The sequence below is a fragment of the Alligator mississippiensis genome, chromosome 8, assembly GCF_030867095.1.
Source record: "Alligator mississippiensis isolate rAllMis1 chromosome 8, rAllMis1, whole genome shotgun sequence".
Taxonomy (NCBI): domain Eukaryota; kingdom Metazoa; phylum Chordata; order Crocodylia; family Alligatoridae; genus Alligator; species Alligator mississippiensis.
Window position 1 is genome coordinate 14,392,998 of NC_081831.1, and position 71,412 is coordinate 14,464,409.

The following is a 71,412-nucleotide window of genomic DNA, read 5'->3' on the forward strand; positions in this document are numbered from 1 at the left end:
CGAGCGGATCAGGCCGAGGAGGCGGAAAGCGACCGGTCATAGGAGGGGGGAGCAAAACCGGGCACCTCCTCGGAGCGCGGCTGACGAGGAAATGAGCGAGGCACCGCCCGCACCCTCCGACTTAACGCCACAAAATGGCCGTCCGCCCGCGACCCGGAAGCGAACTGCCGGGCCCGCGCGCGCCCCAGACACTTTTTTCGGTGAAGCTCGCTTCTTTTTTTCTTTTTTTTAAATCTCCGAGCTTCTCGGTCAGCGGCCGCCGAGGAAAAACTGCGGCGCAATTAATATTTCGGCCGCGGCGCAAAGCGGCCGTTGGGTAGGAGGGGGAGGGGGAGGAGGCCTCGCCGTGACCCGGAAGGGCTTGTCCGAGGCGGGGAAATTTTGAATGAAACGCTTGCCAAAAACTTATAATTAACCCCTCTAGATTGAATAAAGCAGTAAGGCAGGGTCCGAGCTGCTGATGGGGAAGAGAAATAAAATGAACGTGGGCGGTCAGGCCAGGCCGGGGTGGGGGACGGGAGCGGGAGAGAGATCGCGATTCAAAATGGCGGCCGAGCAGCCGGGGCGGGGGGGCGCGGGCGGGCCGGCCGACTGACCGGCCGCGCGGGCGGCATCGAGGCGGAGGAGGGAGCGGGTTGTTCCCTTCTCTCGCCACGTGTTGGGGCCTCCCACCTGCCGCGTGAGGCGAGTTTGCAGCATCCCCCGTCTGGCTCCTGCGTGGGCCCCTCGCTGCCCGGGGGCACGTACGATGCTTGGATCCCCTCCGTGCGCTCAGCGGATGCAGGGCTCGTGTGAAGGCAGTGGGTGCAAGTGTCCCAGCGCCCGCCCCCCCCAGCCAGGGCTGCCGTGTGTGGGCGAAACTCCCGTGGGAGCGTGGAAGCTCCCCAGAAAAAGGGCACAAAAGCCCTTGGAGGAAGGACCCGCCTGGCGAAGTGCTGCGGGTGGGGGCGGGGGGGGACCTCCCCGTGCACCCGTAGAGCTGGTTGTGCCCCCCGAACTCCCCCTGCACACACCCGCCCTCCGGCCAGGCTGGGGCTGCCCCTGGTTTCTGGATGGGGTGGGTGGCCATTAGGGCTGTGCAAAATTTCGCCGGCTGTTTCGTTTCGATTCATTTCGACCTCAAAACGCCAAATTTGAAACGAAATTAAGGGCTTCGAAACAAAATGAGAGCAGTCAAAACGTTTGGAAGCTGAAGCTGGGCTTGCCTGCAGGGAAACGGAAAGTGAGGACAGCTCTGATCCTGGCTCACTGTTTGGCTGCCTGAAATGCTGCGGGTGTTGTGCTGCTGTTATTACCTGTTGTCAGTTCAAGGGGTGGATCAGACTGAGGCTGTAGGGGAGGAGGAGGCCTCATTGAGGCCTCCTACCATGTTGCATAGAGGCCCCAGCACCAGTGAAGGCACGCCTTGATGCACGCGCAGTATCACCAATGTCACGAGCTTTGCTTGTCAGCAGCCTGAGGTGCAGTTTCTCAGAAACCCCTGCACCTATCTCCTTGAAAACTTACAGGCGTCATGGCCTCAGGAGGGGCTACCACCCTTGCTTTTTGCATCCAAATCTGCTAAAAAATGACAATGTTATAGGCAGGTTTGTGCTTCCCCTTTATAGCCTACAGGCAAAATGTGGAAGCAGTGAAACAGTTTCGACAAAATGAAATGGAACGGTGCTTTTGAAACAAAATGAAACTTGAAATGAAACGCTGTCCCATCGAAACGGCAAAACGGAAGTCAAAACAAAACGGTGCTGTTTCGCTCAGCCCTGGTGGCTAGGCATTGGGAAAGCCCGGGGGGGGGGGGGCATGTTGCTCCGGCTGGCAGCATGGGCCGTGTGAAACTGCACCGTTCTGCTTTGAGTTGCGTTTCGACGGAACAGCATTTTGTTTCGAATTTCGTTTAGATTCCAAACCGCTGTCCTGTTTCGTTTCGTTTCGTCAAAACAGTTTCGCTGTTTTGAGGCTATTTCGCTGTTTCGCCCCTAGGCTATAATGGGGAGCCTCGAAACAGTCTATAACTTTGCCATTTCTGACCTGATTTGGATGCAACTTGCAGGAATGGTAGCCCCTTCTGAGGGCATGGAGACTGCCAAGTTGCAAAGAGATACGTGCAAGGGTTTCAGGGAAACTACCTCGAAGTCTTGAAAAAAAAAGCTCATGTCACGGGTATGTTAAACCACAGCAGGGTGAAAGCTGCAGGCTTGCTAGCCCCTGCTGAGGCAATGAAGTCTGCCAGCTTTCAAGGAGATTAGTACAGGGTTTGGGGGGGAAAACTGCACCTCAAGCTGGTGTGGGTGCATGCATGTGTGTGGTTTTTCCATCCTTCCCCCAGAGCACTGGGATTGGAAGAGACCCCAGAAAAGGATGACAGTCACCGGCCAGCTACACAGTCAATAATAAGAGCAGTCCTCCCCTCCTCTTCCCTCTCCCTCTCCTTTCTTTACTTTCTGTTTCTCTGCAGGCAAGCCCAGCTTGAGCTTCAAAACAGTTCAACTTGCCTCGTTTTGTTTCAAGGCTGTTTTGAAGCTCTGTTTCATTTTGATTTTGCTCAAAATGAGTTGAAATGCTGGCGAAATTTCACACAGCCCCAGACAGCAGGTCTGCAATTCAGCAAGGTAGTATGGTGCTCTGAGTTACTGTAACCACATGCTGACATGCTGCTGCAGGTGCGGCATGGAAGATTCTGGCACCCTGAGGCATGGGTGTCGCCTCACTGCAGCTTCCATATTTAGTTGTTTGGGTTTATGTGCTGCCCTTCCCAACAGAGGTTTAGGACGGCTTATGCTCCAGAACAGAAACAGCATGTGAAACTGAACAGACTGTAAAGCAAAAGCATCTCATTGTATCCCAGCCCAGCCTGGCTTGCTAACTACCTCCCCAAATAGGAAAGGCTTAGATCAGCAGTTCCCAAACTGTGGGTTGTGACATCAGCGGATGGGGTTGCGGGGCTGGAGGGCTGTGGGTTGGGGGTAAGGGGCCATGCTGAGGAAATGGGGTCATGCTGAGGAGAAGTTTGGGAAGCATGGAGGTAGAGTGCTTCTGGTCGAGGTCCAGGCTGACCTGGGAAGAGAGGGAGCTCCAAAGTTGAGGAACGGTGCAGCTGCATCTCCCCTCCAATGTGCTGGGGCATCACATGCGTGCGCAGTGACACGAAGTAAAATTTCTATCCATTTTATTTCATATTCTCATTGCCTCAGTACTATGAGGTGGCCATGCCATTTGCAGTGAGTAGCTCCCACCAATGGTAGAAGTTGATCGGTGGTTCTCAGACTTTTTAGACTCAAGGCACCCCTCAGAAAATGCCATCTCTTAGCTTTTACTTGCTTTTTGACTGTGGAAAAAAATAGAGTGATTTTCTGTTGCAAAGAACTTGGATCATCCCAGTCAGAATGTTTGTGACCCTATGGATTCGTGTTTGAAATCTCTGGTTTATCCTGTGAATTATGTGTAGAGATGTTTGGCCCAACTAAGAGTGCAAATATTATATGGCATCTTGTGACATCCTTAAAAGGATCTCACTGGCACCCAGGGTGCTGTAACACCTTCACTGGTGTAGATTGTCACTTGGAATTTTTACTTCTCATTTAACTCTGTTCAGTAGAGAAACACTGGGAAGTTTGGCCACATTGTTTTCTTAATGATACCAGCCACACAATAATCATAATACCTAGCTCTTATACAAAGCATTCAAGAGGTGTATGACTGTGTCCTTGATAACACTACTTTGTTTAAATAAATGTAAAATAAACTGAAAAGGAGAAGAGACTGCTCTTCTAGAGATCTTTTTTAAGTGTAATGACGGTGTGAATGTGAGAAGATTTTGAAAGTGGTTAGTGAGATTTTAATTGTTCTTATTGCAAGATTTTGCTAAGTAAATACTTTGCGTAAGAGTGAAAAGCATGTGTAACAAGGTAATTTTGGCATAAAATAGGAGTATGACTATATGTCATGCAACAGTAATCTAAAGGAAGGAAATGTGTTGCTTCTCGTTGTTTCATCTGTTTTATTGCTTTTTGCTACGTGTTTCTTTCACAAAGCAGCAGCATGATTTTAAATGTCTTACTGAATCGCATTGTAAAAATCCTCCGTGTCAGGAAAGAGATTAAAATCTGCTTTAAAATGAATCCGTCAAAACAGCTGAGGGAGTCTCCCTGCCATCTCACCTAGAAATTTAATATAAGTGTTAATTATATGGAAAAGGGGTTCAGGATTGTCTTTCCTCAGTCCAGTAACCAAGGCAATGATCCTTCCATCTGCTCCATGTGAGCAGTGCTTTGAAGCCTATACAAATCAGTAGTCACAGGAGTACGTAGTCCCATTGGCTTCCCCACGTAACAATGAAGTTTGAAAAATATAATCTTGGACAATTTTGCAAATGAATAGTTTGGAAATCTTTGAAATACTGAATAAGTCATAACAGCTTTTGGGCTGTTTTTGCAGTAGTAGGTGCTGGGTAGGCCCCATTTGGCAGGAAACATAAAATACTGGCGACAGTGAAATTATTGAGTTTTGTGATTTCCTTAAATTGGACCTGGATTTCTTTCCTGCTGTCTTTGTACTGTGGTTAGCACGCTGAGGTCCCAATTGTGATGGCATGCTCCTGTAATACAAACACTTCAAGTGCAATAAAAAGAAGTAGTAAAACAAGTAATGCAGGGTGCTTTACTTTCTTTTTCTTCTTTGCTTGCTTTTTTGATAAGGATTTTCTGCCCTTACAGGTTACTTCTTTTTCAAAACGTTTACAAAACTTAATAATGATGTCAATATATTTAATTGCTATTAATTAGTGTATGTTGGAGGCATTAGGAAGCTATATGTTGAATGATTGCAGAGGCAACCATTTCATTTCCTCTCTGGAGTAAATTAGTGAGTGACAGGAACAGAAACAGAAAGGGAGTGTGTGCCTGTGTCAGTAGCGATGAACTATCTCCTTTTCTTCTGCTTTTATGGAAGGGACACACTGAGCATTGTCATTTTTTACTTCTGAATTGTTTTTGCATGTTAGAAAGCAGAAGCCAAGACAGTGTTCTTATGAGACTTTTGGAGAGATTTGGTTTCTTGGCAGATGTGTTATTGCCTGGTGGTTACTGAATACTTTTTGTGGAAATGGCAAACAGATTATTAATATTGAACATTTGCCATGTTTAAGGAGGAGAAGTGCTGAAACTGCATCTCCCATAATGCACATAGGTTTTTTATAGCTTGGATCAGCTGACCTGGATTGTGACACCGTCTTTATTTCCTGTCCAGCATGAATGGAAATGACTTGTATATACCAGTATCTTTTCTTTCCTTAGTCAGGTGATTTAATGACTTTTGACCAAAATCTGATTCAGAGCAATGGCCAAAAAGTGAGCTGACTTACTGGCTCGAGTGGTGGAAAACTACTTCTTTCTGGGGGAAGCAATGTCACGAAGTAATATACTGCAGTCTGCTCTGTTATCTTCATATTGAAGGTAGAGAGAATCTTAATTTTCTTACCAGTCCTTTAGCCTATTGTTTATAGTGTTATTTACTGCTATATGCTTTATTTACTATTTACTGCAGTGTACTAGATCTCTTAATTTGTTGATGAATACTTCTGACCACTTAGCAATTGGCTTAAAATAACCTTTTTTCTGGGTTTCTTCCTGGCTTTGTTTTCTCAGCAGAACTTAAAAGAGATCTTTAAAAGAAAACTAGAGCTTTTCCAGGCAGAAGCTGACAACTTCTGAAGAAAAGACAAAATGTCATCTGAATCGAAAAAGCTTTTTAACATAATTATTTTAGGAGTGGCTTTTATGTTTATGTTCACTGCCTTCCAAACATGTGGAAATGTTGCGGTAAGTTCAACTATCAATATATAACCTGTATCACTACCCCAACACTTCTCCTTTCTTCCTAGCACCCCAGTTTTATGGGTTGTTTTGCTAAAAGGTTTCACAATGTGTGAGATAACATTGTATAATATAGTCTATCTCTAGATTTAGTGCCTATGTAGGTACTTACTACAAGGAACACATTACTACAGGTAATTGGTCCCAGTATGAAAGAGTGAACGGCTATTTAAAAAATAAAATGAATGTATCATATTAAACGGCTTCACTTTCAACTTCAGAATAATAGCTGCTTTGGCACTTGTCTGTCTAGCGGTTTGGTTAAACTGAAACTTAACATGTTTCTGAGATTCTTATATAAATCCCTTCAAAGCATCCCCACAAGATGCTGCTGTTCTTCACCATAGTCCCTATTTTCTCTTATTTTAATTAGTCATACCTAGTCTTGCATTCTTTTCAAATTGGACGTTGCAAGTATATGTATATAGTATCTTACAAGTAGCCTGCCACATCTGATAGAATTGCTAAGTCGCCTTGCTTCTCAGTAAATAATTTACTGCCGTTGTATCTCTTTTTCCTAATGCAAGATTGGAAGTAAAACTAATGAGCATACCAGTGCAAGAAGATTGTGCTTTTACTACAATGCTTATTATAATCCTTTTTGTTACCATGTTTAGGCCCAGATCCTCAAAGTTGCCTTAGGAGCCTAACTGTCATTGTTTTAAATTGATTTCAGTGACTGGGAGACACCTAAACATTTTTCGGGCTGTGGGCCTTAGACTCTTTCTTTTCCTACAACTTTCTTTTGATAGATTTAAGAAGGTTTCTTTACTACATTATGTAGTTAATTTATCAAAGTATTACTGGGAAAGCAGAAGGTTGATGAGGGACTCGGGAAATAAGGGTTTAATTCCTAATTCTGCAGATGTCCATGCATCTTTTAACCCCTCTATGCCTTGATTTCCATTTTGTAAATGGAGCTAGACATTCTTTAACAGAGAAGAAGTTTTGTAGGGCTTAAATAATCATTTGTGAAATGCTTTGAGATTTGGAGTGTGGAGAAAAGGAACTGCTGAGTCACAAAGTATTAGTTATTGTTTCAGACATAGCTCCCCCCTTTCAAGCATCTGTTACACTTAATGGTAGCAACTGTTCTGAAGTGAAGGAATCAAGATTTAGTTGTCATGATTCAAATTAAAGTTGCCTGGTGTCCAAACTCTAACACACATAAAAGGCAGCAGACAGAGGGAGGACATAGGAAGGCAGTGTCCGCTTTTATTATAGCTTATGTTTTTTTCTGCTGTAATGCCTACTTGTTTAGATGGACAAGGAGTGTAATACCAGAACTTGTCCCCATGCTAGGATAAATATACATATTACAGTGGGTGATTGAATTTTGCAGGGTCACACTTCTACATATTTTTCTTTATTCATTCCCTTAGCTAACTAATCAAAACAGTTTACAAAGGTAGCCTTGCTGCTACATTGGAAGCTGAGGAAGTATGAGCAAGAGAGAGAGTAACAAGAGTAAGGAATGGGAGACAGAATTTCTATGTCCTGGTTTTGACCCTGCTTCTAAGTCTGACGAAGCTTTGATTCAGGTTTCCAAACTATGCAATGGGTATAATATTAACCTTCATGTGGGTTTTATTAGGTTTAATATATCAATACACACAGCTTTTAGTTTCTTGATATCAGTTATTAATAATTAGTTCTAACTCTGATCTCTGTGTCAGGAATTTTAATATTTAAAAATACATCATATTTTCTATATTAATTTTTCTCTACATCATAATTTTTTCCACACAGCAAACAGTTATCACAAATTTAAACAGCACAGATTTTCATGGCAGTGGCTATACCAGGTAATTTACTTATTATTTACTTTAAGAGAGACAGCCAATTTTCTTTATCCGATTTCATTAATACTCTAGTGATTATATTGTTCTGCTGTATTTGCTCTTTAAAACACATTTAAGGAAAGTTTTATTGCTGTCGTACTTTAAATGCCTTCATTTACTCTTAGATTCCCTTACTGTTTAAGTGAGTCACATGTATGGAAATTTAGGGGGAAATGCCATTATTTAATCGCATGCTTTGATTTTAACCCAGGCTGTGAAGACAATGTAAACATTATTGAACACAAAGTAGCTCAGTAAGACCGGGGTCTACCAACCTTTGTGCCTGTGTGCTTCCACGTGCCCATACAGAGCACAGGGTCTGCCCGTGTGGATCAGTTTACAGGGGGAGATTTCATTCAAGAGATGCTTAGAAAGAACAGTCAGAAAAACAGGAGGAAAATTAAGACTGCAGAGCTGTGGAAACCAATTCTTCTTTCTATTGTATTCCCCTAGGAGCCAAAGTCCCAATCATGATCAGGAACCTACTTGCAAGGGACTGTACAATCACATAAGGAGCTTGTTTACTACCATAATGGATTACAGTCTAATTTAAGACAAAGAACAATGCTAGTAGGAACAAAAATAGGTAGTAGACAGTCCTGAATGAGGTGTTTTAAAATTAAGCGAGGAATCAGAAATTGGTGAGGAAGGGTGGGGACAAAAAAGGCGAAACTAGTTTTAAGATGAGGCTTCATAAATTTATGGTCAGAGTTGCATGATGTGCTTGAATGTGATAGCAGGGAACTGGCACTATTTCCCAGGAGGTCCCTACAGAGTAATGTTCCTTTGTTAAAATAAGGTGAAACATGTTAACGTAACTAACAAGAAACGGAAAAGTGGCTAGATTAGAAAGTTTATGCATTTACCTTTCCTAGGGGGTGTATTTCACTCCAGTAGTTTGGAATCATTTGAAAGTCTTTGTTAAAAAATAATCAGTTACACTTAGCAGCACCTCAAATTTAATTTTAAATGCCAACTCATCTTTATTGTTTCTTTGTGTAGCATGGCCATTATTTATGGAGTGTTTTCTGCATCAAATCTCATTTCACCTTCAGTGGTTGCTATAGTAGGACCGCAAATCTCCATGTTTGTTAGTGGTATATTTTATAGGTAAGTAATACTTTTAAAAATCAATAACATCTGCTTTGTATTCACCAAATGCTTCTCCGTTTGGTTCTCCAGCTTCAAAAGTACCGTATTTTGCATGAAACTGTACTGGCCAAGCAGAACACAATATAGTTTCAGAGGTGTCACTTGCAAGCAGTCCCTCCTACCAGAAACTGAGCTTGCTATTTCCATAGCACTGTCAGGGTTGGCTGACCTTGGAGTAAAGAACTAACCACTGGTCTCAGTTTAATGATTCCATTAAAGAAGTATCAGTATATTGTTAGCATAATCAATTGTTTTGCCTCTTAAACTTTGGATTATTTTCAAAACTAGCTTAGAGGATAGTTAGCAGCATATGTAATTTTTAAAGAGCGTAATGCGCTGGATATTGTCCATATCTAGTATGTATGTAATAAACTGACCTGTTATATTTTAGTGCATACATTGCGGTTTTTATCCAGCCTTTCACGTGGGCCTTCTACACTGCTTCTGTTTTCATTGGGATAGCAGCTGCTGGTAAGTATTGCAGTTATTCTGCATCTGCTTGCTTTTCTTTACTGAATTAATATATATCTCTCAGATACTTTTACTTCATGTTGAGCAACTTTTTGGTTGAATTCTAGTACTTTGGACTGCACAGGGAAATTGCCTGACAATAAATTCAGATGAAAACACCATTGGGAGAAATAGTGGAGTATTCTGGGCACTTCTACAGTTCAGGTAATTTTCCTTGGTTAAATTGATCCATTTGTTCATGCTCATTCTTGTTGTTTGTACAGTGAGCATGCAAGGGGCATTTTATTCTGAGAAAATACTTCAGTGATGCTCACAGGCTATGAAACAGAAGGAAAAGCTGGAGATGACATTTCTGTTAGTACTGTGCAATTCTTAATAATAAACAGAAGTTAAATACTGCAGGCCTCTCCTTCTGGTGTGCTAACATCCCTACTGTTTGGTATAGAAACATAAGCCTTAAGAGGCATATGTCTGTTAGGAGAGAAGCCAAGATATCTCATGTCCAGATTATATATTGGTGATCATTGTAGATTGCATTGAGCAGCAGATTCAGGGATTAGAAAAGCACCATTTTGTCGTAGTTTCCAGAAGCACAACTGATGCTATTTCAGCATGAGTAAAATGTATTGTCTTCTGTGAAGGAAACTTTTTTATTCTAGGGCTGTAATGAATCACTGTTCAGAATCACGACATGTTCAGGAACTTATCTTTAGACACTCAGAATTTCCCAGGGTGATCACCAACCAGTCCAGCATTGTCCAAACAGGCCTCAAGCAACAAAAATAGCCCGTTGGAAGAAGCACTGCAAGATTGATCTCTGCAGCTTTGGGTCAGCTGCTCTTTCACCACTCCAGCCCCCCAAAATTGCAGAGGGTAACTCATAATCTGAGTTTGCCCCCTCTGTACTCTTATGTTATCTTGGATCCTTGCAACAAACAGAGTAGCCTCATGAAAGGGAATCCTCAATTTAATTTTAAATTATTGCTGTAGGGTTAGCAGTGAGACAGTATGAAGAAAGGTTCCTTCTAGCCCTTTTTCACAGCTGTACCTTATACTTTGTATTTAGAATGTATTTAGAATTTATTCTTTAAAAATGTTACATTATCATAATAAATACCAAATTCCTGTGTTCCCTTCTCTGATGTCCGCAGCTTGTTTTTTGGAAATCTCTATATATACTTGGCTTGGCAAGGGAAAACCCATATATCAGGTTTGTATGATTTATTTTGATGTTTCTTACAGTGTATAAAAATAGATACTTCTCTGTTGGGGGCATTCAGAAACATAGAAAATGGCATGCAATCTCTATAGCTTAGTTGATATATTCCTTATTTATTTTAAGAAGGTATTTTGTTTTTAGGTGTACCCCCACAATACAAGATCTGTGGGTTTTAGCTGCTGTTCCCTTTGGCTGTTGCTTCTTGGAGTTTGTCTAAACAGGAAAATTGTTCGGGATAGCTACTGAAGAATAAGTTATTTTGCAATAAGTATTCAGGAATATTTCCACACATGAATATGCTTATCCTAGAATATCCATGTTGACATAGAGGAGTTTTGTGAAAAGTATTGTGTTTGATATCCATACCTTGCCTTATTCCTGCTTACTACTCCTTACAGATAAGCCCTCAGTCTCGCTGAAGTTTGTTTTCTGTTGGAATTTTAATTTTTATTGTGTCTGGTACATTCTATATTTTGTTATATATTAAATTCCTTAAATACAGGATTTAGAGCAACTCTGCTCTAAATCCTGTATTTAAGGAATTTAATATATAGTAAAATATAGAATGTACCAGACACAATAAAAATTAAAATTCCAACAGTTGGAATTACTTCAGTTACAATTACTCCAGTTACATAGACGACTACATTAAAATCCAGATTTTATTCTAATCTCAATATAATTAAGTGAATGTGTAGCTTACAACCACCATGTACAATGTCCTTCCCTCCATTTTACAGTAAGTCAAGTGTTAGCAGCCTGTGTTGTGAGGCCCAGGTTTTACTAGCTGCTACTTTCACCTCTGAGTAACATGCACTTTTTTTTTTTTTAAAAAGGGTTTCAACCCTTTTTTTAAAGTAAAAGCTTAAATTTGGGTGAAAGCACTGGGGGACACTAGATTTGAAGTACCAGAAGTTGTATGTATCTTACATTAAAATGACCCTGCAAATCTTTCCAGAATACAACTCTAGAGTGGAACCCACATTAAAGACTTCCTTAATTTTTAAGTGGTGTAAAAGTCCTCGACCCTGTATTAAAACTATTGCTCCACTTCATTATAAGGTTAATGGCATTATAACAGTATTTCACCACACTTGTAAATTGGTTCTTCTTTCTCTTTCCTTCCTAGATCTTAATTCAGGATCCTACAAGAATAGCTTACACATAGGTTTACATATATGTAACACAATATTTTTTTTAAGATTACACCCCTACATTCTTGTTTTGGGTTCTTTCACAGTTTTTTAAGGAATTTATAGCATTTATTTCTGTTCCCCTTTGAGCCACTAGAAAGTTAATTAAAAGTGCATAGGCTTGAACTCTGGGAGTTCAAAGGTTAGTCAGTTTGTTTCTCAATCACAAACCAGTATTAGCTACTTCTCAGCAATTTTTCTGCCTGATTGGACTTGGTGAATGGTAGGCAGGCTTCTGCCACAACGACTTCACTGTGCCAAACAAATTGTTTACTCTAAAGCCAGTGGTTCTCAGCCTTTTCAGACTCTAGGCACCCCTTGTTAGACTCAAGGCACCCCTTGAAAAATGCCAGCTCTTAGTTTTCACTCGGTTTTTTTAGTACAGAAAAACAATAGAGCAATTTTTCTGTTGCACAGAATTTGTAAAGATCATTACAGGTCAGGACATTTTTAACACTGTGAATGCCTATTCAAGATCTATGGGTTTATCTTAAGAATCATGTTTGCACGCCTAACAGTGCTGACATTTTGCAGCATCCATGAAAGGGTGTCAAGGCACTCTGGTTGAGAATAACTACTCCAGAAGGAATATGGAACAGCAGGCACCTTCTATACTCTGATGCTGCCACAAAAAAAAAAGTAAATGAAGCTATGGGTATTATAACTGCCCTTGGGCCCCTAAGTGCATAAAACGTATTCTATGCAATGCAGTAACATGCACTGCATATAATACATAGGAGAGAATAGTATCCTTTCCTTAGCACAGCTTAGGCCTCAGCTGGAGTGTCCAGTGCTAAGCACGACATTTTAAGAAGGATATAGAGAAACTGGAGATAATCCAAATGTGAGTGACAGCTAATAAAGCAGTTGGAGTGTAAAGAAAGGTTGAGAGAACTAGATGTATTTAGTTTAGAGAAGAGATTAAGGGGGGGAATATGATAGCCGTGTTAAAAAATATTGGAAAGGCTGCCAGAAAGAAGAGGGAAACTAATTATTCTCCTTTGCCTCAGAGGCAGGGCAGAAAACAATGTTTTAAACTACAATAAAACAAATGTAGATTACATTTTAGGAAAAAAACTTCCAAACAGTAGGACAATGGAATAAATTGTTAGTTAGGAATCCAACACTGGCTAACAGGTTGGACTAGGCAACCCATGTGGAGCCTTCCAGTCCTATGATTCCCTCCAGATATGCACTGTATCTTTTGACAAACTAAGGTTTCAGCAGCCGAAAGCCTTTAGATTTTACAGCTCTGTTTATGGTGTCATATGGTGTAACAATAGTATCTTGGGGTCTTGAAAGGAAGATGTTTTAGAAGTCTGAACAGCACTGGTAGAATGGGATGTAGTCTCCAATCCATACTTCTGAGTTTGAAATAGCATGTTTTGCATGCAGTACTGGATACTACTACAATATCTACACTTCCCCTTCTCTATAGAGGGACTATAACAGGAGTTAATAAAAATAAAAGTGGAAGTGATATTCTCTGACATGCCCAACATTCTGTATGTATAACATCACTAAAGCAGGCATTTGTTAGCCATTTGGACATTTTGTCCCACATGCATAGTAAGTTAGGCAGCACCAAAGTATATGCTAGGCATTACATGCATCTTGTCTTAAAGTGTTCTGTGTTTTAACATGGGAAAGTCATAGCTAGGTAGAAATAGTTTATTAGACTTGTTAGGTCAAACCTAGTTGTGATATCTTTTTGTTTTTCCACAGAGGGTGACCGCAGAACCGTCTTCATCGCTCTAACTGTTATCAGTCTCGTGGGCACGGTTCTGTTTTTTCTGATTAGGAAACCCGAGGAGTCAAATACTCATGAGGGGGAAGATTCCACTAATGAAAACCTTGGGGATGCCTCGTAAGTGCTTAAAGCAATAACACACTACCATCCAGCCAGACTTGTGTTCCTAATCCTTTGTGGAAAGCTTCTTGCTTCCTTATCCCTCTGACCCCAAAGCATGTAAGTTTTGAACACGGTATTAAGCCTTAAGGATATTTTTCAAGAGTCCCTACCATCTCATAAGTGAGGATCACATCATTTGGGTTTCTTTACAGGCAGTTGCCTTGAGAGTAGGGTAGGGCACAAGTTGTGTTTTTCCATTGAAGGGTATTAGGAGAAGTCACTTACCTCCTCCTTCCATTGTTAAGCATATATTTGTCCACGATAGTCTTTTTTTAATTTTTATTTTATTTTTTTTGCCTCCTCAGACCAGCTGTGTTAGGTTCAGTGGCCATGTCTACATGAGACGCTGACTGAGCAGTCGTTACTGTGCAGCCATTTAGCTCTTGTATAAACAAGGACTACTGCACAGTAACTGGAGTTACTGCTCAGTCACACTGAGGAACAGCTTTTTATGATGCTGACTGCACAGTAGCCTGTGACTACTACGCAGTAGCACTGGAATGGCAGGATGTGATGTTACTGCATGATGTGATGCTACTCCGCAGTCAGAGTCTTGTGTGGATGTGGCTAGTGACTCCAAACCTTAGCTGTTGCTCTCCGATCATGGAAGAGATTGGGGAATAGAAGCAAAGCAGGAGACGCAATAAATTTGAAAACTGGGGTTGAAGCAGCAAGTTTACTTTGTCTTTTGTAAGAACACATTTAAACAACTTTTCTTGAAGCAAATATTTTGCTGAAGCAAATATTGTGTGGCTGCAATAATTATTCTGCAAGAGGACTGACTGCCTTACCAAGTAGCACAGAGAATTTTCTTTAAGTTGGCTTGTTCCTAGCAGAATTTGTATCTGGTGGTCAAGTTAACATGTTTATCCACACCTCTTCCCTGAATTAAAGAGGACAATAGCCTGATTGTTTATTTGTAGCTAACTGGGGTTGGGAGCTAGTTTGTAATTTTAGTTTGTTGCTAGAGGCAGGGCAGCAAATTCTTATTACTTTAGTGGCTTCTTTTAAGGTAGGATTTTGAAAAATCACCCACTCAATCTGCCATAAAAAAATCAACTACAGTGTAGACAGATTATCTGTCCAATAGTTTAAAAAGACTTCATGGTATTGCAATAGCAAGGGCTGTTTCACGTACTGGACCAATTTCTTATCCTATCAAGATCTCTTAAGCCAGGGATGTCAAACATATGACCCGCGGGCTGGTCTTCAGACTGCAGAACCATTCCATCCAGACTGCTAGTAGTCCAGCAGGCTACTGGAAGTTGCAGAGCACAGCCTGCTGCAGAATTTGGGGACCCTGGACCCTGATGGACATGGCTGTGGATGGTAGCACTCCAGACCCACATTGTTGTGGTAGCACAGCCTGGTGTGGCTGCATGCCTCTGGACCCATGTTGCCATGTGAACACAGCTCTGCTGCTTCCCAAATATTGTTCTGCTGTTCCCTGGAAGTGGACACACAGCAGTTGCTGGTATCCCTGCCCAGATCTGGCCTGGAAGGAACCTTTGCAGTCTGGATCTGGTCTGGGGCTCAGGGTGAGTTTCACACCCCTGTCTTAAGCTCTCATCGATTATTTAGTTGCTGAGTTTCACACCCCTGTCTTAAGCTCTCATCGATTATTTAGTTGCTGATTGTTAGCAAATTACTTAGATGTCATACATATTATAAATGCATGGGTAAATGGAAACGCTAAAGTAGTCGTGAAATGGTATTTTCAGATACAGGTATGTTGTTAATAATAGGCATAAGAAAGACCAAAGCAAATATAGTGAGGAAATAAAATCCAGTTAAAAAAAAAAGATAAAAAAAAAATCCCAGCGACAAGTAGGTTACTTTTCCAAATAATATGCATGTAAGTAAGCAGATACCTTATAGCTAACGGTTTAGGTTCACAAAAATATTTTATTAGACATTTATGTGTTCTAGCTAATAATAACTGGTAAGAAAGTATACAAAAACTGAAAATGGAATTAGCTTCAATGCTGAGACAGGTTTATCTCTGGTTTATCTTTCTGATTTTAAAATGCATTTATCCAGGTCTTCCCAAAGCAAAATGACGAGAGCAGTGGATGCATTTAGTAAGTATTATTCCACTTCAGAACCACCTCTGAAAATATTAAAACAGATTAATGATTGTGTTCATATACATGCACACTTGCAAATCATTTTAATTAGCAGTTCACAAACAGATGAAACTTTGAGAATGCGAGGCAACAGTCCTGCAGCCTTTCCTCCCTCTACACAATTTAATATTGCCTTGGCTATACCTTTACTAGGAACACTATTAGTGTAATAGTAAATGTGCTTTATGAAAGATTGTAGCTCTGTTGGTTGCCACAGTAAAATCAACTTCTATCCCAGCCTTCCAAGAGCAAAAACTGCCATATCAGTTAAAGAGCAGTTTTACTGATATAACTGCATCTTTTCCAACCCTTGTTGTCTCTACTGCACACAAGCCTTGGGAATCTTCACTTTCTTTACTTATCATTCTGTTAAACAACCCTCGCAGTTTCCCTGTTGGTTACTAACAAGATAGTAAGACCCAGTATCTTCATGTTTCAGATCAGTCTGAGCATCTGTAGTGTTTGCCTACTTTGAAGTATCATGACCTTGAGGCAAAGAGTATGTGATATGAAATCTTGAATTTCTCAGGACTCAAGAGAAAGAGCAAAGAAAGTGCAGTATGCATTGTCACACTTACTGTGCTTGAAGAGGTCCAAATGCTGAGTTAGAACATAGCAGCTAGTGCTGTAAATTCACACCATGCTTTACTCCACAATTATGTCATCATGTAGACAAATTCTAGTGCTCCCTAAGGGCATGACTAGAGGAACAAGTTGGTACAAGGAATGCTTGGGAGTGAATTTGCTGCATGTTAACTCTTCTGTAATGACTGCCTATTTGGATGCTTTTTCTTTGCAGAAGGCATGAGGTAATTTATGCGGCTTTCACTACATTTACATTACATTTATAGTCTAGCTAAATCCCTATCTTATTACTACTTACTAGTATAGTGCTTACAAAAATAGAGCCCTCTTCGGTTACGTCTTTATTTTTTTTAAAGAAAGGACTTCTGTATGGAGATGTAGCATAGAGTTGTTAGTATGTTATACATTAATTTACTTCACAGTGACATCTTCATGTAGACAAACTTGGGGATCCAAAAGTTGAAACCTGGTGTAATGAATGACACAAAGTAGCATCCATGGAGGGAATCATGTTAGCCAATTTGGCAACTGAATTCTAAAGTAGTTGTAGTAGATTGTTGCTCTTGCATATTTATCTTTTCCTCTTCTGTACCTCCCTCTTTCCTCCTCCTTTTTTTTTCTTTCCTTTTTTGCTTATTCTTTGTGATAGGCAAATTTATAATACTCCCCCCCCCACACACACACACTTGTAATTGTAACACAAAAAGACAAGCTTGGAGAGAGAGGCCATTAGTAGGAGTGAAAGTTAAAAGTAATAACCATTTCAGGGAAGTAAAGATGTTTCTTATTGAAGAAACAACATGAGTAAGTAAAAGTTGCTTTTAAACTAAAGGTCAACATGTGAAAAAAATTCAGTTAATAAATGTGTGCCACTCATTAGTGCTTTTAGCTAGTGGCAGTGGCCTAGAGAACATTTAGAAATTTTCAATCTAGAATGTATTCAGTCTTTTAAAATAAAAACATTGTAAAATGAAGATTAGAAAATAATGTCTAAAAACAATCATCTTTAATAATGTTAGTAATTTCTACTTTTTTTCCAGAGAGATCTATGAAGCTTTGCCTCACCAAAGAGATTCTGCTTCTTAGTATTACAACAGCCTATACAGGTAATGAAGTAAAAAAACACAATCATTAAATTGTCAGGGAATTGTATTGGACTCTAATTGCCTGCCCCCTTGATAGTGGATTCTTGTGTTTCACTATCCTAGTAGTATATTTGGGTAGATAATATTTTTGTACTCTGTTTCTGGAAAAAGTATTCTGAAGGGTTTTTTGGGGTGAGGAGGGGTCTAAACCCTGCAAACACCATTGGGTTTAATAAGAGTGGTTGGAGTCGGTTCCAGGTCAACCAGTTTGTACTTGCATATGTTTTATGAATCTGATTATTATACAGTTTCTCTCCATGCTGAGCAGGTTGAATCCTGCTAGAAAGAAATTAAATTGCAGTGAATTTTAATAACTAATTAAACACACCTGTAGGTGATGAGGCCTCTAACACTGCCTCCAATGAGCTGGTAATGAGGTGTAGGAGATTGCTGTTAGAATCCTTGTCTTAATGTCCTGTTTGCATTTGGAAAACGTTGCAAGATTTCCCTACTGTTGTAGTCACTGAATTAATTTTATTGATGGCTGCAGTTCTAGAAGTGCTACATGTTTAAGCAGCACTGTTTAAACTTGCTCTGAGCAAGGCCAGGATTTGAATTGGGGAATAAAAAAAACGGGGCTATCCCCATAAGCCAAGTTCTGCCAAGCTGAGATTCCAGTACCCACAAAAACCCTACCCACAGTAGATTATACAGATGTTCAATATGTGACCATGTATGCTCTGATCAGTATGTCAGACTTGGTTCCCCTTACTGGGGCTCAGATGCATCCTGGACAAGGCTGAGGTAAGGCCTAGGAACCATGGGCATATGTTGCCAGAGTTGCAGGATAGCATAAGAATCATTATAATGTGGTCCATAGCTCTCACAGGTACAAAGAAAACCTTGAAAATGTGAATTTAGTATAAATACTTGGATTGGAGTTTATTGTAGCCACTTGTGCCAAACCAATTCAAACCTGAAGTGCAGGGCTGGTTTGTGAGCCAGATCCAAAGCGTGGAACCATGGCACTTATAGAGGTCTACTTAAGCTGCAGTGAGACAAAGCAATTTTGCAGCTTGGTGCCGATTTTGTTTTTTGCAGGCATTTCCTAGTGTCCCCGTCCTTCACTACTGATTGGTGGAGGGGCATAGGCATTGTATTTAACTTCTTAAAAGATGTGCTGAGACACTTTCACTTTACTGACTGGTGCCTTCACTCAGTGTACATCACTAGCAGACAGAGTGGGCATGCCTACACATGCTTTTACGCACACCTAAACTTAATGCACATTTGCCTAATGCATATTAAGGCAGTTTAGGCACATGACTACAGGTGCACACGCTAAGGCACATTACACAGTGCACAGACCAATTTAGGACTAAAGTTAATCCCAAGTCAGTTGACATAACATTAATGTGCCTTAGTGCGTCTACATGTGCATTAAGGCATTTAGCTATTCACATGTAAATTTGATATCTGCTTTTGTTGTCTTTTTATTGTCTTTTGATTACCATAGCCAGTTTGAGTTTGGTTTCAGCCTTGGCTTTTCTGGTCCACTCCCTACAGGTTTGGACCAGTGCTGCATAATCCTCTTTAGTGGTAGTTCCCGACTTCCATCCCTTATAAGCTTCTCTTTTCAGATTCAGGAGGTCCATAAGTTCCATCTTGAGCCAAGGGGGTCCCCAGCCCTTTTGCTACCTTTCCTATAGTCTGGATTGGACTTCTCCTGTGCTTTTAGGACCACGTCCTTAAGGAGCGACCACTCATTGCGGATTTCCCTCCCTGTCAGATCATGGTCTCTCAGGGCCTCAGTAACCAGTTCATGAATCAGGAGTGCCATTGTTGTTTTCAAGAACCTCTCTCTTTGATAAATTGTTACATTAACCTGGCACGGAGTAGCAGGATAGGCAAATGGGCAGAGAGTCCTTGGTTAGCACTCAGGAAATCTCTTGGTCTATTCCTGCTTCTGCTGTTGACTTGCTGCATGACTTCAGGTCCTTTTTCTCCACCTTTTTGTGCCTCTTTCCTTCTGTCGGGACCCAAGGCAGCCAGCCAGCAGCTCTCCCTGACTCCCACCCGGGCAGATAAGGGTTCGGGGCCGTAGAAGGCCGTCAGGCGGGTACTTGTGACGCGTGGAGTGGAATTAATTAGGCGGACGCTTATCGGTTGCAAAGCAAGATTGTTTACTCACGTCAAGGTGGTGTAAGACGGAGGTCAGAGATATTTAGTTAGTTATAGCTTAGAGATCATCGTTCAGTCGTTCTGTAGATATATATATACGGGCCGGCGGTCGGCTTATCGGGCATGCGGGGCAAGGGTACGCCAGGGAGGTCGCGGCGGGAAGACACTGACAACTGATCAATTTGTCAGATTTACTCCAAGGTGTGGGCAGAGTTGTCTTCGACTTTGTGAAAAATGTAAGCGGGTTTTGTTTGTATGATAGCCAATTGTTTTTCGCCACGTCATAAATCTAATTAGAATCGCCAATTATCTAGCGGTCTTTGCTAGGGTGTTATTTTTATAGGGTTACTCCTTGTTTTTTTTGACTAATTATAATGATTTATATAAAACAAAAAAGGCAAAAGTTTTTATCTCTGTTAGTGGCGCAGCAATAAATTTCTTTTTGACGTGTAAAAAAAAAAAAGCGGTTATTATCATTATTGTTAACCCTTAGTTAACCTAATATAGAAAAAATTGTTTTAAATGGTTATTATTTGTTTGTGACATGGGCACTATTTAATTTGGTTGTGACACCTTCCACTTGTCTGTTTTACCTATTTGAATGATAAAATCTTTGTGATGGGCCTTCTTTCTGTGTATTTATGCAGAACCTAGCACAGGACTTCAATTTCAGTTGGAATCATAACGTAAACAGATATTAACAGTTTTAAGTGTGTCTTCATAGCAATTGTGCAGCTGCTGCCATTTTAGAAGAAAACTGCATTAATTCAGTATACTATTTCACCTGAATATTTATGAGAGGAAGTGTGTGTGTGTGTACGTACTCTCGCTCACACTCTTGCTCACATTTATCGGTTTTCTAGATAATCTTACTAATGTTTCAGTATCTCTAACTGTAGAGTTGATGTGTCTGACTTTTATTGATCTTTGTCAGTTTACTCATGCCTATGATATGGTTTAAGAGACAGGCAACTAAGTTTGGCATTTGCATGCATGAGAAAAGCAGGATAACTCCAAGGTGTTTGGTAAATTCAGCTTTCTCTTAATCATTTTGGTTAATTTAACATTTTTTAAATGTAGAACTTGGATCTCCCAGGCACTTAAATGTGAATTAGAATAGCTTTCTTAACGTTGTATGTGGATGTCACCAGTTTTATGGAGTCATCTATCTGGATATTTTGACACTTACTCCTTTTGATTTCTTTATCAGTTATTCTGACAGTAGAAAGATTCTTACTACCTTTACAGCATTCTCCTTGTTCTTCTTGCATCTCTATACCACATTTGACTATTTTGTTTCTTGTGCTTTTGCTCATTTATTGTACTTTGCAATGTCTTTCTTCGTACATGTGCCTTCAGGCAGTGGGCACTGCAGTCTCAGGTGGCTGAACCAATGGTATAGCCCCACTTCTTCATTAATTCCTTGAAGCATCCAACTCTGGTAGGTAGGCGGTTGACACATCGCTGCCTTTGCTATGGTTCGCCAGCCCCTGGTGGTAAGAACTCAGCTGCTGGAATGTCCTTTTTTTCTGCTGTCAGGTATTTTCTTCAGTCTCTCATTCCACATCTGTAGTTGTGGTTCCTTGGGTGTGGCATTGAGAGGTTAGGTGCTGGTGAGGAAGCTCCTGGGTGACTTCAGATGTTTGTGTGCTGCAGGATGGTCATATGGTGGGTGTCTCGCATCTTCATTTTGTCTCAATTGTTCTGTACTTCTGGCCACCCCTGTTGTGGTCCCTTCCCAGTAATACCTAGCGGTACCTGCAAATTCTGCTAACGCTCCAAACCACGATTTTGACCCTACAAATGTTCTTGTTAAAAAAAATTAAATGATGAAATAACAGTATTCAAGTATGAGTTTTCAAAAATCTTTGTATGCAACTATCAGTCTCTTTAAAGATACAGCTACAGCACTGAAGATACAGTGAAAACTTTTAAAATAATAGAATGGTTCTTCCAACCCAGGTGATTGTGATACAGTCACAATTTATAGAGGATCAGAAAGGACTTGGACACTAAGTCTGATTCCCTGCTGTTTTAGCTAACCCCGTCATGTAGTCTTAAGTTTCATCTTAAAAGTCTGCTAGATTTCTCACCCCTATTACATAGCCTTAGTCGACTAGTTTAAATTTATGCATGGCCAGTTTATACTCCTGTGTTCTTGTGCCAATTCAGCTTTGGTAGCTGCTCTCTCTCAAAATTTTTCCCTGCTGTTGTATCTATAGAGAGCAATCGTATCCGCCTCTTAGCCTTTGTTTTGTTTGGCTGAACAAGCCAAGGTCTTTTACTCTCCTGTCATAAAATAGGTTGTCTACTTCCAGCATCTTTTTAATAGCATGTTTCTGGACCTGTCCCAACATGCATTTATTTCTCTTAAACAAGGAGAAGCCAGAATCATACACCATGTTCTAGATGAAGTCTCACCCATATTCTGTACAATGGCATTAATATCTCTTTATCTTTGAAAGAAACGATTATTTTTAGCCCAGTGCATCCTTGCATTCTATTTGCCTTTTCCACAACTGCATCCCACTGTTGGGTCACGGCAATCCTGTGATCAATCACATGTGGAGAGAAGGGGTCTCTCTTCTGTCAATTCCCATTGATGAGCTGCCCCATCACAGCAGGAATTCTTTAGTCCCTAATTGCATTACCTTGTATTATGTACTGTTACAATTAATCCCATTTCTATTACTTTCGTCCCCAAGACCATCTAGTTTGTCCTATATGATATTCTGATTTTACTTTGCTGCTGCTGATGATGACGATGCCTCCCAACTCTGTATCACCAGAAAATTTCACTAATTCACTCCTATTTTTAGTGAAAATACTAAATAAGATCATTGGCCCTGGGTGAGGAACAACTAAGCCTGCAGATCCGATATCCTAGGCACTGAGGGAGCTACTAATCTTTGCCTTCTGAAATAACTATAGCTAATGAATGTTGCTACAATAAAGTGCTAAATACATTCTTTAGCAGCAGCATACTTCCTTGCTTGGATTGTCTCAGTGTGTGTTATTTTCAGGCTTTGTCATTTTACTTTTAGCTTACTTTAAAAGCTAGCAATCTTAACTATGCCGCCTTCTATATTCAGAGTGGGAGGTAGACTTAGTTGAGCGAAGATCACTGTGATTTAAAATAGAAATTTCAAATCCCTTCTTACTCATGATAACAGAACAGTGGGATAACACGATATTCAGCCTTTATGCAAACAATTTCCATCCATTATACTTATGAAATAACCCTGGGAGAGTCTGTAAAGTGACCAGTGTATTTTCATTAAAATCCCTCCTTAAGACTTGCCTCTCTCAGTTCCTTACAATGCACTGTCACTTGGTGAGGTCTATACAGACAATGAGCTGACACCACTGCCAGTTCAAAATGTGCTAATTTTATTGTTACTTTGTTCCTTTCCCCTACCCACATTTATTAATTTCATCCATATTTTGTGTCGTGTCATAAATTGGTTTTAGTGGTGGCTGTTTTACTACTTGTTAGTATGGTACCTAGTGCAATGGGACCCTTAGCTATATTCATAGTTTGGGTTATAATGACAGATAAATCACATTGCTGTGTCTTAAATGCTATTTTAAATCAAAACCTGAACTAAGAACTCCGTTTTTCATAGCAGGGGTGGCCAACCACAAGTGGCGCAGGCAGGCTGTGTGGGACATAGGCAGACTGGGGAGGGGGCAGAGAGCAGAAAGCAGAGCAGCAGATTGGGCAGGAAAAGGGGGTTGGAATGGCACTTGGGGAGAGTTCAGGGCTTAATTTGTGGCACAACTGCCAAAAAAGTTGACCCCACCCTCCCACCAACTCCCTTATACAGTCAGTGTATTGGGAGCATGAGGGAAGGTGTTACTGTGGTGCAAAGTAAGAAACTATGTGATGTCTGATTCTTCAGTCCTCACTTCTGCCAATCTCCCATCAAAGGCAATGGGGAGTTTTCCCTGATTAATGCAGGAATGGGTCCTTACAGTTTCCAGAAAATAGACTTGTAAAAACTTTCTGCTGCCCTCTGTTGGCTCATAGTAAACATTACTGCCTGTATTACAAAATGGGATTGTACAGCTTCTCACAAAGCTGCAAAAGCAGCTGATGTCCAAAATCTTTCGGTTTGTTTTGAAGCTGTCCAAATTTCACTGCTCTGTGAGCTTCTGTAGTTCTCATATTGCATAGGATCAGCCACTGCTGCTAGACCCATAGGTGATATATCATTTTGGGGAAGAGGGTACATTAAGAATAGGTGCTTTGTTGAATTGTTTTTGTATTTGTTTAGGCAAAATTCTTTGCATTGTTTTAGTTTCTGTTGAGGGCTGGCATTTTATCTGATTGATTTATATATGGTGGATTATATACATTGCACAGACAACACTATTCGCTAATCTGTATCACCTTTCCTTTTTTGTTAGTGACAGTGCAAGGGTGGAAAAATACTATACAAAACAGTGGCCTTAGGGTTTAGTCTACATATTTATTCAGTTTTAGTTAATTATAAGTGTGTTGATAGTAGCAATACACAGTAGGAGCTTAATTGTGAATTTTTAATTTCCTACATAAGATTTGGAGAGATAATGGATCTTTCTCAGGAGTGCCATTGCTTGAAAAAATAGTATTTTTTCTATATTGAAACCAAACTTTAAATACTTCATCATTGTTTTTTTGAAATACTGTTGTATAACAACTGTGCAGCACTCATTTGGAAGAATTCCCAAAGCATGTTAAAAACTGAAAAGATAGGGAACGCTTTGCTCAGCATTGAAATACATCATCTTCTGGGCAGGAGTACAGCTATCGTTCAGCAGCATACAACAACATAACATCACAGTTTAGGACAAGGAGTGAAGAATAGCATATCCTAAGAGAATTTTGAGGGGGAAGTATTAATTAATGTTTCTGTTTATATAGCACCATAGGCATATATGTCACATTAAAAAAAACTATAAACCCAAGAACAGAATTGCTGTAGGAAGGAATTAACAGTCCAAAAAAGCAGTGGTCTATTGGTAAGAACATAACGCAGATAGAAGCTTTGTGTTCTATTTAAATTCATTTTTAGTTGGCTATGAGGTCTGGACAATCAGCTTAATATTTTTGCCAGTTTTCCCATCTGTCAAATGGGGATGATTACAATAGTTATTTACCTTATAAGGGTGTTAGGAGCATTTGGCCTTTTGTAAGTGTTTCCAAATATTAAAATATATATCCTAAACGTTTTTACAAATGGATGCAATACAGGAAAAAGAAAGTGGTGCATGTTCATCATGGCTGTGTTCCTTCATGGTACAGGTGAATGCTCACGCAGAATTTAACTAAACAGAATGACATTATCCAGGCTGGGAGCTAGCCAGTAATGACTCACGTCTTTCTGTGTTGCAGTGACCTCAGCAACACAGTGAAAGTCACTGCATGTCCTAAGATTCCTGCAGGGCTCCAAGATGTGTAATGTCCACTTATTAAACAGTCATGGATTCAGTGTGGATTACTGAAGCATTGTCTTAGTTGCTGTTGACATTAAGTCTACATAGTACAACCTCAAATGACATTTGAGGTGTATTTCTGCAGCTTCTTGTTTGACATTCCCCGCCATATTAAACTTAAAACCAGCTTCAAGTTGGATATTTTACATTATCCCAAATTATTGATACAAAATACTTGTATGATTATCTTGTCAGGCTTTTCTTAGGGATAATGTGTGGTGTCAAAGACCAAAGACACTGAAGTCAAGGTTTTCCATTGCCTTCAGCAGGACCAGGATTTTACCCCATGTGCATATATGACACTAGCTATGATTATTATGACATGGAGGTTTTTATGAAGTGATTGTTGTGTTCTGAGTTACGGGAGTTTTGTAAGAAATGCTTGTTCCATTACACAGCTTGAAATTCACCCTAGCTAGCCTGATTACACCTGATATTCTAGATCCGTGGGGGCCAACCACTTTTTTTTTGGCAGACAGACCACAGATTAGTCCTGTGGTCTTCTGGAGTGCCACTTCAGTCACCTTCCTCTGCCCAGCCTGCTGCTCTGCTTTTGGCTCCATGCCCAGTGCCTCCTGCCTGCTCTTTGTTCTGTTTCCTGCCCAGCCCTCCCTGCCCCATCTGCTCCTCTTTGGGCATGTCTACATGTGACACTATGTTGCCATAGCATGGTGTGCGCTGCAGTGAGGTAGCGACTATGTGCGTCTACATGTGACCAGCAACTACTGTGCTAATTCATTGTAGCAGTGCACTCCCTCATTATAGTGCACCATTACAGCGAAGCAGGAGCTAAAAATAACCGTGTGTCCAGCGTATGGCACAATACGGGCTGCTGCTGCACTGTGCTTTAGTTCTTCTAAAAGGAAGTACTAAAGCATGGCGCAGTAGCAACCTCACCATATGGGCAAATGTAGACGCTCTCTTTCTGTCCTATCTGCTTCTGTGCTGCCTGTCCCCTCCCTAGTCTGCTGTGCGCCACACAGAGGTTCCTTCTGCCATTTGTGGCATGCATGACGCATGTCGGCCATCCCTATTTTAGGGAGAGAGAGAGAGATTATGGAATTTGAGGGTTTAGATGCAAGTAATTTGTACATAAATAATAGTACAGCTTTTACCTTTCGTCTGTCTTTTCTTAAAGGTCTGGAATTAACATTCTTCTCTGGAGTGTATGGGACCTGTATCGGTGCTGTGAATAAATTTGGCAGTGATGAGAAAAGCCTCATTGGACTCTCTGGTATTTTTATTGGCATAGGAGAAATTTTAGGTGAGTCTAAAGAAGTTAAAGAGTAGGGATAAAAAATAAAGACATTGAAATGATTGAATATGTTTCTGTACAGCTGTGTAAAGGGGTACATATTTTTGCTAGCTGCAAAAATTTCATGTACAGGAAGTAAACTACAACAGAAATATGCTGCCATGATTCATTACCGCAGTGCAGATTGTCTAGTCGTTTTCACAAGTACAATAAATGCAGAGAAGGATGTAAAATGCTACTTTTACATTCACTTTGTACCACTGTAAATGACTACATAAATTGTAGGATAGCAAAGATTATTGCCTATAATGTTAATAGGCATTTTTTAGCATTTCTTTTATGTTTGCTTTTTTTTAAGTTAATTGTCTCCAGTTCATATTTTTGGAATTTTTATATCAAACTATTCTTTAAGAAAATAAAATGAAGGAATAAATAAATAAGCTGTTACTGTATGTCATTGCAATGCCACTGAAGAAGGCAAGCACCAGTAAAGCAGCTGCAACACTACAGGGAGTCCCCTACTCGGCACCAGCCCAGAGGTCTTTTTTCCACTTTTCAGCGACCGCTCTGACAGCCCAGAGAGCTGACATGGTCACTTCGCTAAAGGGACATGTCCATATTTCCTGATCAGTCAATGGACTTCCCTGACTGGGGTCAGCTCTACTGGTCACAAATTTCTAATGTACCTTTTTAAACATCTTGAAGAACAGTGTAAATATCTGATTTAATGGAAGCCTGCTGAACATTTTTTTTTCTTCAGTGCTGATTATTATGCCTTTGTTTTCATTCTTTTAGGTGGCGGATTCTTTGGGTTAGTGAACAAGAACAATCGTTTTGGCAGGAACCCAGTTGTGATACTGGGCATTGTGGTCCATTTTGTAGCCTTTTATTTAATCTTTTTCAACATGCCAAATAATGCCCCCCTTGCTTCCATTGAGGGGACAAATGACCAAGCTTATATGAATCCAAGGTAAGAAGGGTTCTGTTTTGTTTTGATTGGTGTCATTTAGGAGGGTTGGGAAAAGCAGCCTGCGCTGTTGAAAAGACTGCCCCAAGATTGCAGACAGAAATGAATGAAGGCATTCTGCTCTGGAGCATCTTCATTTGCACCCTCATATAATGAGGGTTAATTTGTCACATAAGTAGAGCCTCTTCAGCCATGTTCTTTTGTTAGGGCATGGTTTTAGAGTGCTTTCAAGGGGCTGATCATGTGACAAATGTAGTTTCTGTCTGCTCCCCCCAGTGCCTGCTCTGTTCCCTTTCTTATGAAACACTGATCTACCATCTTGCCCATCCTATAGGCCAGGAAGAATGAGCTCTGAGTAAGCAATCCAGTGATTAAATACAACTGGTCATTTGCAAGCATAACAGTTCATGAGAATGTATGAAAATATTTAACTGCAATTGAAAATGCCCACAGCATGATAGTCGTCCTTAAGTCCTCTTTATTTGGAAGATTTTTTTGTAGTCTTCCCATGCCTGGTACTCTGCCCTGCTTTCCATTAGTTTTGCATTGGTGCCTGCAGCCACCAAGCCTACCATGCTTTCCCATCTGCAGAAAAGCAGCAAGCTCAGGTGTGGCCAATCTAATGTAGAATCAACTGTAGCATTAGCAAAAATTTAGGCCTCCATACTAGGAAAATCATGGAGGAGAGAAAGTGTCTTTCCCCACTCACCTCCCCCCTAAGCTGTTGTCCATTGACATTTATATCCTGTTAACTTTCTTTTCTACTTCTAATTTTCAGACAAGTTTTGATTTGTATGTGCATAGGACAGTTTTATGTAGTAGTTGTATATGCTACTTCTTTGCATTGCTGTTAAATTGGATTTCATGTTTTCTTTCAGCAAAGAGTTAGCCATTTTTTGCAGTTTCCTTTTGGGGCTAGGAGACAGCTGCTTTAACACCCAACTGCTCAGTATTTTGGGGTTCCTTTATTCAGAAGACAGTGCTCCAGCCTTTGCCATCTTTAAGTTTGTCCAGGTATTGTATCAGTCAGCAAACTCAGACTGTGTGTGTGTGGAGTTGTTATTTGATTGAATGGGTTATTAGTATTCTGTTGAAATAGTATCTGTTGGATTTTTTTTTAATGGGATCAGTAAATTTTAAAACTATTCTTCCCAGAAAGTATGTGAGCCTGTTCTGTCTTCTGTGCAAAAGAACTTGTTCAACTAACAGGCCTCATCCAAGTCGGTGTTGTTCTCCGCTATCATGCTTTCACAGATCTTTGGGAGTGAGCTAGAAATATGCTGGATTCTATTCTAATGTCAGAAGCATACTCGGATGTATAGATTCTTGGTTTTTTATGTCAGTGTTTATTTACTAGAAGGTATCTTTGGAGAACGGGAAGTAGGTAAAAGAGAATGTATTGGTTCAAAGTTGACTACTTAAAAAGATGCAAATAAGCAGCAACATATGACAGTTTGCACTTGTGATGTCAGATATATGTTTTTAGTGCTTAAGGCAGTTTTAGTCATATAGCAGGTTTGTTTGACAATCAGAAAATTGCCTGACAAATTCATTTTCTTACTCCATTTCAATCCTATCAGTGTAGTGCTAAGTCCTGTCAAGGCTTCTGTTAAGTGACAAGGCACCCTGACTAACAGGATAAGGAGTCTTAAGGAGGTGTAAACAGTTTTGCACACTGCTTAACACAGACAGTTCCCACAAAAATGAGCTCTCAGGCATAATTTAGGTTAATTGGTGCCTTCATTATTATAATCAATGGGATCTGGCAAATGGCTGAAGCCATTTACACTATTTAAATAGCTGTCTGTATTACTAGAGTTCATTTTAAGCAGTTTATACTGAACAGGATTACATAGGTTATTGCTTTGTTGTGCCCATACCTTGTATACCTTATGTATGAGGGTGACTGGTTGCAGTAGCAGAGAACTGTACACATGATACTATAAAAACCCTTACATTTATATCATCTTAACGCCTAAAGACGGAAGGCCACATCTTTGCTACAAGTAAAAACTAATAACTTTTATGTGCAGCCTACTAAAACATGTAAAAATATGGTGAAGCCTTTTTAAATTGAATACCTGATAAAGGGAAGTTTTTCCAGAATAAATGAAGTTTACATGCCAGCCTGTATGCATCTCTGTAACGATGATGATCATCAGCATAGAATAGCTCCATCATGCGATAATGATTCAATCACAGTTTTTGTTTTGTGTTTCTCTTTCAGTCCATCTGTGCTGCAGTTGCCTATTTCTATAGCAACTACCTGCTTCTTCAGTGGCAGCTTCTGATCATGGTGGTGGTCGGGTTCTTTGGAACAATATCTTTCTTTACAGTGGAGTGGGAAGCACCAGCATTTGTTGCCCGTGGCTCTGATTACAGCAGCATTTGATCCAGGTGTTCCATCAGTCTGATGTGAGCAGATAACTGCACTCCTTTTTTTTTTAAATGACTTGAGAAGGTAAAAAGATAAAACCACAGAGGCCAGGATGAAGGAAGACTGTTAAACCTCTGTCACTGTAACCAGTGGGAACAGCCACAGTGAAACATGGAAAAACAAAATGCCAAAAATTAAAAGGCTCTTTTTCTTGTTTTAATCAACCAATGTCAATGTGCAGGTTCACAGAAATCAGGTATTAGAAAATGGAAGCAAAAATGGGGATCTGTGCATTGAAAACATTTATTCTGATGCATCCCTTTCTTGAGTGCCTATTTCTCTGTCACTCTTTATGGATGTGCACTACAAAGATTCTAGTTTCATTCCTCACCTTTTAAATTATTTTGTTTTTACATAGATCCAAGTTCTACAAACGCTTTTATTATAAAAATTCCTCCTGTATGTGAGTGATATTTTGTTAAATACATTATGTTGTGGCACATGTCTACATATATGAGAAACTAGCCCATGCCAAGGACTTCTGTGGCAATATGATCTTTAGAAGTATTCTAGAGGGAACTTTTTTCTTTCTGATTCTGTGCCTCTCAGTTCCTTGGTTCTTAACTATTTAAGTTTGTTGATATGCTATTTTATATCTTATAATTTTATGGGGGCTCAATTTAAAAAAATAAGGAGAGGTTGCATGTTATGGGATGACGTAAAAGATTTTACAATAATCTGAACAATATTTTTCTACAAGACATGGTCTGCAAAGAAGCACTTGAAACTCTCAGTCATATTCATAGGTACTGAGAGCTTAGCATCACTCAGGATGAAGTTGTAGATTTGCTTGCCTTCCATAACTTCCTCGAGATAACAGTATATGAAGAACCATAAAGCCATGGCTATCATTCCACAAACATTTGTGCACCTCAGGTTTCCTTCTGAATTCATTGGGATTACTCACATGCTTAATTATTCAGGTGTGTAAGTGCAATATTGGGGCCTATGTTAGTTTTACTGTTAGCAAAGACATTTTGTGATTTTTTTTTTTTTCCCTCTCCCCCATACACCTTTTTACAGCATACTTGGAATCAGTCAAAATACTGTAAAATGGCCCCTTGTTACTGCATGCGCAGCATCTGCTCATATGTATCAGGAAATAATATCTGAAAAACTGACTGATATAAACCAATTTTATTATTCCATATAGCTGGGGATGATTCTTCAGAAACAAAGCTAGCAGCAGAGTTTGAGATAATGTAGGCACCAGATGCAACACATCTTTTTTTTTTTTCCCCTTTTTATTTACCTAGCTGACTTTGTAGTACTTGCAGTTAGACTTTTTGACTGCTAAGTGAATTTGAGGCAATTTGAAACCCAAGAGAGCCTTTTATAGTATCTCTCTTAGTTTTAACCATCTCCTACTTTCTAGCAATGTTTCGTTTAAACTACAAGCCTTTTTGAGGCCACTTGGCATGTTGACTTCTATTTTAAAAGAAAGGCAAAAAAGTTGATTTTTAAACCATGTTTCAGTCGTCCCCTTCCCCCCCACCCAACCCTCCTCTGGTCCCCCATCTCCCCGCAGTGTAAAAAATTACTTAGGTGTGTTTGGAAGTTGAACTTCTGTGGAAATAAGGGAATCCTGTGCCTTTCTGCATCTCTGTCAAAGTGGCGAGTCTCTCAGTCATGAGTCAAAATCCTCACATAGCACAATCATGTCTGTGCAGTTAAATGGCACAACAACACTGAGTTTCTCTGAGTTCACCCTGATTTTCTGCTGTGAGGTCAGAAAATATTAATAGGAGGATTAATGAACCTCTGAGTGTTTGTCAGGGAAGGAGATGAGTTAGGAGATACAAGAAGCCTATTATAGGTCAATTTTAGAAAACATAAAAGGGAACGAGATGGAGGAGAATATAAAATAGAGGGGTCTAACATAATCATTCTGATTGTTCAATTGAACTGAAAGGGAATATTCAGGACATGGAATCACATTGACTCAATCTATATAATTGATGGAGCTAGCTGTATATTAATTAGTTCCTCAGATCTACTCCTTTTATTCAGTAATTTCAAATACAGTATTTTTACACAGATACATCATAAAAAAAATTGGGAAATCTTCAGTGATTTGTTATTTTCTTATTTATATTTTCTTCAAAATACCAGAAGGGATAAAGAGCTTTATTTTAAGATACAGATACATTTACCTTTTGCCCCTTTTAATATTCTTGGGGATCTGTTCACCCCAACACATCAGCAACAGAAAAAAGACTTTAATTACCTAAAGCCCATTAGGAGCAACTCTGTATGGCAATATGTGGATGAACAAATTGATTCTTAGGTAATATGATGATGAGTGATTTACAGATGTATTTAAAAATCATGCAATTTCATTTTTCCAAGGTAATGATTCTCATGAGATTTGCTTTTTAAAATGGGTGCTTTTATTAAAGGAATTTGTGTGTAATGTTCACCTGGGACTTATGCTTTAGTAGAGTGTATCAGGAAGAATCTCTTCATCTCTATGCTTGCACAGTTTCAGCAAGTACCATGGGCCTAATATTCAGAGGTTCTGAATACCAACAGCTTCTTTTGATGGAAGCTAAAGTTGTGGGTCCTGGGTACCTTTTGAAAATCAGATTTGTTATCCCTTCCTGAAGAAGGAAAGTACCTTTTTCTCTCTTGCTGCAGAGAGGAGGACATGGACCAATGGCTTAAAGTTGCAGCAAAGTAAGTTTAGATTGGATAGCCAGAAAAACTTCTTCACTATTAGACTAGTGACGCAATGGAACAGACTATCTAGGGCAGCGTTTCCCAACCAATGTCCCGCGGCACACTAGTGTGCTGTCGGATATGTCCGGATGTGCCATGGAATCTTGGGGAGGCATGGCTCCCAGCAGGGCATGGCTACATCCAGTGCCCATTACCACCCCCCTGCATCCAGATGCTCACTAGCCCCCTTCCCCGTTCCACATCTGGCTGCTCGCCTCCCCCCTCTGCATTCACCCAGTGTGCCATGGAATGCAAAATGTTGGGAAATGCTGATTTAGGGAAGTTGTGGACTCTCCATCACTGGAGGTGTTCAAGAAGAGGTGGGACAGCCACTGGTCAGGGATGATCTAGACCAGGGGTGAGTGAAACGGCAGATTTCTCTGGCAGCTGGACTCCGTTTCCCAGCAGCCCTTGCCCGTGTAGCAGCCGGTTTCCATGGAGACTTCAGCAGCACCCTGATAGCATAAGGTCAGGGTTTCCATTGAGACCAGCCCCAGCAACACTGGCAAGGCATACAGCTGGGCAGGGAGCTGCTCTGGGGCCGGGGCTGGGATCTTGCCGCAGTGACAGTGTAGTCCAGAGCCAGAGCAGAGCTGTGATCTGCTGATTGCACACCCCTGCTTGGGCCATGCGGGTAACAGTTCACAGCTGTGTCCCGGTTCCGGACCACGCCGTCACCGCAGCAACATCCAGCCCCAGGGCAGGTCCATGCCCAGTTGCGTGCCTTGCAAGCGCTGCTGGGGCTGGTCTCCATGGAAACCCTGGCCCCATGCTGTCATGACACTGCCGCTGCTGGTGTTTTTCTAGAAACCAACTGCAGTGACGTGGGCAGGGACTGCTGGCAAATGGACTCTGGTCTGGGCCAGATTTTGCCCACCCCTAGCTTGGCATAGCTATGCCTAACTTCTACTGTGGGGATTTCCCATGCTTCTGGCTTTGCTGGTTTCTCCCACCCCCTCCCATTCTGCTGCATGTCAGGGTGTTTTTAAGCCTTCCTCAAAGGCACTGGGTCTTGGTTATAGCCAAGGCTGGGGACTTTGACTGGGGTGTGCCAATGTTTCTGCTGGGACCAAAGCCGGAGGTTCCTGGCTAAAGGGCTTTGCCCCTTTGCTCAGGGTCAAACCAATCACCCTGCTTGGGATCAGGAAGGGATTTTACCTCATGGTTCAGATTGGTATGGACTTTTGGGGGATTTTGTCTTCTGTGGTCCTTTACCCCGGGACCTGTTAAGCACATACTGACAGCATTTCATAGAGGCAGGGCATTGGCTGTCCTGGCTCCCCTGCTTTACCTGTGGCAGGTTAGGGTGTTAGGTCTGTGTTGTGTCAGAGTGGATGGTAGTCTTATGTAGAGTTTATATTGTGTTTTGCACAGGATGGTTTGGACAGGGATGATCCTGCCTCAGGCAGGGGTTGGACTAGATGACCTCTGGAGGTCCCTTCCAGCCCCGCTTCTCTGTGATTCTGGGATTCTTTTGCTTGAACTGGTTCAATGCCAGCTATGTAAAACACAAGAAGGGTTGTTTAGACTACTTGGCTCATTCAAGTGAGCTGTTATTGTCCCTGTGAGATGAATCTTATAAGAAACCTGTAGCATTCTTCAGCCAGCATTACAAGTGCTCAACATTTTAACTATTAACTATATAAATATAATTTTTTGATTAATTTTTCCCCCACAGAATAAAGGCTTTGGTTCTTCAGAAAACCATATAATACATGACTGCATTTAAACTTGCAGCCTAATTCCTGTGGAATATCGGGGCATGAGAAATGCATCCATCTACACAGGATAATCCTTTCCGTCATATGCTTCTGGTATAACAATTAGCGGTAAAACAGATTAACGCTTTCTATATCTAGTTGTCATCACATGTCTTGGACAGCATTTCTAAATCTATCATCATAGCTATGGGCTTGTATTAACAGACAACTTTGAATATACCTATTCATCTTTTCTCTTCTGAAGATTGATTCAACATCCTGGAAACAGAGTGTTTCAATGGGAATTGGAACAGTCCTTGTTGTTAACCCCAACAATTTAAATGTAGAGCTCTCCTGCTTTTGAAGAGAACCTTTCCAACATAAAGTAGCAAAGCCATTTCTGGAGCCCACAAACCAAGTCATGAACAATACAAAGAAATACATTTTTATGCCCTTTCTTCTTTGTGTTATAATTGAGGCTTTGGCTTCTTGAACCGTTACCTCCCCACATTCTCCAAATGTCAAAGCCCTTAAGAGGAAGTAAAAACTTTATTTTCTTGACATGTTTAATGCATTAGAGCTAACTTGAAGTCTTTTTCTCATTTAAAAAACATTAGAGCACAAATAATTGTGTCTTGAGGTCTTGCAAATCTTCTAAATCTGCCAATAATAGTAACATTGGTGGAAAGAGCATGTGTTGAAATCTGAATGTCTATAATCCTTTGTCATCGCTAACTGGTATGTTTTGGTTTGCATTGTGTTAATTTTATTGAGTATAATATACATGAGGAGGTTGGAATAAGAAGGAAAACTGCAGTGTGTTCTTTTTGCAGAGACTTGTTCTACACTTAAAAATGTTGCTGATATAGCTACATCTCCTAGGACTATGATAAAAAAAAAAAAAATCATAGCACTAACTGACCTAGCTATTCCAAAAGAAATCCTAATTGAGACACAGTTGTAACAGCAAACAAAGCTCTTCTGCTGCTATAATTTATTCATTTTGGGGAACTGTTTTACACTATATCAGGGAAAGAATTTATACTGTTTACATTAGTTAAATCTCTAGTAGGGGTGTTTTGCTGGTATAGCTGAAGTGGTAAACCCTTTTAAGTGAAGAGCAGTCCACATGCAGGACCAGATACTTAGCTGATGTAAATTGGCATAACTCCAGTTGACTTAACTGGAGCCACATCAGTTTATTTCAGTTGAGGATCTGGACTACAATTTGTACTTTTTTTTAAATGGCTACCACTGTGTTTGAATGGTGCTAATTAACCTTCCAGAAGTCCTTCTATAAGCTTGTCTTTACTATATATAGAAGACCTGGTTGTGTTTTGAAAGAGCTGTCTATGTAGCATGAAGTTTAAACAGCTTTGATGTCAATATAAACAGGACCTGTCATATTTAACATCATAACAAGAGGCCAAACATGATTGATTGATTTATCCCTATCTACAAAATCATATTAACACGGTGTCTCAAGGTCATGTTTAACAAGAACTTGCTTTCTAGCATAGACTAGTCAAAGTTACAAGACTGTGTCTACACCTTTTTTGGAATTCTTGGAAACCCACAGATGCTAGCAACAGTGAAAGTAGTGGAGACCAGCACTTTTTACTGTCTCTTCAATTTATGTGGACTTTCTGTTGGAAAACCACCTTTAATGATAGAACTTCAGAGATGAAGCGCAGCATAAACCAGAACTGCTTTACAAAATACTTTGCATTTAGACATTAGTTTGATGTAGGGACTGAAAGTGTTAGTTGTTTCCATTTCCAATTACACATTCAAAGGGGATGCAAAACCTAATTTAACTTCAGAAATTATCTGAGCCCCACTGTGAAGCACTAATGAGCAAGTAGTGGAAGACATCTCCCCAGGGGTATAGGAATGCCATAGAGAACAAATTTGGAAAGGGAGAGAATGGTTCAGAGAGAGCAAATAAGGAGAGGCTGTTGCACAATGAAAAGGACAAGTTTGGGTAATTAGATGCTGTTGGCATTAATTCAGTTTGTTTGCTTCATTTTTGTTCTGCTGTCTAAATTGTTATTTCACATGTTGACAAGTCCTCCTCCAAGCCATCCTTTCTGTTTTGTTTATGTTTTGATGTTGTGCAGAGGTCTTATTAACATTGGTTTAAGTCTTTTTTATGCTAATAAAAAGGTGTCTTTAGGTTATAATTGATGTCACATTAATTGAAAGCAGACCCACGTGATGACTGTTATAATGAAGACACTGATTGTAAGTGAGTGTATCGAATGAAAACAGGCTCCTTACTATATTTCTTTTGTGGTTACAGCCAGGCAAATAAAAGTGAATCATGGCCAATATTTTTGCTAATAGGCTTGTTAAGTTGTCAGAATTGCTATTGTCACTATTCTAAGCTGTGCAGTCATGCCAGAGGCTTTGTGGAGTGGAGACAAATGCAGTTGGCTGATTGATCTCTCAGGTGCTTTGTTTCACCTATATGGGCTCACTTTTTTAAATGAATGTGTGTTGTTGTAGAAGTAACAGTTTATTTTGGCTAGGAAAGATTTCACTTCATTCTAGTCATGGACATACAGAACGGACTTGCCCTTCCTGATCAGTGTCCTCAGCCCATGCCATTGACAAACTGTCTGATGAAGACTACTCACAATCGATGCAAGGAAGATGAGTTTCACCCACTTTTAAAATATGTTTTTCTCTCTCATGAAAATAATTCTCAGGTTCTGATTTTCTCCCTTTTCCATATGTTGTACCTTTTTGATACAATGTGTAAAATCAATCTGTTTTAATGAACTCCAGCATGTTGTTTGGGAATGTATTTTAGGTCTCAGATGGGGAAGGGTATTGTTCAAATTGATAACTATCTGGCAGAAGCATATCATTTGGAACAAATCCAGTTTTCTTGCACTTCCAAGAAGTTGGAGTTGATCGCTTAATAAAAAAGAGCAGTAGGAGCTAGGATTATTTTGTTGGTTAGCAGGGTGACATGAATGAAAGAGCATGGACACATACGTGAAGACTGCGATTGGAGGTATGAGGTTGCCCACATAGAGAAAGTCCAGCCTGAAGAATTTGATCACCTGCACTTTCCTCTGAGGACTAAGAAAAGCATGCATTCACAAAACCACTGTTTCTTCCAACCTGGGTCTAGACTTCTTTAATATTCTGGTTTATGAGGCATTTGAACCTCCAGATTCAAATAATAGACCTTCCAATTATTTAACAAATGAAACCACAAAAAAAAAATCCTCAACAAAAATGCTTTTTAAGTTTATTCTCTTTTCACAAAGCCATTCATATTTCTAGATAAAAGGACGTTTTTGAGTTCACATGTCAAAGTTATGTCAGAAGGGAGAAAAATAAGAAGGTTGTGCCTCAAATGAGCAATCACTCATTCTGTCATATTAAAGGAAAATTGCCATTTATTAAGGTCACTTATTGAAATTAGCTTCAATTAAGCAACTATAGTAAATGTGGTGGTCGTTGGTTATTGTCAGGGCTATTCATCTTGTGCTAGTCCAGCCTGCATGGGTTGATTACTCTTATTAATCTTTTAAAAGAAGAAATTGCATAGATAATAACCTGTTTGAAAGAGCTGTGAAGTCATAGATCATTATTTGTTTTGTGAAACATCTAGGAGAATCTGAAATGTATTTTCTCCTCTTCAGTGCAGATGGGGTGTGCCAATCTACAAGTCATTTTAATGTAACTGAAATGTGATTATTCTGGTACTAGCGACTGAAATTTCTGATTTATTGGTTTTGTTTCTTCCTTTGTACAATAAGCAGCTGTTTTAACAGCAAATTTAAGGCTGGCCCTTAAGTCTTTTGTGCTGTCATGTGAAAGACCCATTTGTCAAGTCCGCATACGCCTGCCTCAGCCAGAAGGGCCTAATTTCTCTGAAGCAATGGGAATTACCATATTTTCTCACATACAATATGTCCTGGAATATGATACCTTGTTTTTGAAAGGCAAAATGAAGGGGAAAAAAAGATTGTGTAGTAAGGAACTGAGTAACAGGAGCTATGGAGCCAAGCCTGCTCTCTTTCTGCAGCCTGTGGATCATGTGCAAACTTTACTTCAGCTTTCATTGGCAGAAGCTTGAGCAGCAGAAACTTGTTACCCTTTTTCCTCACATATAATGCACATCCTGATCTCCATCATCTGTTCCTGGAAAGGTGTGTGTTTTATGTGGGGAGAATATGGTATTATTTGCTTGTGTTGTGGTAGCATCCCAGGCACTAATAAAATTTGCTAAGGCAGAAGAATGGTTTGGTGGACATGAATCTGGCCACAAATTTGGAAAGATGGAGCCCTAGTTTTGCATAAGGGGATAACCCATTCCTTATGATCTGAAGCAACCTCACTAATGTATCTCCTGGTTTGGAGCCCACAAGCATGAGCAGGTGGGCAGGCCATGTTTGGGAACATTGTGGCCAAGACATGCTGCTGGTGAAGTGCAGACCTCTCCCAAGTCATATTTAGCACCTAACCGTGAACCTATTCTGCCTTGCTCAAATGCTGGAAAAACCATTAACTCAGAAGGTGGATGGGTCCTTTTCTTTCTCATCACTTTATGTGACTGAGTCTGTAGGCTAAGGTGAAGGCATGTTCCAAAAATTTGGATGTGTTGATAGTTTCCTTGAGACCTGTCTTCGGTGTGCTTGGGTGTGGCTGTGTGGGATACACCCATAGCAGCTTCACTGTCGCATTTCCAAGTTTAGCACACTCAGGTGAGTGTGGATGGGTAGAAGTAATATAAGGGGTGCACCATCAATCAAACTTAAACCCTGATTTCTGTGCTCCCCTCCCAGAAGTGATGCCATATTGGACTTAGGTTTGATTGATGGTTTACCCCTTATACTACTGAGGTTTTTTGCCACATGCTAGGCACACAGAGTAGAGACCTATATGCTGTTGAGATGCCTAATAGGTAGAATAGGATCTAGCTCATGTGTTGCCTTAAAGATAAAGGCTTGCAACTCCACTTAAGAAATCCCTGAGGCTGGTGAATATGGCTCTATTGCTTCATTTTTTTATTCAAGACAAAATGTATATGTCCTGTTCAGCCAAGGATTAGTAGAGGGGGAGGAAGCATATGGATAACTGTCACTTCTCTGTTCCTTTTGTGTTAAGTTTCCATATCTCAAATACTAAATTTAGGGGTTCCCTCTTTTCGCCATCTGTATTTTACTGTAACAAAATGATATAAATGAGTCCTGCATCACCGTGTCCCTTGGCAAAATTTAATAGAGGCCAGAGACTCCAATTGAGTTGGCTGATATTAACTTTCAAGCATCTATTCCTGAATGCTTCCAACTTTTAAAGCTTTACAAAACTGAATGCTATTCTACTTTAGTGCTACCTCACTGCAAGTTTTAATGCCTTATCCATATTCTGAGCCAGTAGCCTGGGAGAAGGAGGGGGGAGGCTGAACTTGTTGTTCATCATTAGTTTGTTAGATCACGTAGAATTTAGGACCCCAGTCAATGTTAAGCTTGCCAATGTGAATGGCAAATTATCCCATAATTGGAAGTTTTAAAAGAAAATATTTCATGAGTGACATCCTTGAAATAAAATTGAAACATGCCAGCCTTAACACTTAGTTAAAAAGTCCTTGCTGTTCTTCTGTGTGTATTATAGCAGAGAGAACAAACTGAAATTTAATAACAATCAATCTCGTTAAGCCCAACAAAGCTTCTGAATAATAATTATACTCTACAAGGGTCTAATTCTGCCCAGCTCTAGGAATCCCTCATACAGAGCTAAGTGCCTCCTAGTCCTGTTGACATCACTGGCAACTGCTGGCACTCAGCAAATCGTAAAGCACCCAGCAGAATCTGTGTGTATAGCTCCTGTTAAGCTCTTTGCTAGCATTGCAGTGATTTGACATATATATAATGACCCTGAGGGGGCTGCAGACTGAGTTTCATTTCATGCAAGGAAAAATATTGGATTTAAAAGATATCCAGGCAATAAAATGCCTTTAAGTGTCTACAGTGAACAAATAAACCACTAGTCAGAGGTTTTGGAAGGAAATGAAGGGTTGGAACTGGTGCATGATAGAAGCCTGAGGTTCCAAATGTGTTCCCTAGATAACATACCTGAGTATTGAGGAGTTTTGCATAATGCTACTCATTAGTGAAGCTGGAGCCAGTGCAATTACTACAGCCAGCACTGCTCTTTCTCCAGCAGTTTAAGTAGACAAGGACCTTTCAAATTTTGCATTGCTATTTCAATGCCTCAGATCCCTGCTAGCTAGGATGCCCCTGTTCTTCATTTTTTGCTCTCCAGCTTGTCACTGATAGCAACACAGTGGCTCTGAACTGACCCGTGGAGTAATTCAGCAGATATAGGCCAGAAGGTTTTATAAGTCTGCCAAGGCTTCCTCATGTATTCATGCTTAAAGTGATGGAGGGGATAGTGCCAAAAAGGTGAGCTTCATGATATAATCTAGTTGCATTCTGGTTTTTGATTGTTACTGGAGGCTTCATTGTGATCCTCATGTTTCATTTACTCTGAGATACTTAAATACGAAATCATGTACACTCTTTTAATGGACCACACAATATGGATGTCATGCTCTCCTTGTTGACTTTCAAACAGCGTTTTAACACACTGCTCTGTCAGGTAGTCCCCTGGTACCATGATACACAGTGCACGGGCACTGCTTCAAAAGGTGCGATTCCAGGTGCGTTCAGAGACGTGCCCACATAGAGTAATTTGTACCTAAAAGGTTAGTCGTTGGGTGATGTGGCAAAGATGGCCTGTACAGTCTTGAGGCTGGCTACCTACTACTTTCAGTAGGGCTTTGTCAATGCCAGGGTGTTTCTGCATGAAACTCATCACAGGATCAGGGCTCTGTGTAGTTCAGAAAATGTTTCTAGCCTCTTTTTGTGTTAGATGTTAAGCACAAACTTGTGTGTGTGTGTGTATTTTTTCTTTGGGTTATTTGGAATGAGGGAAGGAGAACACTGCACCAGAAAAAAAATTAAATCGCTTGTCAAAAGTTTTAGAGCATTATTGAGTTAGCTGGAAGAAGCTGAAATACCCTGATAAATTAAGGTCAGTAGAAAGTATGGTTTGATAGCCAGGAAGGCTGACTATCCTGCTGACTCTGTATTTCTAAGGATAGTTGTCTTGGGGCATGATTGAAACAACACCCTGATGAGCATGTTCTTTCTTTAATGGAATTAAAGTATTAGGATAGATGAGTGTAGTGTCCTCTATGTTCAAAGCATTTCTGAACTTTCCTTACAAACACCCTCGTAAGGGGGGAAAGTATCATTTCCCCATTTTACAGGTGAGAGCAATGTGAGACAGAAGGTGAAGCTATTTGTTCAAGATCACACACTAAACTAATGGCAGTGGTAGGATGATAACTCAAGACCTCTTTCCAACCTTAAGGAAAGTTGTCCAGCACAGGATGCCTTTACGCAGATACAGCTGTTTTGGGGGGGTTTGTTTGGGGGTTTTTGCTTTGTTTTGTTTTGAAACCCTTTTTTATCCAGACAGCAAAGCACTTCCCAAACAATAGTGAAGTCTGCTTGGTGTGTTAACAAGTCAGGTGTATTATTGTCACTTGTCACTTTGCTACATAAACTGAAATGGGAGAAGGTCCAGGCCTCACAGGGAGGTATCAGCTACCCTAACTCCTTCTGTATCTAGCCCACTATGTATTACAGAGGTATGACCATCTTATGAGAAAACCTATTAGTGATTCATTGTTGCCTGGTTTGTTCCGTTTCAGGGTAATTTGCCCCAGATATTAGGGTCATTGCCTGTCCTGGTGGGAAGGCACAGAGATGCAGGGAGTTGTTAATGAATGAAACTCTGTGCTTTAAAGGGAGCTGAGGGAAGACAGTTGTGTCCATAGAAGTTTTTCAAGAAATCTTGGGGGAACTTAAACTGGAGAGGGCCCCACAGTCCAAGGCAGTGTGTGGAGCCTACCATTCCTGGCAGTTGTGATTCTAACATGAGGTTTGCTTGAAGGGGATTTTTTCTTTCCTTATCCTGTATTTTCATCTATTTTAACAGAACGGAGCTTTGTGGTTTGCAATGCTGATTCCTGAAGAATGAGCAGGGGTTATTTTAAGCTGGATCAAATCCAAGAGGCTGACTGGGGCATAGGTATGTACAGGCCATCCATAGAGTGGCATGCTCCTGCTGTGGGGGACATATGGTGACCGCCACTCCTGTTCCCCCTCTGTCTAGGCTCTAAAGGTGAGTTAAGGTGTCTCCAGCTGGATCCCTGAAAAAGTACTAAAACTCAGCAGGCACTTTTTGAAAACATTGGCTGCCACCATGGGCTGCTTTCCTGTGATTGGCCTGCAGAGGGTACTGTTCACTCACCGGTGCTCTCGTTCTCCCTGTTCCCAATCAAAGTTCTCTATTCCAGGTGTCACTCCTCTCTGCTCTCTGTACTGTACCCTCCCATCAAGGTGCCCTTTTGGATATTTCACTCCCACTGCCAAAAGCCGGCTTTCAATTAAATCCAGCTTGGGTCAGTGCTGACAAGAAGCCTCTCATGTAACTCGTGGAGGTTATCAACCAGCATATGCCTGAAATGCAGCTGAAAAAACCCCTGCTGGAAGCCAACCACTTTTGTTTGATATATTGTTCTCATGACTTCCTTGGCAGAAGCCTTGCTTTGGATAGTGGGTTATCCTGGCCTCTGTAAGTCAGCTTTGAGCATCGTGAGGTGATAAGCATGACTGCTAATTAGCTGCTGTGTGTAAAGTGCTTTGATTATGTGGTGCTCTTTACACTTGGAGTTGTATAGGCTAAGGGCTGCAAATGCTGCAGAAGGGATGTTGAACTTTGGGTTCCAGGGTTTAAAGTGGCCTCTGACTGCGGATCTAGAGACCCAGGTGGGAGCAGATTGTCCCATGTGGGCTTTGTACACCTTGCTCGGAAGCACGGGCATTCAAGCCTCTTCCTCCTTGGCCCAACCCAGCAGCCCACCTTGCCCCCTCCATCCCACCAGCAACCAGCCTCATCCCAACCACACACATAGCCCTCCTCCCTCATAGCTCTTGGGCCAGGCCTGACACCTGAGCTCGCTGCACATGCCCTGGGTGCACAATGGAAGCAGCATGGTTGCATTTGTGCAGTGCTGCACTTGGACTAATGAGCTCTGCCTCCCAGCAGGGCTAACGAGCTTGCTCACAGCACCATGCTGAGGTGGCTCTGCTGCTTCCAGCTGGGGTGAGAAAGGGTAGTGCTCATGCAGATACCTGCTGCAGCATAGCACTGGTCCTGTGGGAATATTTTGAGAGGTGGAGGGGGGCTAAACCACCCCGTTTTGCTTCTGCACCTGCCTAGAGCCAGGAAAAATTGCAGGAGCACAATTCATGCTCAGTGGAGGGAGTGACTTTTGGCATGAATTTGCAAGGCTCTTGTTTGCCAGCCTTTCCTACCATTGCATATATATAAAGCAGCTGTCCCGTTTCCCCAGCCCAGCCCCGATGCCTTGCCATACCCAGAATACCTTCCAGGCACAGTCTTCAACGTGAAGAATTAGGTGAACGTCTGTTCACCAGGGCACCCCATGGGAAAACTAGGTCCAATGGTCACAAACTCTTGGAAGACCGTTTTAGGCTGGACATAAGGAAAAACTCCTTTACTGTCTGAGCCCCCAGGGCCTGGAATAGACTGCCCCCAGAGGTGATGCAGGCCCCTACTCTGGATTTCTTTAAGAAACGCTTTGATGATTATCTTGCTGGGATCCTTTGACCCCTGCTGACTGCCTGCCCTTTGGACAGGGGGCTGGACCCGATGATCTTGCGAGGTCTCTTCCAGCCCTAATGTCTATGAAATCTATGAACCTCAGACAACATGTTCAAATGCTTCCTCTGCCCACCTTGGGCTGCAGTTGGCTCCAGGCTCTTGCATTAACCTGACTTCTCCTTCCATGTGCTCAGCTCTTGACAGCCATCACCTACTACCTTCTGTGCTGGGCCTGATAAATGCCTGGAAGGGGTGGAATGCCCTGTCCCCACAGCATTGTTATTATAGGCATATTCTAGGTTAACTGGGTTTTTTTGGAGGGGATGAACATTTCATTGCTCCCTTGGATTCCCTTCTTCTCTAACACAGGCTGTATTCCCCTTCATCAAGGTAATGAGGTTGGATTCTGTGTTGATTCTATGTCTGCTCACCCTTAAGGTTTGATCTAGGAGGAGATGGGGGATTGGTGAGAGGCAAGTGAGGGGTGCAGGAGGAGTGTGATGAGGGTGGCAGAAGGAGGGGGCTAGATGGCAGCCCCCCACCCTGGGGGTATTGGAAGGAAAGGGGAAACCCCTCTGAGCAGCCAATGGGAAGGCTGCATTGTTGCATGTCTGTTTAAGAATGAGTTTGACCCTTTGAAAGCTTAAGCCGATAGGCTTCTTCCTATTGCTTCAGAAAGCTGAAGGAGCCTCACAAACTTCCTTTCATATGTGCGGGGTTGGTCATACTGCATCACCAGTCTTTTTGAATCAGACTTGAAATACCTAGGAGGGGCCTTGAGGATCAATCACTGGACTAGGACTCAGGAGATGGGGGTTTTATCCTTGTTCTGCCTCTGGTTTGCTGGTGACCGTATACAAATCCATGTCCCCTCTCTATGCCTTAGTTTCCTCTGCTGTAACATACCCCTTTGAACATATCTCCTGTGAACCCCTTTGAGCTCTACCAGTGAAAAGAAATAGGGGTGAGCGGGGTGCAGTGGAGGCCAGTGGCAGAGGGCAATGTTTTGCAATCAGCTGCAACCACAATTAAAGTGCCAGAATGCAGCGAGCTTCATAAGTCTCAGCCCATTTTTGTCCTCTAAGCTCTCATGGTGCTGCTGACTGAGATCACTCTTGTTTCACTACATTGTGAATGGCAGCCTGTACGGAGGGATTAGCCGCAAGTGGAGCAGTTATGTTCTGTGTAGCTCTGTGCTACCTCGTGGCAGCCCTCACTGGATGTATTTGTTGTTCTCTCGGGCAGATACAGCCACAGGCTTTCATTAGACTTCCTGCTTATCTCTCACACAGAAACAATTCCAGCCATTTTAATTAATGAGCCTCTCCTGCTGGGGTCTAAGGTGACGCATCAGCACAGGAAACTGGCCAAGCTAGGCGGCACCTGGATTTAGATCCCAATTTTAAAGGCAAAAGTTTGTCAGGCAAGATGAATTGTTGGCAATGGGCTGAATTCCTCTTTTCTTTGGGTTTGGCAAGCAGAAGCAAGGGCACATTCTGGTCCAGAACAAGAGTAGTTGAAATGCTATGGCAATAGTGTACTTCAAGATGGGTTCACTGTGAGCACAACTGTAGTGAATGGAGGAAAGCTCAGTCAAGTTTATTGATGGGTATATCCTATCATCTGATGCAAGAATTGTTCTAATAATGGTGTGTTAGGAGGGCAGAGCATTTCAGCACCTGCCTCCACTGGTGATAGTCTGCCGTAAAAGCAGTGATTATAACCCCCCCGAGTCTGAATGGACCGTGAAAAGTCCAGACCAAAGCACCAAAGTAGCTGTCCCCTGTGTGAGCCCTGAAACCAGTTTGAACAAGGTGGGCCAGGATGGGGGAGGCTGTTTTGTGAGGCTCTCAGATTCATGGGAGGCTTAGAGCTGGCTGGGAGCCTGCAGATCTCTTCTGCTCTCTTAATTTAAGGGGAAAGCCAATGTCTTTGGCTTCTAGTGAAGCGTAAGATTGGATCAGACTAAACGTGCAGTCAGCTGTTTGTTTTAGGACAAAGGGTTTTATTTAGTAGTTCTTTACTACTGGCTGATGGCTGTTATCACTGCTCACCAGCTCCTAAAGGGGAGGAAATGCAAATCCCTTGAACCTAGTGGGGCCTGGAGGGTGGTGGGTGCTCACGGTTCCTTGCAATTAGGCCCTGATTGAGAAGTGGAAGAATTGTGAGACTCCATCTCTAGAGCGGTAAAGGTCAGAGCCCCCAAATCTGAAGTGGTTGTGGTCAGCATGACCGGAAGAGGCAACCAGCCCTGGAATATCCCAGAACTGAATAGCAGCCAGGAGAGGTAAGGACATGTGGCCCAAGGAGTACTAAACAGGCTGTTTTGAGGTCATTTTAAAGCACAATAACCCCCCCCCCCCCCCAAAGTCCAGGTACTCTAATCTGATCCTGTTAGACTCACCCTCTCAGGTCTGGCTCTACAGGCGAGTAACTGAGAAAGTGGGGCTGGGCTTCACAGTGCATCAGCTGATCTGTGGGACTGCTCGTGCACACTCTCACCCACTGCAAATGTGAACATTAAGAAACTTGGGCAACATAAGGGGCCTTGATCAGAAAAGTTCAAACCCCTGGCCCCTATTGGCTGCATAGCCTTGGCCTGTCAGCCCCTGATACACCCCCATTGCCTGGCAAGGGATTGCCCGCTTTGGTCCCAGCCAGCCTTTGAATGGACATGGGTAGGCAGCAGCAAGCTCAGGCAGTGGCTGAAGCATTTACACTGCAAGGTGGGCCTCTGTAGAGCTTTCTCATCGTGCTGAGATTAGTTTGCTGTTCTCTTCAGGCATGAGGACACATGCCAGTGCTGTTAATGGGCTTTTAGTAGGCAGGACTGTGTTGCTTTCCATGCTGGGAGCTGCTGTAACACACCGGGATGCGGACAATACTGCTCACACTCCCAGGCTGTGAGTGAGAGCGGGACATGCTAGAGACATCCTTTTCTCCTTCCAGGAGGTGCACAGTGCCACTGCTAACAGCTCATGCCCCATAACCCTGTGCCTCAGCATGGCTCCCCGTTGGCTTGTACGCGTGCATCGCAAGCTAACGCTAATCACATAGACAGCCAGCCAGCTCCTCTCTCTGGCTGCAGGTTGGGTTTGGATTCATGTTTATTAGTTTCATTAGTGCCCCAAGGGATGGGCTCAGATATCTTAATGCAGCATCAGAGCCATTCCAGCCTTCTCCCTAAACCAATGCAGCTTCCCAGCAGTTCCACAAATTTAAGACCTTGTCTGATCCTTTCGTTCCTCATTCTCTCTCATTGTTTCTGATGCCACTGACAGCCACAGCTCTGTCTCCAATGCTAATAAGGGACCCTTCTCCTGTGTATTAATGGGAGATGTTTCTGTGGAATATCCTGGCTCAGGCAGACAGCCTGCTTAGCGTGGATTCCCACCCAAGGCTGCTGACATCACGACACAGATCTTGTTCTGAAACAGGAGACAGGCATACACTTGTATGCTTAATATGTGCTCTTTGGCTTGCCAGCTTCCAGTGCAGCACGACAGCCATGCAAAATGGGCTCAAGTCTTTCATGGGGTGCCAGCGTACTCTTCCCAAGAGCTCTTTCCCTCCAAAGATCTCAAAGCACTTCATATGCAACTGTTAATGAGGGAAGTAGTGAGACCTACTAGATAGTGCATGGGACCAGGACTTGGGGAGCTTGTTCCAAGCTCTGTCACCAGATTGCTGGATGGTCTCAAGAGAGTCACTTTCCCATCTGTGCCTCACTTTTCCATATCTGTAAAATGGGGGTAATGATGCTGTCCTTTGCAAAATACTTTGGGATCTGTGGATGAAAACCTCCACATAAAAGCAAGATATTCAGTGGACTTTCATAATTCCTCTGTATGGTATGTCTAACCTCCATGGTAGGAACATAGGCCAAGGGAGTTTGTCCCTTGATGAAAGGCAGCCTGTGATTGAGGTTATACGACTTTACTGCTCTCCTATGGGACTCCGAGAGTCCAGACCAGCATGCAGAACTCCATGGTCCAAGCCTCCTGCACTCACTGACAGCAAACCCCTCCACCCATCCTCCTCCATGATAGAGAAATAGCTGGATTTTAAATGCTTTGTGACTTGAGTGCCAGGATCCATGAAAGTGGGATGGAGCTGCTCATTTGCAAAGCAAACTCTTCCAAGAATGGTGCAAGTAATAAAAGGCCTGTCCTGGATCCAAGGCATGGATAGGAGCTGGGGACAAACACCAGTAGATTGTGAGGGTGGCTTCAGCCTTTATACCCTTCATACCTGTTCCACCTTCAGCGAGAGCCACTCTATTCACCTCTCTGATACCAAATCTGTTTACAAGGAATGTTAATCGAGCCCTCTGTTTTAAAGTGAACAGCCTTGTCATGCGATGGGCAGGAAGGAGACAGACCTTTTAAGAAAGAGGCTACTTAAAGCCAATCAGGCTAAATATTTTCAAGTTAACATTTGTTTTATTAATATTTGAAATTTTGCTGAAATATTTTGCTGAAGTTGACATTTCTTTTCAACTGGGCTTCAGAGAATGTACAGGTATTGTAGGAAAAACCACCGTGACAGCAAGACGTATGTGGAGGCCTGTTGGGACTCTACTTTGTGCATTCCAGCCCCAGAACACTGCTTGCCGTGACCTCTTCAGCAGTAATCCCTTTGCCATATACTTCGCTTTTTTGTCCACAGAATAAATTGGTGCTTTACAAGGGAGTGTAGAATTGCTATCCCCATTTTATAAATAGGGGAAAATTGATGCACAAAGGGTAGAATTGATTTCCCAGGACCACTTAGCAGCACAGAACCCATGTGTCTTGACACTTATATCCTTTTCATCAACCCTCCTGCCTTCCTCCAGCTCCAAAAGATCCTTGGAGGGTTTGGGAAAGATTGTGAATACCACATCTTCTTGTATACAACCTATCCCAGAATATAACACAGCTTGTTTTTGAAAGGCAGAATGCCAAAAAAAAAGATTTTTCCAGAGTTATGGCTGAATAGAGCAAGGACAGAGGCTTAATGTGAAGCTGACTGTCTCTCATTTTCTGCTTAGGCTATGAAATAGGAAGAGAGAGATGAGAACAGCTAGCAGACAGCAAAATTGCCCCAGGAAAGGTTAGCTTGCTTAGTAAAACATCAAGACCACTAAAAAAGTAAGACTGTCATTAACATCTGTGGAGTAGAGAACAATGAGCCATTATGAGCTGCCTGAATAGTGATGCCACAGCTGCTGCACTATGAAGCATGAATCAAAACAGGGTGCTTCTATCCCAACAGAAAATTGCTTCCCTGCTTACTACATGTAGCCCCATTTTGGGGGCTTGTTTTGGGGAAAAACAGAGCACGTGAGAAATATGGTGTAATAGAACGTGGCTCATTTGTGTCTAGGAAACTCTCAACCTGCTCAGTTTGCAGGGGGTTGCCACATAAAGACAAGCCTCTCAGCTGCTTCCTATGCTTTTACTCTGAAGTTCTCTGTTCCCCCCATTCACCTGGAATTCCTCAGCAGCCCCATGCTGACTGGAAGCAAGGGGCACCGTTAGACATAAAAGCTTCAGCCAAAAGCTGGGGCATCCTAACAGTCCTGAGCAGCATTTTGCTGTGGCTCTGTGTACTCCTGGGTTCTTTGCAAACCCTTGTTTTTGCAGGGGAGAAACCTAATCTCTGAAGAATCTGGGGTCTACTGACTTACAGGGAGGAGCCCTTTTGGGTATCTAGATGAGTCTGGAGTGCCAACCTGGGGCAGGTGTACTGCTGGCACAGCTGGAAACTGAAGCAAAAGAGCCCCTGTGAAGCCAAGCAGGCGATAATACAAAAAAGCATTGGAACAGATGTTTGTTTCTGTACTTCGTGCATCATCAAGCAGGCATCAGTTCATTCCAACTCTGTGCAACTCTGTTGTTACTATTTTTAATAATGATGATGAGTATGCAACTCTCTCCTGGGATCGTGTATATTTCTGCAGTCCAGAAATAACACATGAGAGGTAACTTTTACACATTACTTAGTTAAATTGTAAGGTGTTTGGGGCAGTGTTTGCACAGTACAATCAGGCTCAGGACTGTAATAGTAAAATTACAGCTTATGCTACAGAGCTGTCACAGAGCAATACATGGCTTTGTAAAAGGAGACAGGCATACCCTTCAGCTCCTAATTACTTCGAAAGGATTTCAGATTCTGTGCAGAAGGCCTCAGATTTGCTGTTTCTACAAGAGCAATAGAAAGGAAGTAGCAGGTTATCAGGCTGGTGGTGGTAGAAATTGCTGACTAGTCAGAGAGGTTCTGAGCTACCTCTGGGAAGGGCCCCATCTTCTATGAAGACTTGTCTGCTTGCTTTGGAAAGGGCCACAGGGAACAGTCTGCACCTCCCCAACTGATATAGAGGCCCCTGTTTAAGATATGTGTAGAGTACTTCAAACCATGGCAAGGCACCTCTCTCCCACTGGACTAGAAACTCAGGGTGGAGTGTGGCATATATCTAGCACTTCCCAATTAAAAGAAGGGCTCTCGGGAGGGGACACAGGTCTTGACAGGCTGACTGGGAAGTGAACGTTGAACCCTAGGCTGCCTATCCCCTAGAGTAGAGCCCACCACAATGGAAACCCATTAGCAACCATTTAGGGAGTCTCAGCAGAGAGAGAGACCCAGGGTTGAACAGGTTGTCGAGGGCCCTGCTACACATTGAAATGAAAGCTGGATAGAAACCAACTCTGGAGTTGTTACATATTTTCAAGCACTAACTTTATAGCTGATTGGATCTTGTTATAGTTGGATAGTCAGTTTAATTGTGTGTTAATTACTTTGCATGTGTGACTGGTCTAAATTTATTACATGATTTACCAGTTAATTACATAGTATATTATGCAGCATGTAGGAGGGGCCTGAGACTCAGCTGCTCTGTCTGGCAGAGCTGTCTTGCTAGGGGAGCTTGCCTTCCTGCTCTGAGGATAAACAGTGACTTCTGAGGATGCCAAATCCATGCTAAGGGCCAGATTCTGGCCCCTATTTGGTATTTAGACCACTGCAGAGCTTTATTAGGGCCACCACAACCTCATAAGAGGCTTTCCATCAGTGTCATAGCAAAGTAGGACTGATGGAGGAGGTCTTCTCCTGCCCTTCTGCACAGTTCCTGGCAAAGGGATGTTCAAGAACATTGCAGCAACATTGTATTCTGGTGTTCTGCATTGCAGAGGGTCTCAGAGCATTTCCCAAACAGCCAAAACAACTGTGAACTGGGATGATCCCAGGCTGCTCTAATTAATGCCAAGAAAACCTTGAAGGAAACCATCTCTGACTTACCCTTCTCTAGAGCTGCTCCTTTTGTGCTGGGCCCTTTGAGAGACTCTGTCCTGAAGTCTACACACACATGTTTCATAAAGACAGAGCCCTCTCAGGCACCTGCAACACTTTGCCAGTGCAAAAGGCCTTGTAAGTCTTGAGAGTGCTACAAATACAAACAAAGCAGGTTAGTTCCCCAGCAGCAAACACCAACAGTACAGATTTATGCCTGTGAAACCCCATCTGGACTCAGAATTTATACTGTGCATTCATCATCCCTGCTTTCCTCTCTCCTGCTCCCTGCCCTCCTCTGCTGCTTTCCTCCCTCACCCATCAATTCAATCTCCTTTTGTTCTTTTTCTCCTCCTGGCTCCTTCGTTCCTCTCCTTCCTTTGGGCTGCTTGGTAAACAGCTATCAGGACACAGCTGCCTTTTTAAAAATAAAAGCTGAAATAATAAACCACAAAGGTTACATTAGATACACAATTTAATAGTTTGAGCTCAGAGCTCCCAAGTTCTAAGCCCACATCCTCTGCTGGCCGTAAGCAAGTCCCTTCAATGTTCAATGCCTCAATTTCCCCATTGGATGATGGGGATATTGTTAAAATACTCTCTCTGCAGTGATGCTGTGAAAACCAAGTGGTGAATATGTTTCCAGTGCTTTGCAGAAGGGAACCGAATACTATTAATTAGGATCTGTCTGTAATTATAATGTTCCATCTGGGAATGTTGTTCTGGTTTAGATTTCAGCTTCATTTAGGAATCTGGCAGCAGGGACCCTGAAAGGGCTATCACTGGATTATTTGGGCTATCACTGGATTATTCTAGCTATTCAGTGAGTGGCCTGGGAACTCCGGAGACACTGTTAACTCCTAGGAAATTGTCTCCAGCTGTAAGGCAGGCTGAGAGCTGACTGTTTCCCTAGAGCAGTGGTTCTCAACCTTGTTAGACTTGGGGCACCACTTGGAAAATGCCGTTTCTCAGCTTTCACTCATTTGTTGACTAGAGAAAAATAATTGAAGAAAGAAGTTGGAAAGAGCACAACAGCTCAAAATGTTTTTGATACCTTGGATTTCTGTTTGAAATCTCATGGTTTGTCTTGTGACTTGTAGATGTTTGCACACCTAACAGTACTAATATTGTGCACCCTTTGGCATCCTTAGAAGGATCTTGCAGCACCCCAGGGTGCTGTGGTGCCTGCAGCCTGATTCTCAATCAGGGTATGTGGGAGCATTTGTGCTGCATAAGCAACTAGGAAGATGGATTAAAGCAAGACATATGTATCTTGTTGTTGGAAAATGGGGAAGAGATTATTTGGCCTTTCATACATAAGGAAGGAATGGCCCGTGCTGATTTTACTCCTTTAGCATGTTCCTGTTGGTACAGGCTATTTGAGTAGATTCCTAAATCTGAGTTTGATTTTTTTTTTTCCTCCAAGCCTTTTCTGGGCAGATCTGTTGCATCCTATGTCTCTTTTAAAAGGGTGATTTGAGGGTACCTCATGGTGTGAGAGTATCACGTTGGGATGCTCAGCTTTTCTGTATGCTCACGACTCAAGAGACATCCTGGTTGCCTGTTGTCCATTTGGTTGCTCATTTACATTGCTGTTGTGAACAAGCTCTGCAGTTGACTCCTGAAAAAACTGAGCAGGGTTTCCCTACAGCTGATGGCCAGGCTTTAGGGAAATCCTGGCATCAGAGAAACCCCCTAGAGATGGTGACCAGCATTCCCAAACTCAGGTGCCAGCCTGATTAGCCAGCTGCTCCCCACTCTTTTCCAAGAGATGAAACAATAACTCTAACTCTAAACTCAGTGAGTCATATTTTCCATAGTGCCTATGTTCCATTTTCAATAGTGAATTTAGCTTCTTCAGTGCCTCTGTTGGTTCTGAAATATGGGGCTTAAATCATGTAGCTCCTTTATTACATATTTGTACCGTTGGTACCTCATGTTAGGCACCTACGTTAAAAAATGTCAATAAATGGTTTAAAAAAAGTGAACTCACTGTAGACTATTGAGGAGTCCAGGCTGTTGATTGGCCAGTAAAACTGTCACGATTTACAATTTTGGGTGTAGAGCTTTGCCCATCTTCAGCAGGGAGGGAGCAGTAACTCTAGGGAATGTCCCTTAAAAATTCCCTCAGTCCTGTGCGGGCACCAGAAGAAAGCACATCTTGCAGATGTAGCTCCTCCTCCTATTGCAACTCATCTTATTAATAAATCTCATGTAACACCTCTCCATGGAGTCCCTCAGGAAACCTGCTAACTAGGAGGAAGCTGAGATCAAAGATAAGCCTCCTAATCCATTATCAGCAAATGCAATCAGACTCCCATCTGCTATCAAAGGCCCACAGATTTCTAACAAGCCAGCCATGATAATAAGCCAGTGACAAGTACAAGAGCTTCATTTCCTCCTTGCTTTCCTTGTCTCCCTCTCGAATCAGGACAGAGTCATCTCAGGTTATTGGCCTTGTACCCAAGTCCTTTGCCTCCCATCAGAAAAAGGCAGCATGCCTTGTGGGTAAAGACACGCGCACCAAGCTCAGATGAAAAACAAGCAGCAGGTGGCTTCTATACCCACATTCAATTTAGTGCTGTACACTCAGCCACGCAGGAGCACGAGTCGCTTCCAGCTCCATCTGTAGAAGGAGGCAGATGCAGACTGCTTACATTACTGGTTATAAATAACATTCCCACCGCTGCCGGATGGCAAGAGCTGGAGTGTGTCATTTTTCTTTCGAGTGGTTTCTGCCTACAGCAGCCTTCCTGTTTAACCCTTAAAACTTAGTTTCTTTTCAAGCACAAGGAGAAGGCTTTGCATCTCATTTGGAGACTATATCTTTAGTTATTGCCTTACTGTAGCAGGTAGGGGTAAAAGTCCCACTATGCTGAACATACATGTGGTAAGGAGCAGCCCTGGCTCTGAAAAGGTTGTAATTTGATTAGAAGAATGCAGATTCTTCCTCATTTCATAGATAGGGGAGAGGCCCAGAAAGTATCAGAGTCTTCCTCAATGCCATACAAGGCAGGGGTGGGCAATTACTTGGGCTGGAGGGCCACTTAAGGAGTTTTGGTGAGCTGTTGCAGGCCCAAGGGTGAGGGTGGTGCTGACCTGGTGCAGCAGTGGATGAAGGGGTAGTGCTGACTTGGCCCTGCCATAGTGGGAGAGGGATGCTGACCCGGCCCGGTGCTGTGGGGGGGAATCAATCCTATCTGGCCCAGGCCCACCTGTCTCTCACCCACTGCCAGGGGTGCTGGAGAGAGCAGGTGGGTGGGTCTTCATGAAGACCAGCTGGGACACACCATGGGCCGGATACAATCCCTTGGCAGGCTGGATTTGGCCCGTAAGCTTTTTTGCCCACTTCTGATATAAAGAGTCTGAGTCCCAGAGGCCTGCATCTTCCATAGTTGCACCCACAAGATGGTCCTTTTTATCTGGGTCCCATGTAAATGGTTGAGGTGCTACTCATCAGAGAGGCTTGACTTAAGCTTAAAGACTGGAGTGTGCCATAAATTGGCTTCATGTGGCAAACACCCCTTCCAGAAGGGGAAGAACCAGCCATTTTAATTGCAGCTCTGGAGTTTGATGTTTTAGCAAGTCCCTAATGACTGAGACCATGGAAAAACTGTTGTTAGTGAAGGTCATACCTTTGCTACTAGCTATGGAGCTGAACGGGTAGTGGCAATGGTGAGGGGTTTTGACAAAGGACTGTCACTGGCAGTGCCTCAGTGACCTCCTCACCATCACACGAGGAGTTGGTGACAAAGCAAGAAAGAGAGCCCAGGAGCTGGTGCTCCCAGCAGCCGCCTCGGATGGCTCCAGGAGACTTTGGGTGTGAGGAATGCCTCGGAAGTGGAATTCCAGTGTTACAAGTCAGACAGGATTGTAGATCGACTCCCCAGGTGATGGCTTACTGCTTCTTTCTTCAGGGTGCAGCATTATAACTCAGAATCACACAAGCTGCAGAAAGAGAAATCAACCTCGTTTCAACAGGCTCGGCATGTTTGTGTATGTGCATGTGTGTTGTTTCCTGAACGAGGAGCCAGGAGACCCAGCCCAGGAACTCCTACACAAAGGAAAACTGTCCTACAATTTAATCTTCCAAGCACAGACTCCCTCACACAGGCTTGGGTGTTCCTAAATCTCAACTCTAAATCTCATGACAGCCAGACGCAGGCTGCTTCTGTCCAGCTGTTAGAGATGGACCTTTAATATTCTATCATCCATAGAGACTATGGTGATAAGAAAGGTATAAGAGCCAAGTGCCGGAGATGTAGCTGGCTATCCTGGTGCCCAGAGCAAAGCAGAAGGGGGAAGGGTGTGGTCAGTTGTGGCAAGGGGCAGAGAAAGATGGGGTGGGGGGCAATTACCAGTGAGTCTTATCTCATGCCAGAGACTCAGAAACCCTCATTGCCATGGGCATGGTGCTGGGTGACTGCACCCTGATTGAAGCAGCAGGAGCTCAAAGCTGCTTCTCCTGCTGCACAGGCTCCCCACGCACCGTTTGCACAGAGCAACGTTTTATTTGCAGTGTCTGTGTGTAATACATACAGGCTCAGGCTGCTGGTTGGTTGGTTGTGTCAGACAAGGCAAGGTCAACAGAAGGTGCCTTGCCTATGGAGCAGAAGGTCGGGAGGTCTGTGATGGTCCTTTTGCTCATCAGGAGACTTCACAGGCTGGGGCTGGCCCTGACTCTCGGTGCTGTGGCATCTTAACATCATCCTCATAACAGCCTGGATCTGGAGAGAAATCTAGTCCCTACTATACAGGTACAGGGCTGAGGGTCAGAGAAACAAGGGAGTTGCCCAGGATCACACTGGGAGTCTGTGGCAGAGGAAGGCACAGCATACAATTCTCTCTTGAGCCCCTGGCCAGTCCTTGGCCTTCCTCTCCGATTCTTTCAAGGCTGTTGAGGCTACTTTAATTCCACTTTCCATTTGCAGAGGCCTTAATGAAGTACTGGAAGGGTTCAGCCCTCACACCACCTCTTTCTTCATGATGCAAGGCAGCCCAGAAGCCCAGCTCTGAGCTCCTCATTGCCAGACTCTATTGTCATGTTGGCGGACAAAGAGCTGTTAAGCAGGAAAGCCTGGTTGCTTGCGGCTGGAATGGAGCTGTCGCTGCTGGGGGGAAATACTGCTGAGGGCAGCCCTGGCTTTATTAGAAATAGATTCATCACCAAGTAATCTCTCTTTCTTGCTGCATCCTCCTCCTGCCCTCCCCACATCTCCTTGGAGCTCTCCTTGGGCTTTTCTTCCCTGAAATTCCCTGGGAGACTTGTAGTAAGGAGGGTGTAGCCTGAATGGACACTTTTCCCTTACCCTCATGCCCCATATCCATATCCTTATCTCTAACCCTACCATTTTGCTCCCTCTGCACTCCAGTACTGTGAAGTCCCAGCCCGAGAGACAAGGGAAATCCAGAGAGGTCTGATATGTGTAGCAGCAGCAGGCAGGCAGCTGTGGTACATCCCTGAGCTTGATTCTTGATCAGGTTAACCTTGAAACTGCTCCTTCGCAGAACTGCCACTGGCTCGCTGTGTTCATTTGCATGCCAATCAGTTTTATCCACTCTTCCTTCCCAAGTCTGAGCTCCCAAGTTTTAAGCCCACATCCTTTGCTGGCCATAAGCAAGTCCCTTCAATGTTCTGTGCCTCAGTTTCCCCATTGGCCAATGGGGATATTGTTGAAATGCTCTCTTTGCAGTGACGTTATGAAAACCAAGTGTTTTCCAGAATTAACCTGCATGAACAGTGCTCCAGGTTAGCCTAGTATGGGTATATAAAGCTCTGCCTGGGTTACCAAGGTGGGCACAGAACCGGTCCCATGGTTCCTTCTGTTGCCATAGGCTGAACTGCTCTTTTATACCTTCCCAGTGAACTGTGGGAGATCTTGTCTGTCCTTCTGAGCACCTGGGGGGCGCAATTATAGGAAGGTAGTGGAGGACTCAAATGACTCAGTCTACATTGTCACTGCAAAGTGGGTGGTTTATCAGCCTGAGGGGAAGCAGAATTTGTGGCTCTGATCTATGCTCTAGCAGGCTTGGGAGAGAGGGGATTGTATGTGTGGGATGGGGATTGGGGCTGGGCACTACAGCCAAAAAGAAGGACTATCTTGTGGCAGGTGCTCTGGAGCAAGCTCCGGGAGAGCCAGTGCTAGTTCTCAGCTCTGCTACAGAGTTGCTGTGTGACCCTGGCTGAGTTAGTTCATCTCTCAGTATACCTCACTGCCCCATATGCAAAATGGGAAGGGGGGGAGGGGATAATAAGTAATAACCATCCATTCTCCCTCCCTTTGCCTTACCTATGTACAGTCCAAGTCCTGAAGTGCAATAGCTGGTTGTCTGCCTCTGTACAGCACCCAGCACAGTCCTGTACAGCACCCAGCACAGTCCAGCTCAATCCTGGCTAGCAGCTCTAAAAGTAACCGTGGTACAAATAACAGCATCTACCCTTCTGTAGCACAGCCTCCACTACTTGGAGAGAGAAAGGGCAGCACAGTAGGGCTGTAGTCAGCGGGCAGATGAAGCAATGCTAGATGTTGGAGAATAAGCAGGCAGGAGAAAGCCAGGGAGGGGTACAGGACTGCCTATAACTACTTAGAAGCTAGCTGCCTTGCAATAGGCAATGGGGCAGAGCTCCAGGCAGGGAGGAAAGGCTGCAGCTCAGTGGACTCAAATGCAGCTCAGAAGAGCAGGCTGCTGGTTGAATGGACTGGCCACGCTTGGGGCCAGGTCAGGAGCACTGACCAGAAGCGGTGGAGCCCTGGGAGAGACAAGGTCAGTTCCTGAACCAGGCTGGGCAGCATGCCCCTCGCTGCTGTGGAGAAAAGAGCTCCAGAGAGCAAAGCCACCAGAAGAAAAGCTGCAGCCTGGAAACTACCCTCAGGCTAGCATTCGCTTCGGATTCAGCCCATTCGGGGGACAGCAATTCGATTGTGATTCGAATCGCTGTCCTGACTCGATTCAGCTGAATCTGATTCGGAGATTCGACTCTTCTCCCAGCCCAGCAATGGCCACCCTGCCCTAGCTCCTGGGTCTTGGGGGAGAAAAAAGCCCTAGCTCAGTGGGTGCAGCTGGTTGGGGGGCAAGCCCCATTGCCCCCCATGCTGCATGGGGGGGCTGTATGAGCCCCCAACCCCACCCCCCTCACATGGGCCCTCTCTGGCCCTTTAAGAAAAAAAAACCTGAAGAAACCCCAGGACTCACCACTGCTGCGGGGCGGGGGTGATCCCAGTGCCAGGTGGGGGCTCTGAGGCTGCACCAAGAGTGGGGAGTCCCAGGGCTTTTCTTGGCTTTTTTTTTCCCTTAAAGGGACAGAGTCCCAGCAGGCAGGGCAGCTGTGGGGGGTCGAGGGAGCTCGTGCAGAGCCCCCATGCAGTGTGGGGCAGTGGGGATCACTCCCCTCACCACCCAGCCCGGCAGCACCCGGTGAGCACTGGGGCTTTTCTTTAAAGTACAGAAGTGGGGTGGGTGGGTGTAGCCATGTAGGGGGTGGGGGGGCTGGCAGGGGTCCCCCCCATGGCCCCCTCCCTCTCCCCCGCCCCTAGTACTTACCAGCTTGGAGTCAGCTGCAGCTCCTTGCTGCAGCCACTGGGGACTGCCTGAAACATCGAAGCTCTCCGAATCTTTTCTGAAGATTCGGAGAGCTTTGAATCAATTCGGACCTTTATATTGGTCCCCTGATTCCATTTGAATTCGGAGATTCAGCCACCGAATCGGGCTAATCTCCTCTGAATGGAATCACCACCCGAAGCTTCGCACAGCCCTGCCCTCAGGGCTAAGAAGGAGCCCTCTGATGAGGGGCAGGGTTGCAGTAGAGACCCTGGACAACAGCTGGATTTGAAGTTTGGGTCCAGTTACACCTTCTGATGAAGGGTGCTATGTAAGTGCTAAGTTATTGCCCCTCCCTGCCTGGGAACATCACAAAGCAGATTAAACTCATGTGTATTTATTATTACAATGATTTTAATGCATAAAGCGAACAGGCCTCTCTCCAAAGCTCCAGAGTTCAATTCTGCTGGCATTGAATAGTCCTGAACAAAGCTACAGAGCACCCTCACCAACATTGCCCTTAAAGCAAGTAATAAGCTAAACCAAGGGCCATGATCCTGCAGTGGTAATGATCAGCCCATACAGAACAAGGATCCTGCTTTATGGGTGCTTGGAAAGCATGTTGGCATAAGAATTCATTAATGTGGATGAACAGGGCTACCTTGAGGTCTCCAGGTGACTGCAGGTTGAGCATACCTCCCTGCTTGTGTTTGCTTCATCATAGCCTAGCCCTGAATAACTGAGTTGATGGAGGCTAGGTGGGATTTGTACCTGTGAGCTTGTACTTAGCTTGTACTGACTCTACTGCAGGAAAAGGGCCCTACACTCGTTTCCATCCTTGCTCCTACCCTATTCCCCTTCCCATATGTGCGAGACATTTATTTGTCAATCAGAACAAAAATCCAATGCTGGTCCTGGCATGAGTTAGGGCAGAGACATTTGTAACATTTGCAATGCGTAACAGGCTTGGGAATGTTTTAAAAAATGTAGTGTTATGAGCCACTGGACGCACTTGCAACCCTTGTTGCTGCTGGTGGAGTTCTTTGACACTGCCACAGCTGCATGCAGAGTTGGCTTTCCAGCCCAGGGGTGCTATGGGGAGATGTGAGTAGAGAGGAGCACTGTGGGATGCTGGAGGATCTGAGAGTCCCCTGTCATGCTTCGTATACCATACAGACAGCAGAAGTGAAGGGCTTCTAAACAGTACCTCATTGCACCAGATACTATTCTGGAGGGCTTCACCCACTTCTGGAGAACTTCAAAGGGCATGGGCACCTGTGTGACTTGCTCTTTGAAACCTTTCAAAGGTGTCTGAAATGCTTCAGATGCGAGACATGCGCACACCTGTCATTGACTGCCTAACAGTAGTGAGAAGGGCAAAAACATAATGCTAGCTGGTGAAGAATGGTTTGATTTAGCAACTCATTTTCTAGTGAGTAATTATTTCTTTAAAAAATTGTATTTACTGAAAGTACTGCCATTATTTCTGTCATTACCACTCTACAGCGAAGAGCATTGGCAATTAGTAAGCATTTGGCAGGCCTGTAAATAGGTTTTTAATTACATTAAAAGGATGCTGTCAAGGTGTTTTAATACAAGAGGGTTTTTTTTCCCCCTCTTGCATCTGGATGTAACCCCCTTTTGGTCTGAGATGGCCTCCAGAGGAGCCAATTTTCTGAACAATGCAGGTGGGAAAGATATGTATGGAACTGCAGCTGGGGTCTGGTCTTCATTCCCATCTCCTTTGCTACCTCTGTGCTCCAGGCATGCTCCCAGTCTGCAAAACATTTAAGCATCTAGCTAAAGTATACCAGAGACTTGAAGACATTCAGATTCCACGTAGCAGCTTCTGAACCAAGCAAAGAGAATGAATCCATTGTGACTCTCTAAGGTGCATGTGAAAGTCTTACATCATTAACTTACAAATCTGTTTATTGGCTTTGGTAGCAGAGTCCAGAGCTGGTGAAAAGGTGCTGACTCGAACACTCTATGGCACATGTCCTTTATTTGCAGCTTATCCAAAGCCAATTGGAGTCCACTGGCATTTTTTAAGCTGGGTTCTCTCTCAGAAAGACAAGTACAGACCCGGTGGTCAGAGCGTGACTTAATCTCCACCATATTTGGCAAGAATCCTGTAGCTCCATGCAGAACCTCCTTGGTCACTTCTACTTAAATATCAATCTTAGATAAGGGGCTAGACGTAGGGAAGGGCCTGGGACTTCAGTCTAAGTGGGAGAGGAATGATGGTCCAGTGGTGAGCCTGGCATTCAGTAGAGGTGCTTTACATTCCCTGCTCTGCCACAAGCATTTGGAATAACCTTGGGCAAGTTGCTTAGCTTCTCAGTCTGCTGGTGCTGAATGGGATATGAGTCCATAGGGGTATTGTAATGATCTGTGCATTGTGAAGGACCTGGAGAGTCAGAAAATGGCCTGTGGGTGTCCTGACCTCTAGCCTCATACTCTTGCTACTGGACCACAAAGAAAGCTGACCGGAAAATAATTATTTATCTTTACAAACCTTCCGGTAGCTTGGATGGCAGCAGATGTCACAAAGAAGGAACCCATTCCCTTGGATACGTGGTCAAAGCAGCCCTCTGCCCTTTTTGTCTCAGTACAACCAGATCAATGTGTCTCACTTCAGGCTATGTATTTATGCCAGAGCCTGAAAAGAGCCTCTTTGGACTGTAACACAGCTCTGTCTCCTGACACAGAGGGCTCTCATTACTTCTCAGTAACACAGAGGAACAGCTGAGGCCAGGGAACCCTCGGCAATCCCCACACAAGAACAAAACACCCCTGCACCTCTCGGCAAGTGACAGGAAGAGCAAACGTGGCCTCAAACCAGCTCTGAGAGGTGGCAGAAACTCAGAATTTTTGTTCTGTGGCCAGTCTGTTGCTTTGGATCTTTCCTTCAGCCCAAATCTGAACAAAGAGTTGAAGTTTCTGCAGCTTGAAACTATCAAAACGTGTCAGTTCTGCAGAGTCAAAGTGCTTTGTTTCAACAGCATCAATGCATTTCATTTTGTCTCTATTATTTTGGGCTGTATTCAGTCAAAATGAAGTGCTGGGACCTTATTGAAGTGTTTTGATGATTTTTCTTCCCCCCATCAAAAACCTCAGCAGAAGCGAGAGATCACTGTGAAACGGTTTGAGTTGTTTGGATTTAGCATTTTTTAGTGGAAAACTATTACAGCAGAGCATTTTTGAGCGGTCCTTGAAACTCCTGCATCAGACAGTCAATGGTGCTCAGAGCAACAGACCTTGAGAGGCCAGGCTGGCTGCAGCGCAGGTCCTTTTTGCTATTATACAGTGCTGAATTTTAAAGGTCACATCCTGACGTGTGTGCCAAGCTGCAGGTGGACTTGGCATCTATTTGGGGTAGAGCCCCAACCAAAGGATAACCTGTTGAGGGGAAAAAATGATAGCAAGCTGCCAGGGTATTCATTAGAAGTAGAGAGCAGTGGGAATTCAGGTTGCCAGTCCTACCCCCTGGAAGTGTGCTTCATGGTTGCAAATTAGTGATGGCCATGGCAGTGCCACTAGGTTGCCATTATTCATAGATTCATAGATGTTAGGGTCAGAAGTGACCTCAGTAGGCCATCGAGTCTGACCCTCGTACCCTAAGCAGGAAAGAGCACTGGGCTCAAATGACCCCAGCTAGCTGCTTGCCCAGTCTCCTCCAGGGGGTCGGGGCTGTACTGTGGGGCTGGGGGGTACTGGGAGTGAGCAGGTGCGGTAGCCAGCACGACCCCTGCCAGCCTGTGCCCTGCTTTCTAGGTAAGCGGCCCTCCCCCCAAAATAATTGCCCACCCCTGCTCCAGGGGGTGCTCTAGTAAATAGAGCATCTCCGATTCCCTGCTGCCCTCCCCTGATGAATTTATAGGAAGCCACAAGATCACTTCTCAGCCTTCTCTTGCGAAGGCTGAAGAGATCTAGGTCCCTTAGTCTCTCCTTGTAGGGCCTTGCCTGCAGGCCTCTGACCATACGAGTGGCCTCCTTTAGACCCTCTCAAGATTCTCCACATCCTTCTTGAAGTGCAGCGCCCAAAACTGGATGCAGTACTCCAACTGTGGCCTGATCAGTGCCGCATAGAGAGGAAGCATCACCTCCCTGGACCTGTTTGTCATGCATCTGCTAAAGCAAGATAAAGTGCAGTTAGCCTTGTTGATCACTTCATCACATTGACGACTCATGTTCATCTCGGAGTCAACTATGACTCCAAGTTCTCTTTCAACTGCTGTGCTGCTGAGAAGGTCGTCCCCCAGCCTGTAAGTGTGTTGGTGGTTCTTCTTGCCTAGGTGCAGCACTTTGCACTTGTCTTTGTTGAACTGCATCGTATTTCATTCTGCTCATTTTTCTAACCTGTCCAGATCCAACTGGATCTGTTCCCTACCCTCTGGTGTGTTAACTTTGCCCCATAGTTTGGTATCATCTGTGAACTTGGACAGGGTGCTCTCCACACCCTCATCCAAGTCACTGATGAAGACATTGAATAGCACCGGTCCAAGGACCGACTCCACTGCGCACATCATTCCAGGTCGATATCGACCCATCCACCACCACTCTCTGGGTGCGACCCCTAATCCAATTTGCCACCCACCTGACTGTATAATCATCTACATCACAGCCTTTCAATTTATTTATGAGAACAGAATGAGATATCGTATCAAAGGCCTTCTTAAAGTCTAGGTAGATGACATCTACCTCGACTCTTGCATCTAAGCATTTTGTGACCTGGTCATAAAAAGAAACAAGGTTAGACAGGCAGGATCTACCTGAAATGAATCCATGCTGGTTTCCTTTCAGTGTTATTGCCCCTGCTGGGCTCCCACAACTGTGATCCTTAATGGTTTTTTCCAGAGTTTTCCCAAGGATAGAAGTGAGACTAACTGGCCTATAGTTTCCCAGTTCCTCCCTCCTCCCCTTCTTGAAAACAGGGACCACATTGGCTCTTTTCCAGTCCTCTGGGACCTGACCGGGCACCATGAGTGCTCGAACAGCCATGCCAACAGCTCTGGTATGACACTGGCCAATTCCTTCAGCACCCTTGGATGAAGTTCATGCAGGCCCACTGATTTGAACACATCCAGCCCCTCCAAGTGCCCCTTCATGACATCTACGCTAACAGTCATCTATGATCCAACTGGGAGATTTGTCTTGGTCTGTGTCTAGGAACACAGATGCAAAGACTCATTGAAGAGCTTGGCTTTGCCCCCACTCTCTGTCACCAATTACCCTAGTTTGTCCTTTCGGGGTCCTATGCCATTATGTTGGCATATTGCAGAGACAGCTGGGGAGGTGAGGGAAATGGACAAGGAGATGCCAGCGTGGTAATGGGGGCATCTGTCTCTGTTGTGCACTAGGCCACAATGCCAATATACTCTGGTAATTTATATATCCTCCAGCTTTAGATCCGTCTTGACTTAGAAATGTCCTGTTCAGTATGTATGCTGCAGTGCTGGCTATAATATGGGAAGTGCTGCGTGTAATAATACCCTGCGTACTTGTAAACAGAAAGCTTCCAAGCCTGCATCCATATAGACCACACGCTCTATTAACTCATATTTATCTGTCTGATCCACCTCCTGACTACTGATAGTTTCTCTATAGCAGCCAGTTCTACTAGCATTATCTTTACAAGAGGGTTGTCTGTTGCTGGCTATATCATTAGTAAAGTGCCAATAGATGGTGCTCAAGAATATGCAGACTTGTTCCTTGGGTCTGTAGGTGTGCACTGGCTTCTTCTGTGCACTGTGCAGCTCTCAAAACCCATGAATGTAACACTCTTAGCAGTACTGTAGCAAGCAGGGGGGCAAATGAGGCAACTGTCCCAGGTGCTGAAGCAAAGGGACACCAATACACACTCTCCAGCCGGGGCATGGCGTGGGACAGAGCTATGAGCGGCTGATTTGGTGGGGGTGCAGGGACGATGGGAGGGCAGCTCCCGCCTCTCTTTGCACTCTTGGGCAAGCATGGGGGGGCATGTGACCCCTGTATTTGTGCGTGGTGCAAGGGCAGGCTGCTGTTGCGGGCTTTGCCCTGGGTACCAAACTTCATTGCTACGGCACTGGCTCTTAGTCAGCAGTTTTCAAGGTCTTTTGGACGAACAAGCCACCACCAACTCCCAACATTTCTCATACACCATTATGCACCCTCAGTACCACACATTTGCAATGTGGGGAGCAGAGTGCACAGCATTGGTGGTCCCTGGACTGCAGTGTGGGGTTTGCTATTCTTATTGCTGTAAATAAGATACTGTAAGAATTTTTCTGCACATGTAACTTCTGCACAAGCAGCAGCTCAGCCTGGCTCTTGGTCCCTTGCTGCCGTCTAGGCCACAGGAGGAGGTAGTGGAGAAGTATTGCATCTCAGGGTGAAGTTACACATTGCACTTAGACCAGGGGCAGGCAATTATTTCAGGCAGAGGGCCGTTTACCCAGTTTTGGCAGGCTGTTGAGGGCCACATGGGTAGCCCCACCCCTTGACAGGTGCCCTGACCCCTGGTCACCATCTTGGGACCAATGTCCCAGGGCCAGCACTAATGGGGCCCGAAGTGGGGCGCAGGCTGGCAGGGGTCTGTGGAGCTGGGCTGAACTGCACCAGCAGGGAGAGCAGTGAGCTGGCCTGGCTCCATAGAGCCCCTGCTGGCCAGGACCCCGCGCTCCTCGCACCCTGTTCTGGGCCCCGCCAGCACTGACCCCGGGACACCAGTGTGGGCCCCGTGCCTGTGCCTACTCCAGACAGCCCTGTGTGGGCAGCCCCATGGCTGGCTCCCACACCTGCTCACTCCCAGTGCCCCCCAGCCCCATGGTACAGGCGGGGGGCAGCACACAGCCCCAACCCCGAGTTTCCGGTGCGGGGCAGCCATGTGGTCCCAGGAGGGGCTTCTGGCTGGGGGGGCGGGACCCAGTGGGCCCTGCTGCTGTGGGAGCCCACTGGACTTCCCCTGGGTCCTACTGCCTGTGGTTCCTCTCATTTTTAACAGGAACCAAGGGCAGATAAATATTAATTTTCTTAATTTTTTAGGGGCCCCATGGGCCAGATAGAATGGCCTCTGGGGCTGGATCCGGCCCGCAGGCCGTATTTTGCCCACCCGTGACTTAGACCATACTGACTCTGTGGCATGTTAAGCAGTTTGGGCGTTTATGCGTGTGCTCCAGGAGTGGGGAAGGGGGTGCTTTAATTAGAGCTGGTCTAATTAAAGCGCTTAGAGTGCCTTATGTATCAACATCCCCATGGTGTAAAATAACAGTTGGGGCAGTTGAACAAGCTTTAGTTAAAGCACCTCCACCACCATTTTTCAGTACGGGGACACTGATTCGGCTGTCGCACAGTAATTACAGTGTGTCAGAACAGCCTCACTGCTTGTGTATGGGCGCCCTGTGAAAGCAGTGCTGTGGGCAGCTGCATGTTAAGCGTTAATACCATTTTTGGTTTTTTTTGCCTGCATAGCTGTCACCTGTCATTAGAGGGCTGGTGGGCTAGAAGCCAGGACACTTGATCTATATTCCTGTTCTGGGTGTGGGGGGGGCTGGGAGTAGTGCATCCTGGGATGCTGGAGGACTGCAGATTGCTAGTTTCATTTCTATGGCAAGTTCTGAAGTTACCTTAACCTGAGCTAGGTGGTATGGCTGAGATTTAACCCTCACCTGAAGTAGTGTAACTTTGAGATGCTCAGAAGGCACTTGGCATACATTAACAATCTTTAACATGCAGATGTGTACATTTTTAAGTGCTCTTAATATGGTCTAAATGTAACATGTAACTTTGCTCTTAGCTATTGATGTTAACTTTTAGCTAAAGCAGAGGTGCCTGGAAGTGGCTACTGCTGTCTCACAGTATTGTTAGACAGTAATAAACCACAGGAGAAATCTGGGTCCCATTGAAGTCCTTTATGAAGCTCTCACTCCTTCAGATGACCTTGGATTTTACCCCCTGCTGTTATAAATCCCTGAATAGTTAATAATCCATGTTATTGCATTGTATAATAACCATGCACTGTAATTAACCCAGACCCCAAGAAGGTAGAAGCTAGAACAGTTCCTCGCTTTATCATGGGTGCTATCATTACAAACTGCAAACCCTGGATTCATGATTGCCTGAAGTGACCCAGCTCTGGATAAACCCAAGGCTGGAATCTGCCTTTGGAGAGACAATACACTCATTGAACAAACCATTTCTTGATGAATCATGCGCTACAAAAATCCTGTTCAATTAACCCCTATGGATGCTTGGTAGTTGTTTGCTTCCCCTCCCCTTCATAGAACAGCACTGCTGGGCCAGTGTAGGACATGTGAGTATTGTTTGGAAATGATGAATGCGGAGGGGGGGGGAAGCAATCATGCACATCAGAGCCATTTGTCTCTGTCCTCCTAGCCAGCATCTTGGGAGCTCTGGTTTCTGGCCTTCCTTCTAGGAAAGACCTTGTAATTGAAATGTATGAAGCCCACTGTAGGTAGAGACAGGCTGGTGCAATTAAATTTTTCCTGGCGTTTTTCAAAAAACAGAGTGATGAGGAGAACGTGAGGGAGTGGAACTGCCTCAGCCAGTCTAGAGACATGAATGCTGCTCTATGTGGACCCTTGTAGCCGTGGCTGGAGCCCAAGTGCTCATTGGGGTGGTGCTGAGTTGAATTGTCTCTACCCACAGAAGGCAACTACCCTTCTGCCATTAACAGGTGTGGGACTGGCTTGAAGGCTTTGGGTATCCTACAGCTGTGCTTCTGCTTGTGATCCTCCTCTGCTGAGGTGTGTCCACGATTCAGTTTTGCAAGCGTTTCTCAGTTGTATGTGCGGGGTCTTGCCTGCTTTTGTAGCTGTGAGAAAATGTGGGTAGCTGCCCCACAATGCATCAGCATGGGTGGGAGTGTTCGGAGGACACGGATGCAGAGGGAATGATGTTCTCCGGGGCACCAGCTGCGCAGAACTAGGAGGAAGGCAGGCTGTCCTCTCTGAGGAAGGCTTTTGACCCGAAGTGACGCAAACAATTTAAGCAACCACATGCCTTCCGCTTCCCCCCCAAATTGCTATCCTTTGTAACCTAAAAAGGGCAAAATACCAGAGGCTCTCTGAAATACACTAAGGACTTTGCTGCTGCTATTGATCACCTATGGAAGGAAGTCAGATTCAATGTTGATGGCTGATGCTTTGTCACATGTCTCTTTGCTGTCTAAGGAGATGAACAATGAGCTTCTTGGTCCTTCTCTTTTTCCCTAAGCCTGTGTAACCCCTGCTCCCTAGTTCCTTATTCCCTGACCTTGGAGAGCATATCCTGCCTTGTTAATTTTTCTTCCTCAAGCTTCTAGCAGGTTTGGAGGGGTCAGCTCTAGCCAAGACCTGCTTTGGGATTGTTCAACAGGTCCTGACACGGCAGCCTGGGAGAATGCTTGTCAAAGGCATTAGCTGAATGAGTAGGTGGGTATGCACCAGGCCCAGGTTTCCTGGCTGACAAGTGAAGAGAAAGTAAGGTAAAAAAGGCTAAACATATTGCAGAATGGGGTGACTCTGGCTGACCTTGGCCTTGGGCGTTCTCATGAGCAAAGAACAGCTCAAGGCTGCATGGGCCAAAATGCTGGTGGCTCAAAAAGAGGAGCTCCTTGCAGAGTGACCTAGGTGGGCATCTCAGATGGGAGGAGAAACAAGGCAGCCCTCGCTGAAAATGTAGGGGTCATAGGGTAAAGAAGGTCTGCTCAAAAACTTTAGTGAGGCTGTGCACAAAGGACAGAAGAGGAAGCTGAGCCAGGATCCACCTCCCATTCCTTTAGCAGAGAAGGGTGTCTGCTGCTTCCTTATTCTGTCAGTCAATTAAAAGCCCAACCAGTAACAAATTGTCCCTTAACTATCTTCTCATACCCCTGAATCCAAGCACAGCACGTGAACAATTTGTCTGGGATGCTGGATTAGAAAAAGCATTGCATGTTTGGTGTTTATCTGAAAGTTGTTTAACAAAAATGATGTTGTCAGAATAGCCAGTTACCAGATTGTTGCTGGGATTATTTTAAATGTGTATGTCTCTTATTTGATTGCTCAGGTATCGTTTTCTGTATATTTCCTCTGTTGTTGTTGTTGTTTGCAATGAATTGATTTATATTGCTAGAAAGTCTGTCTGCCTGATCTGCCAAAAGTAGGCACTTGGGAATGATTTTGGGTTGATTATAGTATTTGCTTTCTTATTTTTCTTGCCTCTGACTGCTAGCGCATGTTGCTGAAATAGGATTTTGAGGTAGCCAGTTTATTCCTTTGTTCCCTGTCTGTGTAGATTTAGCTGCCACCTTGGGGAGGGTGGTGTAGGGGCAGTGGAGCTGGAGGGAGTGCGGAAAGAGGAGGAAGGTGCAGCGCCAAATACTGCTGCTCTCTATATCCTGTCCTCCCTGGTTTCTGTCTCTGGACGTGACTGGTTTCCTGGCCCTCTGTAGAGTCTACACCTTCTTTGTTCCCTTGCTCAACAAGTTCATCACTGGTGTGCGCTTGGGGGGCCTTCCTTTGGATAATGGGAAGGATCCACTGTCACTCGCAGAGAAGTGTGGGGTGCATCCTCAGTGTGACTTGTAGCTCCATGGCAAATTGTTGGGGCCAACAGCAGATTTGTGTTGCCTTCTCTTGCCTTTTGGTGGGACCACTTCAGTTCCTTCTCTTTGTGACATGTGGCAGCTCATCCTGATAGCACCTGAGTTGCTGGATCTCCCTCGCAGTATCTGAACAAGCCTTGCTATTTGGGGGCGAATCTCTACATGGTCTGTATTCCTCTTTTTTCTTCACGGGCCAGGGAGATCCAGGACTTCCTTCCTGGGCCAGGGTACATCAGAGTTGAGCTTTAGCTTTGCATCAAGCAGGGGTGGGCAATTATTTTGGGCAGAGAACCTCTTACTGAGGTTTGGCAAGCCATCAAGGGCTGCATGAATAGGCAGCCAGAGGCAGATAAATATTAATTTCTAAATTTTTTAGGGGTCCTGCAGGCCGGATAGAATAGCCAGGCAGGCCGCATCTGGCCCCTGGGTCACATTTTGCCCACCCCTGGCATAAAGCCTGTCCTCTGGACTTGTTCAGGTGGGCTGTCGGAAAGAGACATCTTTTCCACAGCACCTCGAGGGTGGAGGTGCGGTATCACTGTAATACCTAGACACTAGACCTTGAAACTGTGATGGGAACAGTCACCTTTGTGAGGTCAAGGGTATTGTGGGATTGTTGCTAGAGGACTGTACTAGTACAGTTAATGAAGCATCCACATAGACAGTGTACACACAGATTAGCGCCAGGTCAGGTCTTATTCAGTCTGGGGAGCTGATCTAACACAACAGGCATAAGCTCTGGCTTTCACTGACAGGGCTTAAAACTAAATGTTGCCACAAAGCTGTGCCAACAGAAAGCCAGTTTTGGCCTTGAGGCTTGGTGCTGCGGGCAAGGCCTTCCTAACATGGTATTTAGCATCCAGGTGATGCGCAGACATGTTTAGAGCTGGTCTCATGTTAGCGATGTGACTAGAGATAGCCGTGCAGATGGGGCCTTACTGGCAACGTTCAAAGCCTCTTCCCTGGAATCGGAGGAGGACAGGCAGGTCTCCCCACCCCATCTGGAGGGCTCAGCTCCTTGTGAAAAGGTTGAAGTAGGAAGATCTGAGGGCCCTGTTCCCCTCAGCTGCCTCCCAGGCATCCTTTGTTGAGGGAAACCATCACTTCCTTCAGCTCTGTCCCTCTCTCCCCTCCTCTCACTTTTATCGTGGTGTAAATTAATTGACCGAAATGTGAAATGAGAAAAGCAGATCAAAGACAGACCCATCTGCATGGGAGAAAAGCTCCTCCAGGCTCTCTTTCTGCGGTGTATTTTATCGGAGGTCACTGTCAGACATTTTTAAAGGCTGCTGTTGTGAGCTTTTCCCTTGGTAGGCTGAGGCCTTTGCATCATGCCTTTCTGCATGTCAGAGCTGCCACTAATCCACAGTAGCTGGCCTGGGGTTGGAACGACCACGTGATAAATCCCCACACATCTTGACGCAGACATTAGTCACATTTAGCTGCTGTTGTCCCACCAGGACCAGGCACAGTGATACTTTTGCCTTTGCAGCTCTGAGCTGGGCTGACTTAGTGCCATTACACAGGGGCGCACGGTGGTGCTTGCTGCTTTGGTCTGTCGCACGCGACGAGCAACATTCTCCTCCACTCCTGCCTTGTCTGGGACATCCTTGGTTACCTCTTTCTCCTCTTCCCTAGCTTGTCCTTCGGTGGATTCCCCTCCCCGTGGCCATCTGCCCTTTCCTCATCTCCACTGAGGCTTCTCAGGACTCCCGCACCTTTTCTGGTCTTCACATGATGTTGTTCTCAGTGCTGTGCCTTTCTCCCTCTGGCTGCCCTTAACCAAAGCCTGCTAACCTTAGACACTTGCTATTGCACCTGTTTTGTGCTAAGATGTCATATCCTGTGATGGTCTGACTAAATACTGGCCTACATTCATCAGTCATGGGACAGCCTCTTGCAAGGACATTGGAGAAGCTTGGATGTGGATTTGGAGCAAGTCTGAGCTTTGTTCCAAACTTGTGCTTAGAGTTTCCCCCTCTCACCCCAGCTGACCCCACTATAAGAAGGCAATTAGTCATTCCTTCTGGGAAGTGAAAGCAGCTCGACACGATGCAGATTACATCCCCGCCTCCTGTGCTACTGGCTACAGAAACTGCTGTGTCTTAAGTTTGGTAGTCTGAGGGGCTC

General features: G+C 43.8%; 2 protein-coding genes across 5 annotated transcripts in view; one reads left to right on the plus strand and one right to left on the minus strand.

Moving 5' to 3' along the window:
* SRSF2 (serine and arginine rich splicing factor 2) overlaps positions 1-98 on the minus strand; it is a 3,397-nt gene extending 3,299 nt beyond the window's left edge. For 2 of the 3 annotated variants that reach the window (XR_009463840.1, XR_002092446.2), the window contains exon 1: positions 1-98. This exon is cut by the window's left edge and continues 410 nt beyond it. The gene's annotated coding sequence lies outside the window, so the exon portion shown is untranslated. The other variant, XM_019494405.2, reaches the window with a different exon arrangement.
* A 2,897-nt stretch (positions 99-2,995) lies between these two features.
* Positions 2,996-36,520, plus strand: MFSD11 (major facilitator superfamily domain containing 11). Of its 2 annotated transcripts, none has more exons than XM_014601981.3 (14): positions 2,996-5,447; positions 5,640-5,813; positions 7,617-7,672; positions 8,711-8,818; positions 9,252-9,331; positions 9,439-9,535; positions 10,483-10,541; positions 13,469-13,610; positions 15,696-15,736; positions 17,407-17,472; positions 26,249-26,374; positions 27,161-27,335; positions 28,211-28,346; positions 29,560-36,520. In XM_014601981.3, exons 2-14 carry the CDS (start codon positions 5,718-5,720, stop codon positions 29,722-29,724), a joined length of 1,347 nt encoding a protein of 448 aa, XP_014457467.1. In that variant the 5' UTR covers positions 2,996-5,447; positions 5,640-5,717; the 3' UTR covers positions 29,725-36,520. The 2 variants fall into 2 exon arrangements, with proteins under 2 accessions (XP_014457467.1, XP_006269279.1); XM_006269217.4 differs by having other exon boundaries at positions 5,643-5,813.
* The last annotated feature ends 34,892 nt before the right edge of the window (positions 36,521-71,412 follow it).

What these genes read in the sequence shown, in the direction of transcription:
- MFSD11 (XM_014601981.3), top strand. Translation starts at nt 5,718, where the DNA reads ATGTCATCTGAATCGAAAAAGCTTTTTAACATAATTATTTTAGGAGTG. An exon ending in GTTAGTGGTATATTTTATAG is followed by an intron (nt 8,819 to 9,251) that starts GTAAGTAATACT and finishes GTTATATTTTAG; the next exon opens with TGCATACATTGCGGTTTTTA. An exon ending in GAAAACCTTGGGGATGCCTC is followed by an intron (nt 13,611 to 15,695) that starts GTAAGTGCTTAA and finishes GCATTTATCCAG; the next exon opens with GTCTTCCCAAAGCAAAATGA.